Raw genomic sequence first — 72,089 nt, forward strand, 5'->3', positions numbered from 1 at the left:
GCAGGACCGGTTGTCCGCGCATAAGTTCGCCGACTTCAACGAGTTGGTGAGCACGTCGATCACAGTGGAGCTCAAGTATAAGAGCCACCAAGAGGAGAAGAGGCGGAAGAGGGGTTCCTCGTCTTCTGTGGGTGGGAGCTCGCAGCGCACCCGCACTGAGAGTCAGCCTCCACAGTTTCAGGTGCCGTCGGCTGGCTACCCACGACCGATGTGGTTTGTACCACGTCCTGCGTTCTCCGCCCCACAAGGGCAGGCTGCACGACCCGCCGGCTCCCAAGTGAGCGTGACCGGTGGCTCAGGCGGTCCGTGCTTCAACTGCGGCCGCGTCGGCCATTTCTCGAGGGAGTGCCCGTATCCGAGGCCAGGAGCCGCGCTGAGTGCCCCGCGACCACCGCCGGCTCAGTCAGCACCGCAGTCTTCGCAGGCGACTCACGTTCCCAAGCGTGGTCGAGCTCGCCACACTACCGCCGACGAGGTTCAGGAGGGTGACACCGTCCTAATGGGTACGTTGGATATGAGTTTCAACTCTGACATCTTTTCTGCAGTGGTTTTGTTTGATTCAGGAGCCTCTCACTCCTTTATATCTTCGGGTTATGTTTGGAAAAGTGGGTTGAGAGTCAGTGCTACCCACACACCGTACCTTATAGACGCCCCAGGGGCCAAAGTTTTAATCAACCAGTGTGTGAATAAAGCGGCGGTAATTGTCAACGGAGTTCCCTTCGTTGTCAATCTGTTAGTGATGAACTCGAAGGGAATTGATATTATTTTGGGAATGAATTGGCTCTCCAAGAACAAGGCTGTGTTGGACTGTGCTCGGCGGACCGTCACCCTCAATGGTCTGTCAGGTACTCGGGTCCAGTTAAAGCTAGAGGATGTCAAGTCCTGCCTGTTCGTCGTAAAGGCTGTCCCCACCAGGATTATGGAGACCATTCCTGTGGTGTGGGAATTTCCGGATGTCTTTCCTGATGAGTTGCCTGGAATGCCGCCTGGTAGGGCAGTGGAGTTCTCTATTGATCTCGTGCCCGGTGCGGCCCCGATTTCGAAGAAGATGTATAAGATGTCGCCAGTTGAGCTAGTTGAGCTGAAGAAGCAGATCCAGGAGCTGCTGGCGAAGGGTTTCATTCGTCCTAGTTCCTCACCTTGGGGATGCTCGGCTCTATTCGTGAAGAAGAAGGACGACACTCTCCGGATGTGTGTTGATTACCGTCCGCTGAATGCAGTCACTGTGAAGAATGTGTATCCGCTTCCTAGGATTGACATCTTGTTTGATCAGTTGACTGGAGCCCGAGTCTTCTCAAAGATTGACTTGAGGCTGGGCTATCACCAGATCAAGGTCCGACCTGAGGATATTCCAAAGACAGCATTCTCTACTAGATACGGCTTGTATGAGTTCACCGTTATGTCGTTTGGCTTGACTAATGCGCCGGCTTTCTTTATGTACCTCATGAACTCGGTATTCATGGAGGAGTTGGACAAGTTTGTCATTGTTTTCATCGACGACATTCTGATATACTCCAAGACTGTACAAGAGCACATTGGGCACCTCCGTATTGTTCTGGGCAGGCTCCGAGAGCATCAGTTGTATGCCAAGTTCAGCAAGTGTGAGTTCTGGCTCAGGGAGGTGGCTTTTCTGGGACATGTTCTATCAGAGAACGGAGTGGCAGTTGACCCGAGCAAGGTGCAGGATGTGCTCGACTGGGTTCAGCCCCAGAATGTCAGTGAGGTCCGGAGTTTTCTTGGACTTGCAGGCTATTACCGTCGGTTCATCGAGAACTTCTCCAAGGTTGCGAAGCCGATGACTCAGTTGTTGAAGCAAGGCAGCGTGTTTGAGTGGTCAGATGCCTGTGAGTCTGCCTTCCAGACATTGAAGAAGCTGCTCACGACCGCTCCAGTGCTTGCTCAGCCTGATGTGACCAGAGGATTTGATGTGTATTGCGACGCGTCCGGCATCGGTCTCGGCTGTGTTTTGATGCAGGAGGACCGAGTCATTGCATATGCATCCCGACAGCTGAAGCGTCACGAGGAGAACTATCCGACACATGATCTTGAACTTGCAGCTGTCGTGCACGCTCTGAAGATGTGGCGCCACTACTTGATGGGCAACTTGTGCCGTATCTACACGGATCACAAGAGCCTGAAGTACATCTTCACGCAGTCAGATTTGAACATGAGGCAGCGCAGGTGGCTTGAGTTGATCAAAGACTACGAACTGGAGGTTCACTACCATCCTGGCAAGGCGAATGTGGTCGCCGATGCTTTGAGTCGAAGGGCTCATTGTCACTGTCTTGTAGCCTCGCCGATGGATTCCACGTTATGCGATGATTTCCGGCGTCTTGGGCTTGATATGGTGCCGGACGGTTTTATTGCCAATCTCGAAATCAAGTCCACGCTCATTGATGAGATTAAGGCTGCACAGAGGGATGATAAGGGTATGGCCCGAATTCGAGAGAAGAGGAAGATCGGGCAGGCCTTGTGCTTTACTGAGGATGATCAAGGCGTTATCTGGTTTGGGGACCGTCTAGTGGTTCCGAGGGTCGAGGCGCTGAGGAAGAAGATCCTTGATGAGGCTCATGATTCGTTGCTATCCATTCACCCTGGCAGTACGAAGATGTATCAGGATTTGAAACCCCGTTTCTGGTGGACTCGCATGAAGCGGGAGATTGCTAGGTATGTGTCTGAGTGCGACGTCTGCCGAAGGGTGAAGGCTGAACACATCAAGCCTGCCGGCACACTCCAGCCTTTGCCCATTCCATCTTGGAAGTGGGAAGAAGTTGGGATGGATTTCGTTACCGGCTTACCGAAGACTTCGAGTGGGTATGACTCTATTTGGGTCATCGTGGACCGGTTGACAAAGTCCGCGCATTTCCTTCCTGTCAGGACCACTTATTCTGCTAAGCAGTATGCGGAGTTGTACCTCACTAGAATCGTTTGTCTCCATGGAGTGCCGAAGAAGATCGTTTCTGATCGGGGTACACAGTTTACTTCTCATTTCTGGAGAAGTTTCCAGGAGGCTATGGAAACCGAGTTGTTCCACAGCACGGCGTATCACCCGCAGACGGATGGTCAGACGGAGAGGGTAAATCAGATTCTCGAAGATATGCTCCGTGCTTGTGTGCTCACTTATGGGAAGAAGTGGGACATATGCTTACCGTTCGCGGAATTTTCGTATAACAACAGTTTCCAGGCTAGTATTGAGATGGCGCCATTCGAGGCCCTCTATGGTCGGAGGTGCCGTACACCACTGAATTGGTCCGAATCCGGTGAGCGGGCTTTTCTGGGTCCGGATTTGGTCAAGGAGGCAGAAGACCATGTTCGGAATATCCGCAAGAGTATTCTCACGGCCCAGTCTAGGCAGAAGAGCTATGCGGATCGACGTCGCCGAGAGCTCACATTTGAGGTGGGGGATCACGTGTACCTGAAGGTCTCACCTCTCAAAGGCGTTCGTCGATTCCAAGTCCGAGGCAAATTGGCACCTCGGTATGTTGGCCCATTTCAGATTCTTGCTCGGCGTGGAGAGGTCGCGTACCAGTTGGACTTGCCTCCGTCTCTCTCCGCCGTACACAATGTGTTCCATGTGTCACAATTGAAGAAGTGTCTCCGAGTCCCGACGGAAGTCGTTGATATTGCACCCCAAGAGTTGCAACCGGATTTGACATATTGTGAGCGACCAATTTGTATCTTGGATGAAGCCGAGCGCAAGACACGACGCCACTCTACCAAATTCCTGAAAGTCCAATGGAGCCACCATACAGAAGCCGAAGCGACATGGGAGCGGGAAGATAAGCTCCGCTCCGAGTATCCTGAGTTCTTTGAGGACTTGTGAAAGATGTCGTAATATGGCATATTTGGAATCCCTCACAGGAGTGTGCTCATCGTTCTCTCCACGACTCGTACTGAATCTCGGGACGAGATTCTTTTTAGGGGGGGGGGGTTTGTCACGTCCCGAAATCCATAATTGTGTGTTTTAATCCTAAAACATGCAATTTCAGCTTCATGTTCCAGTTTGGGTCACTGGAGCACTTCACTTTGAGTCAATGAGGTGGGAGAAGGAAAAACTAAGAGAAATAAAGGAGCTGGAAGCAAGTCTGAACTTTCCTCTAGGTAAATGGGGCCCACTTGGGTGGAAAATATCTCTCTATAAGTGGGCAACAGCTCTCTCTCCCTCAAACCTGCCCATACGTACTCCTCACCCACTCCACCACATAAGGCTTTTTGAGGAAGCAAGTTGGAGTTGGCTGTCTCTCTCACTCTATCTCTTAGGCTCCCTTTTTCCCCTTTTGGATCCCTACCTCTGGGAGCAAGATCAAGGTACGTATGTGGTACTCATGTGACCACCAGCTCAAGGACTACTCGTCCATCCAATTCATTTTCAGTTTCCCCGAAGGAATTCGAGCTGGTTCTGAACTTGTTTGGTGTTCTTTGGGAGAAGCAAGGAAGCAGCAGTTTTTCCTCTCTTCTCCAAGCCATTTTCCGTCGTTTCCTCCTTCAACTGGCGGTCACCAACCTCAGCAAAGGACCTTAGGTGAGTCTGCTAGGCTCCCATGGCAAGTATGCTCATTTTTGGTTGGATAGATCTTGGATCTGGAACTAGGGTTGCAAAGTTCTTAAAGTTCTACAGTCTGGGAACAAATGAGGATTTATGTGGATTTGAGTTAGGAATCATGTTGCTAGGCGGTTGAACAAAGTCTAGACCCTGTACACCCTTCTAGGCATTTTTACTTTTGATTTAGAGAGACTCCCAGGTTAGTTTAGCTCAGTTTTTCCCTTCGAGCTGCGCGAGGCTGATTTTACTGTAGCGCGAGTACTGTTCACCCGAGCACCCCGGATACTGTTCACCGAGCACCCCCTGATACTGTTCACCGACGACCCCGGGTACTGTTCACCCGAGCACGGGCGCAGTCACCGCGAGCACTCCCGAGCACCCCGGGTACTGTTCACCCGACGACCCCCCGGTACTGTTCACCCGAGCACGAGCTCAGTCACCGCGAGCACTCCCGAGCACCCCGGGTACTGTTCACCCGACGACCCCCGGGTACTGTTCACCCGAGCACGAGCTCAGTCACCGCGAGCACTCCCGAGCACCCCGGGTACTGTTCACCCGACGACCCCCGGGTACTGTTCACCCGAGCACGAGCTCAGTCACCGCGAGCACCTCCTGATACTGTTCACCCGAGCACCCCGGGTACTGTTCACCTGACGACCCCCGGGTACTGTTCACCCGACGACCCCCGGGTACTGTTCACCCGAGCACCCCCGAGCACCCCCTGTACTGTTCACCCCGAGCACCCGAGCACGGTCGATCCCGAGCACCCCCGGGTACTGTTCACCCCGGGTACCCCGTGAGTACTGTTCATCCCGGGCACCCCGAGCACGGTTTATCAGGCTTTCCTGATAGCTGATAGCTTGTAAAATTCGTAGTTAATTCGTAGGAACTCCAAACTTTTTGAGACCACTTGGAAAATTCTGGTTTGGACAGTACGATCTTGGAATAATGTTGTCATGTATTGTGGAGCATATTTTTCTTACATGATCGCATTTCATACATGCTCATTACATTGCACGCGTTGCTCTCTGTAGTGAACGTCGATCCGTCGATCCCGGAGGCCGTGGGCGATCGTGAGGCGTCCCACCTTTCTGATTCAGGGCAGCAAGGCAAGCATCGTTCATATTGCACCGTGTCTACTTGAAAATTTAATATGTTATCTACGCTTATGTATACATTGCATGTGTCGGGTACTGAGTTGGGTAAAACCTATGCCGATGCATTATCCCATTTCGGTCACATGTCATGTGTTGTTCCTAGGAGCCTAGTGGTGTCATCGAGGTCTAATTTTAGTTCGCTATGCTTAGTGGTACTTAAGCTTTCCGGTAGAAGTCGACGACGGCGTCCACCGTTGTCGCGAGCCTAGGACTTATTACTTGTTCGCACTTATGGTTGTGTTGATGATGAGTCGGTTTGGTGAGTGGTGAGTTGAGACGAGGTGTGGGCGGTGTTAGGGGTGTCATCTGCTCACGAGGAGTCCTCAGGCAGTTCGGGGAGGGAACCCGGACACCGTAGACCGCTTGCACCGGTTAAGCACCGATCATCGGTGTAGTCGGCTTTAGCACATACCTTACTCACCACATGCTGATATAATGGTAGGCGAGCCGATTACCTTCGCAGACGTGGTCATGTGGGCCTCGTCATAGACGGTGTGAGTCCGGTTTGAGTCCGGGCTTTTAGCGGTATTAGTTTGCTCGGGGAGTAGTTCTAATACCGCCGTGCCGAGCTATGGTTGATCCACATGGTTGGGCCTGGTTGGGAAAGGTTGTCACGGGTACCCCCTTGTGCGCATCTTAGCGGGTGGCACAAGCCGTATGGTCCCTGTGTCGTGTGGGTCCAGGAGTATCCCCCTGCAGGGTGTATAATCAGTTCGAGCTGCCGCGCTCTCGGTCATGAGCATCGCTATCGCTTATCTCCACCGAGCGACCATATTTTGGTCGTAGAGTTTCGATGTGGGTTGTGGCATGGTTGGATTGGGGTGGTTTGGTCGGTATGTGGTTGGTGGTTTGGTGGGAATGGTTTGCTTTTATACACTTGTTGTTATATATCTGTTTTGATCAGTTGGTTGGCAGGGTTTGAGTCGGTGGTTGGTTAAGTCAGTTGCTTACACCTAGAGTCTAGGTTGCTTACCGCTTAATGAACTTAAACATGTCTTAATCCTTGCTACAGCTTTAAATGCATGATCCTTGGAGTCGAGAATATATATACTCATACTGTGTAAGACTTGCTAGTACCTTCGTACTAAGGGTGCTGCCCTTAAGTTGCTTCCAGGTTCGCAGGTCGGCGAAGAAGAGGCAGTGTTCGGCTACTTTGTGCCTGCCGATCAGGGTGGCGGGCAGGAGTAGCACCTTCTACTCCGAACTCTGGCGCTTTTGGTATGGAGCCTAAGGGCATACGGCTCCATACTCTTTTGTTGTATAGGTTTTTCTTCCGCTGCATAGTAGTTGTTGTTGTTCCTCTTTTGTTGTAAATTGTGGAAGCAGTTGCTTGTTTAACAATGGTAATCCAGTTTAATTATTTGCTCTCTATTAAACTGTGTTGTGATATTTGAGTTGGAAGGCATGTGTTCCGATCCTGGGCACAAAACACGTGCCGGGACTACCGGAATGGTATTCTGGTTAATCGTCGAGGTTGTGATTATGACTAATGATCATCCTGATGATTAATTAGAATACTATTTGGACGGTTCCTCACACCTTACCATTAGATCGGTATGTGGTGAGTAAGGTAAGTGCTAAAGCCAACTACCCCAACGATCGGCCTTAAACGATGCAAGCAGCCTACGGTGTCCGGTTTTCTTCTATTGACCTACCCAAGGGAACTCCACATCCAGGTAGGACAAAACACCATCCTAGCACCGCCCACATCTCGTCTCATACTCACCACTCGACCAACCAACACCAACAACCCAACACGGTAACCTTGTGAAAGTAATTTAACCTATAGCTCACGAACGATGGGACGTTCCACCGCTAGACTTCTACCGAGGACCTATGCATTGCTAAGCATCTCGCATCACTTTTAAGTTAGACCTTAGCATGATTAAACCTAGGCTACAAGGATATGGATCAACAATACATCAAGGTAGAGACAATGCAATTCAACATAGGATCTACCCAACAAAACCCAACATTGACTTCCTATACATGCAAACCTATACATAAGCATAATTTATCAATACTTAGACTTTATTTAGTTCAACTGACAGGGTTCAATATGATAGATGCTTGCCTTGCTGTTCAGGTGGCTGCCCAAAATTTCCCTCACTGTCCTAGATCACCGGCTCGACATTCTCTAAAAAAGAATAACACGTGCAATGCCATAAGTATGGATGAAATGCAACAATGCATGCCATAGGATGCGCAAAACATGTTAAAAGTGCAAACATGCGAACTAGAATAAAATTGGGACTCAGACCAATTTGAGAAGTTGCTGAAAGTGCAGAATCTCCAGAGAAATCTCCAGAACCTCCGGACATATGCGGACTATCCGCAAAATTATGCGGAACATCCGGACATTGCGCAACTCAGGCAAACTCCGGACTATCCGAACTTTTCTCCAGATACTCCGGATATGTGCGGACCCTCCGGGCTTTTGTCCGGACACTTCGGACCTGTGCTAAAAATGTGTTTTCGATGATTCATTGATTGATTTAACTCCAAACTTGAATATATGCTACATACTCCTGAGCATATACCATACTAAGGGTTCTAGACTAACTTTGTAGCTTAACCCTAAGAAAATCTTGAATACAATTCAATTTGCCATTTTTTCAGAAAGTGCGGACCCTCCGCACTTTTATGCGGATACTCTGCACTGCCCAGAACTTCTCTGATTTTAGGGAAAATTTGCCAAATCGAATTGCAATCTTTTCCAAACTAAATAGGAACATATTTGAGATGGTTTATGGAGTCTAGAATTCACTCATAAACCTAGCAACTTGATTCCTAACTCAAATCTCATCTAAATTCTCATTTTGATCCAAAACCTCAAAACTCATGAACTTTGCTAAAACTCGAAATCGATCAACCAAATCATGAATTCTTACTATGGGGAGCCTAAGAGACTTACTCAAGATGCTTGTGGAGTTGGGTGACCATCGAGGAATGGAGGAAATGGAGGGAAATCAAAGAACTCATGTGTTCCTTGTGCTTCAACCAAGAACACCAAAAGACATCAAATCTAGCTCGAATCTTTCGAGAAAACGAAAATGAATTGGATGGATGAGTAGCTTATGATCTCTAGAATGCAATGGTACCATATGCATACCTTCAATCCTTCTCTAGAGCTCAGGTTTGAGAAGAAATGGAGAGAGGGCTTGAGAGAGAGAGAGGGAGAGGGAGAGCTCCCAGCTGCTGCTGCACGTGTGGGAGTGAGGGAGGTGAGAGAGGGAGCAAGTGAGCTGCTCCTTTTGGAGTGGAGAAGGTGTGGGGCCGGTGGGTCCTACATGTAAGTGAAAAGGGTCCATTTTTCGCTGCGAATTCAATCCTTTTCTCTCCCGGATTTCTTTCTCTCATCCAAATGATTTCAAACAAATTGCATTAGTATTCCGAATTATAATTACACAAAATTAAACATAATACTTAAAAAGCATGGTTATGCTTAATTGCATGATTAAGAATTTGGGACGTAAAGTAGAATAAGCTGATGGTGGCATAGCTCCTTCAGAACACCACCACGATGGTCGGAGCCAAGGAGGACAACCATAGCAACGGCGCCAGCCATGGGTTGGTACAAGAGAGATGAAGGTGCAAATCCAGGTGCGCGCGCAGCAGAGGACCAACCAGAGGGCCCAATGGTGAGGAGGTTGACAGTGCAACCGAGGTATCGGGAATGCTTGCGCATGAGAGAGAGAGAGAGAGAGAGAGAGAGAGAGAGAGAGAGAGAGAGAGAGAGAGAAAGAGAGAGAGAGGACCGACTGGGTCGGTCGGGTCCTTTGACCTGCCTTGACCTATTCAAGGCGACGGGTGGGAGTCTAGGGGTGGCCGGGTCTTTAAGCATGCCAACCCAATCCCGGGGGGCAACCAGATTGTGGGCCCTATGGGCTAGATCAATTGGATCGAAGCCAAACCTAGCCCATTTTAAAAAGAATAGATCCTTATTTATTCTTTTCTTAGTCTTTATTTTCATATTTTGAAAATTAGCACATTAAAAATGCATAAATAATTTTGTTAATTTTGGAAAATTTTTAAAGTTGATTAAATTATGTAACTAATTTTCTAAACATTAATAAATGTTTAGAACATAAGGAAAAATATTATTTATTGTATTTTGTTCCTAACTCGAGTTCTAAATTAAAGAAGTTCCTATAATCTTAGGAAGCATTCTAAAACCATTATATGACTAATTTAGGGTTCAAAGTTATGACCCTAGGATGCAATCGCTTGTTCCTTAAGTAATACCTTAAGTGAACACCATCTCATCAAATCCTCGATTCAATTTTCAGGCATTGGATGATCCGCAGAGTATTAGACTTTGTCTAACTTCTAGCACTCTGAAAGATTTGCTGTCTTAGAAAAGTCCCAATCCTTACTTATGAGATATTTTGCATGAGTTTTGCAAAACTAGTACTACAAAGAGATCACATTTATGATCAATCTGAACCTGGTTAAACATGGCTAATGACTACAGAACATGAGGTCTCTAGACCTAAAATCAATACTAGTGATGCGATGATTATTGTGTTCTACTTGCCATGAATGCCTCACTAGTATCTCATGTGTGACTAGAAAAACTAATGAAGCTCGTAATGTGTAATCCTTCTAGCATAAGTACCTGTATTAAAGTGACCATGTCCTTCCAACTTTTCAGTCACACACAATGTGACAACAAGAACTCTCGCCTATAAAATGGACTACTAGAGCGAACAAACAAAACACAAGTATCTCCTAACATTCCTATTTTCCCATTGGTCCACTGGTCTTAGTGAGTACTCCATGGACGGATACTGAGGGCACAAAGGAAAATGCCAAGGCAATCTAATGGATGCAAGCTCTTCATGTGGTTTGCTAATATACTGGTAATACTATTTTTAGTAGGCACAAAATAGATTATCAACAGTGTCATATGATGGCTAGGATGTTTTGTAGTTTCACTAACAGAATCTAAAAGTTATTAATTTATCATACCAAACCATTAATGTTATCATATGGTTCCTTGAAAAGAACCTTGATGTTTCCTTTTTTCTTTTGGAGTTCCCAATTATAAAACAATTACACCATACATTTGACATCCTCATTGATGGTCATATTCTAAGTACCAAATCATCCAAGAAAAAGGAAGTCGAACGAGTATCGTTCGGGGAACAAGAAGAGACTAGTATTTTGTCATGTCCTTTGTACATTTACATTACAATGAGTACATGTGGTTTGCAATTTCAATGGATTTTAAGTACAAGGATAAACATCGTAAAGCGAAATATAGAGTATGGTTATATCTTGAAATTGTAAGCACAAGAAAATGTGTAATAGTTCACAATTACAGTTACCCTAATAACATTCTAGTTACTTGTCTACCATAATGCCTAACCCATCTACAAATGATACTTGAATATGATTTTTTGCAGAAAGAAATAGTTACAAAATCGATGAAGGATACATTTGGGCACTATGGCTTGGCCTGATCGACTGAATATGAATATTTGGTACAGGTGGCAGCAGAATCACCACTATCTCTAGAGAAGGAAATAAATGTGACAAGTCAATATTTGACATGACAATGATTGGACAAAACAAAAGGGAACACCTTCTTGAAGAAAAGAATATATTGTAACAATGTTATAAGAGTATACATTTATCATTATTATTTTGACTCAATATTGTTTGTTTGTTTGTTTACCTCCATTAATTTTTACTTACTTTCAGGTTTGCATCTATTTGTGGTGACCCTAACTTTTGGTTCACAATTGTAGCTTTTGAGGTACCTTTTAACATACAGACGCTAAGCCACAAGGCGAATATCATCAATTAGTGAGCTCCCCTGAGACAGACGAACTAAAGAGACCTACTGCAGCGGAGGTGGAGGAATTTGAAAGGTGGGAGAGGGAGGAGGATAAGGAGAAGAGGAAGAAGAAGGGTAGTGAGGGTGCACCAAGCGGATGTTGATTATCTATATTCAGGCACTCCCTAAGGCCATGTTCATGCCTAAGTGCTTGTGTGTGTCTACATTCCCTAAGTACTTTGTGCACATTCCCTAAATACGGACACACACAAGTACTTAGGTGTGCACATGGAACTTAGGGAGTGATTGGGCTGCCATGGCTCGTTTGATAACATGCACACATAAGTGTCATGTGCATGACAAGCATTTAGGCATGCACATGACACTTAGGGAGTGCATGAGTTCAGATAATCACCATCCTCTTGGTGCACCCTCGGCACTCTTCTTCTTCTGCTTCTCCTTCTCCTCCTTCTCCCACCTTTCAAACTCCTCCACCTCTGTTGTAGGTGTCTCTAGTTCATCTATCTCAAGGGAACTCACTAATCGATGATATTCACCTTGTGACGTGGCATCTATTATGTTAATGGCACTTCAGAAGCTACAGTTGCCAACCAAAAGTTAGGGGCACTACAGATAGATAGATGTAAACATGCAAGTAAATAAAAATTAATGATGGTAAATGTTGACATGAAATAATAATGGTAAATGTACACTCTTGTAACATTGTTACAATATATTCTTTTCTTCAAGAAGGTGATCCCTTTTGTTTTGTCCAATTGTTGTCATATCAAATAATGGCTTGTCACATTTATTTTTCTCTCTAGAGACAGTGGTGATTTTGCTACCACCTATCTCAAATATTCATATTCAACTAATCGGGCCAGGCCACAGAGCACCAAACTGTATCCTTCATTGATTTTTGTAATTATTTCTTTTTGCAAAAAAAAAATCATATTCAAGTATTATTTGTAGATGGGTGAGACACCATGGTAGATGAGTAACTAGAATGTTATTATGGCAACTGCAATTGTGAACTATTACGCATTTTTTTATGCTTGCAGTTTTAAGATATTACCATACTCTATATTTTGCTTTATGATGTTCATCCATTTACTTAAAATACATTGCAATTGCAAATCACATGAACTCGTTGTAATGTAAATGTACAAAGGACATGAGATAATACAAGTCTCTTCTTCCCGGGATGATACTCGTTCCAATTCCTTTTTCTTAGATAATTTGGTACCTAGAACATGACCATCATTGATGATGTTAAATGTATTGCACAACTGTTTTAGAATTGGGAACTCCAAAAGAAAAAAAAAGGAAACATCAAGGTTCTTTAAAGGAACCATATGCTAGCATTAATGTTTGGTCTTATAAATTAATAACTTTTAGATTCTATTAGTAAAACTACAGTACATCCTAGCCATAGTATGACATTGCATGGACTATCTATTTTGTGCCTACTAAAAATAGTACTAAGTACATTAGCAAACTACATGAGGAGCATGCATCCATTGGATTGCCTCAATGTTTGCCTTTGCGTCCTCAGTCTTCGTCCATGGAGTATTCACTAAGACCAGTGGAGTAATAAAAAAATGGGGATGTTGAGAGATTCTTGTATTCTGTATGTGAATCACTCTGGCAGTCCATTTTATAGGTGAGAGTTCTTGTCATCACATTGTGTTCTCCTGAAAAGTTAGAAGGACATGGTCACTTCAATACAAGTACTTGTTCTAGCAGGACTACCATGTTGTTGTTGAGATTTTAATGAGGTTAGGATTCTCCTTTACTTGTGGAAGTTATACTAGGATTCCTACTCATTACCAACTTCATTAGTTTTCTTAAGTAATCAACCCCCTGAGTTGATCACTTGGTGCAATAATTGTTCATTAATCACAAAGCTGGTTGAGTTAGGCTTAACCAAGTATCACTTGTTGGTACCGTCTCTAAGAGACCAGCTTCATGGTGGGGCTCCACATGAAGTTATAGTTATATTACTGCTTAATAAATATACACAGACTATTATGGGGCATTTGTGGGTTGGTGGTCATTGGACTTACTCCCTCTGTCTCTAAGGGATGAGAGGGTACGATCACTGATCCACTCAGGTATTGGCTCTGCCAACCCAATCCTAGAGACAACACCAACAATGTCGAGAACGATCATGTTGGCTTTGATCATGTTAGGTACATCTTGGAATGTGAGACATAGAGATCAATTGTCATTCTATTGGTATATTAATGCACATCTGGCTAGAGTCTATAATGTGATTGTCACTCCATGCTTCTGCGTTAAGAAGTTATACTCGCGGTAGGAAAAAGAATCGCTACTTGCTTCTACCTTGTTCTGATTTAAACAACAGTCTCACCTTAAAATTTTCCCTTTTGAATCACACTTTTGCAAAGTGCATTATGTTATCCTTTGGATAATTTCGAGAATACAATGATATTATTGTGAACCCTCCTTGACCATCATGAGTGTGTGTTTGCTATTATGAAAATTGTTGAGTACTCTCATACTCATACTTATATCCTTGTTATCTAGAGGGCAAGGCTTAGATATCAACCATTTCAAACCACAAGATGGTAATGAAGGAGTCGAGCCAGAAGCCGAAAACCTTAGGGATGGAGCTCAATATGAGACCCAAATCATGGAGAAGTACTACGAAGTCCAACAAAAAAAATTAAGGGATAGATTGGAATGGGATGGAAACCTTGACCTACCCTTGAGGCATGGAAATTGTGTCTTTTATTTTCCAGAACCAGGCTAAATAAACTCAATGGTATTTCATCTATGAAGTAACCTTAAGTGTGAGTGACTTTTCTTCTATGGTCCACTACATTGCTTCGGCTATACTACTCTGGTGTATACTTCGATATCTTTCGCTATCGAAGTAATGACCATAGACATGACGTTCTACCTCGGAAGTGCAATGTTGGGTCACCACAGCTAGGGATGCAGGTTCTTTTTTATCATTGAATCAACCCAAAACTTAGTTGAACTAAACATGCACTCGTACCATGTCCTAACAGTGATGCAACTACCAGTTGGTTACCACTCGCATATGCAGCGCACCATCCTGCCAAAATGTATCAAATTAAGGGTGTAAATGGGTTGGATCGGGTTCGGACGGAGCAAAACCATGCCTAACCCAAAACCCGCTAGCTTCGGCCTGACCTGAACCCAAAAATGTAAATAGGCAAAAATTGACACCCAAACCTGCACTCATCGGGTCTAACCTTCTCTCTCTCTCTCTCTCTCTCTCTCTCTCTCTCTCTCTCTCTCTCTTCACATATCGGTCAGCTGGCGATGCCTCCTAGTTCCTCCCACCATGCACTGCCTCCCCCTCCCCAAAATCACCCCAGCCACCCAGATCTGACGGCGGCAACACGTCCATCGAGCTCCCGATGTCCCAATGGACTAGATATGTTGCGCCACGTCCCTAACCTCGCGTAGCTCCCGACAACGACCCATCTTCCCGAAGACCCTGACCTCGCATAGTGTTCCCAGCGGCGGTCCATCTTCCCCGACCTTGCGCAACAGTCCAGCTGGAGGCCCATCTTCCCCGACCTCACGCAACGGCATGAGGCGTGGCAACAGTGGCGTTTTGAGGTTTGGACACCGGAGGAATGGGGTCCGAGGCGTGAACCATGGAGGTTTAGAGGAATGGGGTTCACGTGTGGTCGAGTGACTCAAGTCTCATGTTAGGTGTGTGACGCATGGGCTATCTAGGTTTGGTCACAACCTAGACTCTACTATTTTGGTTAACCAGATAGATATCCACAGATAAAAATTGAAACGAGAGCTTACAACCCAACGAACCTGTGAGAGAAAATAAAACTTAGAACCTAGATCCATCAAATACAAAATCCATATATCCAATTGCCACCCCTTATCAAACCGGAGCAAGCGTCCCTCCCATTCAATCCTCCCCGAGCTATATCACACCGACACGCGGTCCCCACTTCCATCACCTGCCTGCCGAGCCGGTCCCAGTAGCAAGAACTCGCCCAAACCGCCGTCCCACCTCTGCCGAAGCAACCATGGCCGACAGGCGGTGCACCCAGAGGCCACAAGGCCACCGCGGGAGCCCTAGCGCTAGCGCCCCGACTCGAGCCCGAGCCGCACCCCGAAACTTCAAACCGACCGAGCCGCGGCAGCGCGGGGTGGAAGCAGGCGTTTGAAAAGCGCCGCCGATCCGCCGCCAAATTATCCAACGACCTCGCGTGAAGCCGTGAATTCTCCCCGCCCCGTCCAAACCCACTCAGATCTACGGGGTGGAAAGAAAATAGAAAAAAAATACTTGCAGCAAGGGATTCCCTCCTCTCCCCTCTCCGCCGCTTCAACCAAACCCTCCGAGCTCGCGCGCCCGCGATGGACGCCCCCGCCGCCGCCGGGCCCTCCTCCTCCGGCGTGGAGGCTCCCGCGCAGCCCCCGCCCCCGCCGATGGCTCCTCAGGTGGCCGTGCAGGGCGCCGGCTCCGGCGCCGTCCTGGGGCGCGCCTGCCGCCACCACGCGTACAGCCGCAAGCAGAAGTCGCTCGGCTTGCTCTGCTCCAAGTAAGGCTCTATTCCTCTCTCGCCTTAGCTGGCGCAGGATGCTCCTGGCTTTCGGTTCTTTGACATAGGGTTCCTTCTCATGCTGCGGGGTTGTAGCTTCGTGGCGCTGTACGATCGGGATGACGTGGAAGCGGTGGGGCTGGACGACGCGGCCAAGCGGCTCGGCGTCGAGCGGCGCCGGATCTACGACATCGTCAACGTGCTCGAGAGCGTCGGGGTGAGGCTTAATTTCCTTGCCCTCGTTCTTGGCACACAATTATCTTTCTCGTTGTTCCAAATCTTGATGTGCTCTCCTGTTTTAACACTTGGGGCTCGGGGAACGTCGTGCAGATTCTTGTGAGGAAGGCCAAGAATCGGTATGCATGGCTTGGCTTCGGGGAAGTCCCTGCGAAGCTGAAGGAACTCAAGGTTTGGATTTCATCCCCTTTTCTTTTCCACCCAATGTGAGTTTGACCGCCGAATTCCAGCAAGATTATTAATGGTTTCCCCCTTTTCTTCTTTTATTTCGATCAGGAGAGGGCATTGAGGGAAATGTCTGGTTCAGCGGTGTCACTGCCCCTGGAGGGATCATCTGCTGCTAATGTTAGATTTTTCTACTTGATTTGTTTGTCACTGGCCATGCTACAAATTACTTGCTGCTGACAGAACAAGTATCTCTGGGTTCTGTGATTGCAAAGGCCTCGGATGATGAAGATGATGATAAAATGGGCGACGCTGATGAAGATGCTGAGAGCGAGAAGCTCAGCCAATCGGTGGACAATCTGTCTGATAAGCCTGACGCACCCTGCTGCCGGCTCAGATCTGGTATAGTTGCTTCGTCGTGTTCTTTCCGTCCTGTTTTTCCTGTTGACTCTTATGTTTTTGCATGCTGACCTAAAGTTTTGACTTTGGGTGTTGTATTTGCAGATCATAGGAAGGAGAAGTCGCTTGGACTGCTCACTCAGAATTTCGTCAAGCTCTTCCTTACCATGGAGGTGAGCAGCAATTTGTCCCTGTAGTTAATCTGAAGGGGGGTATTGTCCTTTGTGGTTTATTGTAATGGGGTTTGTATTGGGTGCAGGTAGAGACGATCTCACTTGATGAAGCTGCACGGCTACTCCTTGGAGAGGGACATGCAGAAAGCAATATGAGAAGTCAGTACTTGCATTTCTTATGTTTAATTTCGCACTTGTGGCAAATATCTTTCCTACTAATGTAGAACTCATATTCTAATATCAATAATACAGCAAAGGTCCGGCGATTGTACGACATTGCCAATGTATTGTCTTCTTTGAACCTAATTGAGAAGGTGGGCTCTTGACCACAGCCATTTCAATTGAATGGAAATTATTACTTCTCTAAGCTTTGTTTCTTCTACTGACTGTTTCAGACACAACAAGTGGATACAAGAAAACCTGCATTCCGGTGGCTGGGCCAGGCAAAGCGAAAGCAAGAGAATACTGTCACGGTTGCTTTACCCCTAGCCAGGAAGACAATGCCTAACAAGAGGGCATTTGGTACTGATCTTACAAACATTGACAATAAACGGGGCAAGATGGACTCTGCAACAGAGAACAAAGGCAAGCTCTTGCAGGGTGGTGGCAACGTAGTGAAAGCTTTTGACAGGCAGCTGGGGCAAGGGAGCAGGAGTGACTTCGTTTATGGACCCTTCCATCCTGCTGGTGTAAGGAAACAGGAAATCGATGATCAAACAGTTAGGGACAAGGAGAGGAAGAGTATTCAGGACTGGGAGAACCTTGCTGTGTCCTTCCGCCCGCAATATCAAAATAAAGGTGTGCTTAACATTTCCCTTAACTGTTTATTTTCTACAGCCATTTTTTTCTACAAAAAATTGCAGCTTAAGAATTCTTATTTAAAGAAGCCAATTTGTATTTCCTAAACACCTTTTAGTTTCTTGCACTTTTGATCGATGTATAATCATATGTGATATGCTTGGACGCATGCTGGTGATCATGACGAAGAAGAAACTGAAAAGTAGAAAATACACGAATAACTGTGAAGTGTTTGCTCGCAAAAAAAAAAAAACTAAAAAAACTGTGAAACTTTTAAGCTCAAACTGTAAAGGCCCTCTAGATTTATATAGGTCCATGGTACTGTCATAAATGTCAAACTTTAGCTTTTTCACCTGTTGGTTGATATTCATAGCCCCTGTGGTTTTGCATGCTTATTGCGTAGAAACATAATTACGTTTTACACTTCAGAAACTTTTTATTCTTAAACTTGGCGAGATGTAATATTTCATGCTAGTACTACTGCTCAATTTTTCGATCCATGGGATTATGCCCAAAGTTTGTGTTGTTTGACAGCCATGTTGCAGGTCCCCTTTCGTTGGTTCTGTTAAATCTACTACTGATAGCTGATTCTACTGAAGTGGTGGTTGGGTTAAACTTACGCAATTTCTTCTGCATTTTGTGGTTGCAGCATTGAACGATCTTTTCGGTCATTATGTGGAAGCATGGGAGTCATGGTACTTGGGTCTTACACGGGAAACAGCATCATGAAATAGAATTTAAGCAGGTCTGTGTTGTAAACCAGTTCCAATATGCTGATGAACTCAGCTGTTTATGCATGCTTAGGAATTCCACTTGTACAAGGTATCATAAAAGACAGGCATTAGTGGCCTTTGATTGATTGTATTTACTAAATGCAAGAAACTGAAGGCCATTTTATCAAAAAGAAGAAAAAGAGAGAGGCCAGGTTATCAGTTAGTTTCGAGAATCATCTGATTGTCAACACCAATATTGGCAATGCTCGTTTTTCACTTTTCAGTCTTTGTCGCATTGTTCTGTTATATAGCTCGGGGTGCTGTTTGGTAAGAGAGATAGGAGCACCAGGCCTCAGCTGGAAAACAGTTGCGAGAATAATCTGAAGTAAGTTGGGTTGTGGGTTCATAGTAAAGGCTGCAAATGAGCTAGTTGAGTTATTTGTATTTTCCACATTGCTCGGTGAGTTCTTAACTTTTTATAAAGAAAATAAAGAAACTACTGAAGTCAGTTGGGTTGTGAGTTCATAGTAAAGGCTATAAATCAGCTCGTTGAATTTGTATTTTCCGTATTGCTCGATCAATTCTGAACTTCTGGTGACTATGTCTGATCCAATGTCTCATGGGTAAATTGAGCGTGCATTTCACTTGGGATTTGCATCTTCTTACTTTGCCAGAGGTGCTATTTTCTTGTCCGTTGGATCACGAATGGATGGTCAGAATTTTAGTGATACTGTAACTGCTATCGTGTTTTTGCTACAATGATTAACTGTATTTTACTGTTCATACACTCACGAATTAGGTGACTATGTCTGATCCAACGCCTCATGGGTAAATTGAGCGTGCATTTCACTTGGGATTTGCATCCTCGACTTTGCCAGAGGTGCTACAGTAACTTGCCGTTCGCATTTCCTCATCCGTCAGATCACAAATGGATGGTTAGGATTTCAGTGATACAGTAACTGCTATCGTGTTTTTGTTACAATGATCAACTGTATTTTACTATTCATATACTCACGAATTACTATAGCATCTCTGGCAAAGTCTAGAGGCGAACCCTTCCACTTGTATTGGTTTACCCTGACCGCAGTCCACAGCTGTTCCATTACCAACAAGGAAGCCAACAGAAGAAATCACTGAAATCAGAACCACATGTAGAGATAACTAACATTCGACTACTGTTCTGGCACGTCAGATAAGAATGTATAGAGGAGACGAAGTCTTGACAGTGCACAATGAAGTTCATATGAAAAAGGCCGCCACGGTCTAAGAAAACATACACGGTTGGCTTCTACAGATGTTGCGAATCCATGTGTAGCATTTCCATTTCACAAAATCTGCATTTAGAGTTTCGCAAACTGCGTACCTAACAAACTTCACAAGGTATACCGACAGCAGTATCCAAATGTATGTTGGCTGACAGTATATCACAGTACAGCAAATCCACATGACAGATGAGTATGAACATTAAACAGAACAATGCTGTAACCCTCAAAGATCATCAGACTGATAGCATGTCATCAAACATCACACATATGGTACTTTGAATAAGAGGTATCTGATGTCCTCCAGTTTATGGACGACACAACATACGGAATGCCTGAAATGGGTACAATCCACAATACTGAATAATAGCATAGCAACACCAGCCAATTTTGCTTCACTTTGGCTCAGTGAAGAACTTGTTGATGGCTGGCATGATCTCAGGGGTCTTGTCGTGCACAAAGCTTCTGAGGCTGTGCATAGCGTAACGCCTCCCTTCCTCGTGGTTCTCGAGAACACCGGCTGCCCTCCCTGCCTTGTTAACCCTGTAAATTGAAGCAATTTAGATTTTATCCTATCAACAAGCATGTATATGATTCAGGAATCAGGATTGCACTTTGTTATCTAACAAAAAACATATGAAAAACCATGAACTCAAATGATTAATACAAGTTAGTTGTAGTTAAAGAAAATCTCTAACATTTACAATTGCATCATACAAGTTACACCATACACGTCATAAAGACAGCAGTTCATTATACATTAGAACTCAAGATGAGCCAACAAGATTACAAGCGGTAAACATGAAATGCGAGAGTGATACAAGATTAGTAGACGTGTAAACAGGGGTGCATGCATGTACACACAAACACAAAGCTCGAGAGTGATACGAGATTAGTAGACGTGTAAACAGGGGTGCATGCATGTACACACAAACACAAAGCTCGCAATTGTGCCTTCTCATGTTATCAACAGTCAGCAATCGCCAATCAGTCTAAGAGGATGTAAACTACATGCATAATTAACCTCATGCCTTCTCTCAGAAGGGATCAATACCACCATGCAATTATACTAACCAATAAGATGTCCTCCAGAACACAAAAGGATATGCATACATTTTAGCCGCAAATTGACATTTCCCAACCTTATGCTTTGGTTCCTACCAAACGTACAAATTCTGGATTTGATTTCTACCGAAAAATTCATCATATCACAGACCAACTCTTCTTTAGGTATTACTGTCCCTTTTGAGTTTCCACCATCTCTCAACCGAAATGACTCCTACCAAAGGTCGAGCAGTTGTCAACCTTGCTAACTGAAACGAACTAATCCCAACCCCGAAAAACCACGACCACAAAGTTTCACCTGATCGGCTGACTGGCGATTGGTACTGCCAGTCAACGCCAAATCGTAGGTCAAAACAACGAAGAAACGAAGGGTAGTGAACTCGAACTACACATAAACCACTCCATGAACGCACCCAAACCCAGCAGATCTGCTCTGCTCCAGCACGGATGACACATCTCTTGCACGGATGGCAAAGGGGTTATAATCCAGATCCGGACCTGACTTCAGGGTTGCTGGTGATGTTCCGGTAGAGCTGCATCCCGCAGATGCCGACGGCCACGCCCATCGCCGCGAACAGCGGGTATACCTGCACGGCCGCAATATCCCGCAAGCAAAACATGAGAGAGAGAGAGAGAGAGAGAGAGAGAGAGGCCGTAGAAGCTCACCTCGGGTCGGACCCAGCGGCTGGCCATCGGAGTCGGAGGCTGTTCGGACCGGGAGGCGACCGCGACGGCGGACAAAGATGGGTAAAGCGGAGAGGCGACGGCGGAGGAGAGGGAGCGTGGAGTGGGTGGAGCGGCTTTATCGGCGGGTGGTCTTCTCGTCGGAAATGACGATTTTACGCACGCGTTTCTTATTTGTTTGTTTCTGGTCGCCCACAGTTTCGTATGCAGGAACTTTAAGCGACGAAACTAGACGCCGATAGTAAGTATGACGATCATTTAAGCCTGGTTTTAAGTAAAAGAAAAAAATGCATGGCGGGCCTTTTCAACACATGATTCTGAAAATGAAAATGTAGAAATAGAAAAAACATGAAATTAGAGTTATCTGATACTTATAATCCTATATTATAATCCTACATAAATCTAGAATGCACAAAAACTTTCAGTGAAGTGTTTGAATACAGTAAAGAAAAAACATAGAGATAAGAGAGATAAAATCAAAGAATTTTTTCATAAGGTTTGACTTCATGCTAGAAATCCTCTAAAATTCATATGAATTCTAAAGACCCAATCCTTTGTTCCAAAAGACATCATAGGAATTTATCCTATAAAATTCAAATCCTTTAAAATTCCTCTATATTTTCATTTTTTCCAATGAGGACCTTAGATAAATGCTTAGATAATACATTTGCAATGCTCATAATATTTATGCTACCAGAGTTATGTTGTTCCTTATAAAATTCGTATCCAATACACGGTTCCGAACCCTGATTTAGGGTATTTTTGTTTCAGCTATAGATTCTGAAAATCAGTTTGTAGATTATAGATTGTAAAAAGTTAGATTACGAAAAAACTTTTAGATTATTGATTTAAAAAACTTTGATAGGCAGTTTAGTAAATAAATTTTCACAATCTATAAAAAAATTTGAGAAAAACTAGCTTCTTGAATTCACACAATTCAACAAACGAATTGTAATAAGCTATAACAAGAAGTTATCTATTTATTTCAGATCGTAAAAGTTGTAAGCCACGATCCGAAGCCGAAACAAACAAACTCTTATATCATTATTTTTCGTGTGTCAATTAAATATAGGTTTTTATATAAATTTTTTACAACTAGATTAAGGCTTTACTGATTCATATGAAATGAAAAAACAGGTTGGTCGTGATGACAATGCTAATACTACATCGAAGTTGTAACGTGGAACAAACTGGTAGTTCAAATTTCATCAGAAAAAAAAATTGAAACAAATAGTGGCTAACTGTTGGCGCTGAGGTGGGCGGGGGCAATTTCGTCATCCGGAAATCCAAAGCCCGTGACCTGCTACGTCCAGCGCCGAAAGCATATTCCAGTGCACCTGGCATCAAACAAGTTGCTGCGAGCCATGGGCAGGGAGGAATGAGCGCGGTTCCTCTCAAGTACGTACGGGTGACGTCGTTATTGATACCTGGTCTAATTCTTATCGGGTTCCGCGTATCAGCAGTTAAATTAGAGTTTTTTTTTGGAAAGCACCGTGACAATGGCGTCAAATGCGAAGAAAAATGTATTGAATGTGTTCATATTTATTTGGGAAGAGCGATATCTTTTTTATAGTCTGCATCACAAAGTCATATTTAAAGTCAACATGCAAATCCTGCGTCAGTGCATCCCATCCATGGCTGCTTCCAATTTTAATATTTGGGTATCCAAGAAGATATGTCCCCAACTGCTCTGCTCGTGAAAAGAGAGAATAACCAACTGCCAATGGACATAATCTATCTTCTTAATTCGGCAATTAAGAAGTTTATTTACCTCGTCTGTTCTAATTAATTCGGCAATTCGCATATTTGATTAACAAGTTCTGACAAACACTCCACGTCGAATCAGCTGGCCTAAAAACAAGAGCAACAACCAGGATTTATTTTTATTTTTATACTTCTAATTTCCAAATCTAACAAAAAAAAAAGCATCCGTTCGAAATAATTACAAGACTAGGCATCTCTCGCCCTCTCCCTTCCAACATGTAACAGGTTGACTTGGCGTGCCAATGTACCTGTGGGTTAACGTGGCACTCATCTTGACGCCTGTTGAAAGGATGATAAAACTTTTCATCCAATAGAAGGGCAACAAGAAGCTGTCACCCATCCAACAGGTAACAAATTGTTGTCGCTCTTTCATCGAGCTACATGACCTCTATAGGTTTAGGGTTTGTATATAGGGTTTTGGATGTTGCAATTGTAGTAATAGGTCTGTGTTGTCAGTTTAAATTCTTTATTTTTTATAATTTATGATTTTTAAAATAAATTTTTTATTTATTTTTTAGAATTCATTGTTTTGAGATATTTTAAAAAGTAGAATAATCAAACAAGAAGGGTAGAAGATGATAATTTTATTAGCACAACTAACAAATATGATGGCATGTACGGTACATTTTTTCTAATGATCAAGTCATATACCGCCTCTAAACCTAACATGACTTAGTGAATGTAAACAACCTGATTACAACCACTACTCTACTGAGTATAATGTGGGTATTTTCCCTTCCTCGCAGCATCTAGTTCTACTTCATGCGTCATAGGTTCTTAACCTCATCTCCATTGCATTCTTCTTTGCCCTCCAAGCATTATTTTAGCTGATAGTGTACTTGTTCTCCTTTTCAATTGCTCTGATTATATATCCGAGTTTATAGTTCATGTTATTTGCAATCTGAGTATACATAACATTAGCAACAAAACTTGATGAAATGTTCATGTGGCTCCTCTCCAGTTCATCCAGCAAATAATTGTGGTCCACCACTATCGACACTTCTTAATAGTCAATCTACTTTCCTTTTAAGGTGTGCACCAGCTACGGGCAACTCTCATTCATGCACTTTACATCATACTCCTTCTTGCTGGACTTTACAACAGTGAAATGCCTATGAAGAGATGTCATCCATTAAATCATATCATACTTGACGGTCTGGCTGGTAGGGTACCTAGCCCCTTGGCACACCTCGTTATAAGTGTACTCCTATGGCACTTGATTCCTTTCGTTCACTGCTAGGTTGGAAAAATTGGGATTGTTCCAATTCATAGGAACATGAACATCGTTCAAGATATCATATTTAGGAACTTCCTAATTCTCCTGATCCTCTCGCAAGGATGAGTCTCCCCTTATCTAACTCACCAGTTGGTTCCATCAAAATGGGAGAGGACTGCCCAACATACGTTTCCTCAACCTCGTGTTCCACTATTTCATCACCCTTCTCCTCCTCCACATCACCTCCACCTTGCAACCCCCAACTCTATAGGGAGAAAAAAAAGAAAAGAATAGGAAGAAACGAGAAAAAGGAAGAAGACTTTTAGCACGTGAACCTAGCCCCACGGTCTGACCGCTAGGGCTCAGAATCCCCACTTAAGATCCCCTCGACTCACTCTCTCTCACTCATTTCTTTCTCCTTCCTCCACCTAAACTGAGGGAGAGAGAGAGGGTGACCCTCTCGACCACCACGATGCTCGGAGATCGATGAAGAAGGCTTCCCCGAGTTTCCTAAAGGCTTCTTTGAGCTCCTCCTCACCGTCTTCTTTACCGGAGATGCTTCCACACGACTTCTTCCATCTCAAGACCAATCACCACACCGGAGCTCGATCTTTGAATCAAAGCTTCTCCAGAGTTGGCCAACCCCCTAGAAACCTTCACCACACTGAGATGAGACATCCCTAACCATTTTTTCATCGTTTTCGAGCTCTAACCAGTCCTCCATTAGTTTAAACCCGAGTTTCACCCTAGTCGTGGATTTCATCGATGAGGTCCTCAAGTTTGGCCCTGTGCATGTCGTTCAAACCACCCAAAATACACTCTCCGGTCTTGTAGAGTTTTTTGGTACCTTTTTTGGTTGAAGACATCGCCGGAGCCTTCCCCGGCAACCTCGTCGAGGTGCCATTGGCCAGGCCCAGCGATTTGACCACATTGTTGCCTGTTTACCGCCAGGACATGACTTGGCCGGTCAGACTTCAAGTCAGACTCCATAGTTAGGAGCCAGACCGCCACTAGGGCTGGTTTGACCACCATGAGTCCAGTCTGACCGCCAAGTCTATTCAGTACTGATTTCTTCTTTGTTGATCCCTATGATCTGACCGCCACCTGGGTCGGTATGATCGCCAGTCACTCAGTACCCACTGAGCTTAGGTTGTCTCATGTGAGGTTTAAACCTTTTCCAACCCAATCGCTTAGGTATTTTTTTGCAAATATTTTCAAGACATGGCACATTACATCTCGTTCATAATCATGCATCATAACCATACGTCTTCATTCATTCATTTGTTTGTTAGTTTGATGCATTCTTCAATTGTTTAGAGAGTGACGCGTCGACGGTTCAAACGATCAAGGCCAATAACGAACTGGAGGTGTACGCGAGCGAAGCACCGGAGCAACAAGGCAAATATCTAAGAATATTTTACCTTCCCTTTGGATCTTGTGGTGTCTAATTGGATAAGTTATTGCTATATGTAGTGCATGTTTAGCGAGTCAGTGTTGGATTTTGTAGGTAGAACCTATGTTGATGCATAGGTTCCTACCTTTATTATTGATGATCCATATCCTTGTAACATGGGTATAATATTATTAATGTCTAACTTAAAAGTTATTCGAGATGCTTAGCAATGCATATATCATCGGTAGAAGTCTAGTGGTGGTATGCCTATCATTCGTGAGCTATAGGGCTTAAATATATTTCACAATGCAAATGATGTTGAGATAAAGAGTTGGTGAGGATGAGGCGAGATGTGGACGGTGTTAGGGGCAGGTTGGGGAGATGTACTCGGATGTTATATACCCTTTGCATCGATTAAACACCGACCATTGTTTGCTGTTGGCTTAAGCACTTTTCATACTTTCATATATTCAATAAATGTACGAATGAGCCGATTATCATACACCATGCCAACACTTGACTTGTGTCCATATGACGCGTAAGAGAAAAATGATGAGGAGAAGCAAGGTGGTAGGGAGTCGAAGGTGTCTGGGACACGCTCACGATAACCCCGGTGCATAGAGGCAAGCATAGGTGGGTAGTTCTGGGTATGAGAAATGTCGTCTCAGTGCCAAGTGGATGGACCCGAGTCATGTGGGTAAATATGTACCTCCTTGCAGGGTGTAAGATCAATTTGAATTGCCACGCTCTCGGTTATGAGCATGCTTATGTTCATCTGCATCAATAGTAGAGTTCCGATGTTGGGTTGATTATGGTATGCTGGGAGCTGGCTAGCAATGGTATAAGTCAAGATGAGTTTGTCCAAGTGACAGTCATGGTTATGGTTACGATCTCTGACAGGAGGGTTCAGGTTGTTAAGTTTTGTAGAGGCTCGCACTCTTGAGTCAATAAATAGCTTTTGTGTATTTTAACCTTGTGGCCGATTTTTTACTATGTATCTCCAAATGCATGATCATTGGAGTCGGGTTATTATATTTACCCACTATGAATTAAGTCTCTTGAGTATCTTCGTACTCATCTTGTTTTTATTGAGTTTTTGTATGTGAGGATGAAATAGTGTCGATTACTTTATGCCTACCGATGTTGGTGATGCGTAAGAGTAGTGGTTGGCTACTTGTAGTGACTCGGTGGTGTCTTAGGGCAAATAGCGCCACCTCTTTTGTTGTTTTTAGACGTTAGTTCCGCTGCGTAGTAACTCTCACATGATAGGAGTTGAATTCGTTGTATTTTGTTCTCTGAGCGTTTGTTGATCTTTAAATCGTTGAACTTATAATAGTATAAAGACTTGTAATATATTTATGTTACTCGCTCTTTATTATATCTTGATGTGATGAAGTTTGTTGTAAAGACATATGTTCCGATCTTATGTATAAAACGCATGCTGAGACTATCGTGATTAGATTCGTTTTAATCATTGGTAGCTGTGGTTGTTGTGGTGAGATATGGGTTAGCACCTGACATGTCGAAAAACGGACGTGTACTAGCTCTCATCTTATTAAATAATTACCTAATGATTAGTTCTATTATAATTTAGACCGTTTCTCACATACGCCTAATTTTTTTAGGATTAGATCCATGCACACCCTCTTTATACTTTATGATCTTGAGATTAAAGGCAAGACAATACGTAGTGTTATTATCCACTTAGAGGTTCAAACATGTATAAATTTGTGTCCCTCTTTGCGATAGTATTCAACAACCAAGCAGGTTTCTCTCTATTTACATTATAAATATTAGCAATCATGTATAAATCCTTGATGGCTGGCAAAGAGACAATGAGAAGAATAGTTTTATTTTCATCATTAATTTTCACATTTAACTTCTCAAGATTAATAATGAGTGAATTAAATGAGACTGAAGAAAGATACCTTTATGTACAGACTTCCTTAATATGCATTTATTGGTGAAACTTTTCTTATGTACAATATCTCCAATTCATCTATAAGAAGATGGTAGTAATCTCTTTAATGACTTCATACGGAACATCTATAGATAAACTCAGTTGTATGGTGAAGAATGTTTCTTATTATTTCCTTCTATTTGTCATTTGATATGTCCGCTCATTTAATAAGCAATGCTTTTCGTACGTCTATTTATACGAGAACAGCTTTCATAGGAAACAATGCCCATTAAGACTTATGTGACCTATAAGCTCAGTCGAGAGAAGGTAACGCTGATGGTTCTTATGTAATATCGTCTTCGCCCGCAATCGAGTGCTCCTGGAAAGCTAGAAGCCACGGCTTGATCTCCTCCATTGCAGTATGTGGTCGGTGCTCGTGACATCTTGAGAAGGGGCATCGGTTCCAACCATTACAACAATATTCGCAAAAAATGATATTGTAAAATACATTTTGAGTCGTCGGAAGATCGCACAAACATTATGGATGAACTTTTTATCTTTTCCTTTTAAAAAAGAAAAAAAAAGATATATCCGTTACACCCAGGCTTGTAATATTTGACTACACCACGCTTCAGTTGCCTCTGCAAAAGACAAAGATGGGAGTGCTTTTAAGACAATCATAACCATTTTCTCTTCATTTCGTTTCCTTTCTGAATCTCTTATTCGTTTTAATTCTTTTTATATTCTCTCTCTCCAACAGAGAAAAGAGAGATAATCCCATTTTGGAGGAAATAATTTTGAGAATCCATTCATAAAGGGAATTATAAAAGAAAATCGTTAGAGCGCTGAAAGAAAAAAATCTCTTCGCGAAAAAATTCTAGTCGCGAAAAAAAACCCATCGAACATGATCTAAGCATTTGTGAAGCTTGGGATGAGGAGACATTGCACGCTCACGCTGGGCTGGTTCAGAAGGTGGTGTCCGCTTGTGAGCTCGGCTCAGCAGCCGAGTGAAGAAACGAACGAACCCATGGCAAAAGGGAGCCATCCAGCTGGCCGGCCTGCCGGTTCCCTTTTTTTTAAGGAAAAAAACATTCAGTTGCTTTCACATTATCTGTTCTCCACTTCTGGGTGGACCCCCTTCCTCGGCCGACAGTCTCGCGCCAGTGTGCTTAGCTAGACAAACACAACCCACCAAGCCGCATGCTGATCACTATGCTCTATAGTTCATTGGATGGAACTTGATCACATCATTTTTCGTTTTCACAAGAAAACCTAGAGAATTTCAATCCTTAGATATTTGTATACAAAAATTTTTAGGAGCAAATGAATAGACTTGTAAAATTCAAATGCATAATAGAAATCTGAGCGTGAGCTCAAACCTTATATTTGAAGAAGTATAATGCTTCTCTCTCTTTTTCGCTCCACTCTCCCTCTCCTTTCCTCTAAAGTTAGATCATCTTTAAAGGATTCTGTTTACAAGTTTGATTTTTTTTATAAAGAGATTCTCGTTCCTTCAATACTCTGACATCTTTCCCTCATAGCTCTTTTTATAAAAGTATTCTCTCTCATTTTTTATCTCAGAATTCTCTTTCCTTTCTCTTCACGAATCATTTCGAAGGAAAGCTGTTAGAGATAAAGAAAAATAAAGGATATAAGAATAAAGATGAGAATTAGAAAGAGAATGAAATAAAAAGAATATGAGTGAAGATGGCATATTGCGTTTGTTTCGTCGCCCTATCCAAAATCAACACTTCTTTTTAATGAAAAAACATAAGAAAAAATCAAGATTTTTAACATTATCGTGTTTTGTATCCCGTAGGATTATATAGTATATGGCATTCCATTTCTACTATTTTTCTATTTCTATTTTATCAATCTTTAAGCTACGTATTTTCTATATTTAATAGTTAATATGTAAGTGTGTGCCAATAATAATATAAGTATGTACTACGTTACCAGTTATACTGGTATTAAAAAAAATAAGCCCGAAAGTTGCTACGAAAGCAAATCCTTTGGGACACCACCTCACCTACTGATTCCCACCACGGCGAAGTTTAATACTCCTTTAGTGGCTGCTGGCACTGCCAGTGATCCACCCTGTAGGCCGTACACCACCACCACGCACGTCCCCGCTCCTGCTGCTGGCTGCTCCTCCTGGTCCACGGCGCGCAGGCGAGGGCAGTCACTGCTCCGTGGGACCCGCAACGTGAGAGCTCTGCAGGCCCGCGCGGTGGACCGGCGCACCCCCCCTCGGATTCCGACGCCGCGACCGCGAGAGTTGGGTTAGATCCCGTGCCTTTTCCGCCTGACATCAATACTTGTTTTTGGCTGCTGCCGCTGCCACCCCTGCAAAAGTTTCTACGACTTTTTTGATATACTTCAAATTGATAAAATAAATAGTGTCGTTTTGAGTTAGGGATGATCAATATATTTAAATTTTATCGTGCATATCTCTTTGAATATTTTACTTTAAACTTTTAAAAATAGTATAGCTAGATTTATTTTAAAAATTAGTTTCATAGTACTACATCTTTACTATATTTTTGTTCATATTTCATATAAATAATTTGTGATCAAAGTAGTGTGTTGGCTACCATATCTAGTTTATACTCCTATATAACTCACAGTTATTATAGATTTAGATGATCTCCACCGTGCATCCGAGTTGATCAAATAATCACCGTGTAAAGCTAGATCATATTTCTTCTTTCAAAATTATATTTAATCTCCTATTATTTATCTTTCATATTTAGATGTTCAATATTTACTTTCTATATATTTAAAAATAATTTAATCTTCTATTATTATCTTTCTTATTTTTTCATATTGTTATACATTAAATTGATTTTAAGTGCGTAACACGTGTTCCGTTGCTAGTAATTATCTAAAACGTCACTCTTCGTGACCGGATACAATTCTTGCGAGAGCTGGAGTGTGCACTAACCAGCATCGGATTGCCGTGCACACCCCACAGCATTATTGGAGTAAAAACACTATGCACCATCTGCCTAAGGCATCAGTTTCTGTGGCTCAATGCTCGCTAAAAAAGGATCCTTGAGATGAATTCTAGCGCACGAATGGAGAGTGCCAGATATGCTCAAGTTGCCGAATGATATGGGTTAGTACTACTTTGTTTGGAGTAGGTGCTCGTCGCAATGATATGTGGCTATCGTGATCGTGGTATAAAGGTTTTCCAATTATTTTCCCAACTGCCCAAACTCTACCGCCGATGAAAGTGTCGTTTAATCCTGCAAACACGTTTTTTAACTGCCGTGTGTCACCGTTTTGGGGCATGAACTCGGTGTTTTGTAGAACATAAGTTTATATGAACGGAAGACATAGAATTTCCTTTGAGAGCTGTTTGAAAGCTCCCCATGAAAAACACAGGAAGGAACTTTGAGGGTTTAGATGCTTGGCACTTAGGGAGAGAAAGGAGACAAGAGGGAGAAGATGCATTGGAACTCTCCAGGCAGTTTGTAATGTGAGTGACTTGCATAGAATTTCCATAAAATGTGTAAGAAATTTACTTGTTCTATGAATTTCTTTTGGAGGAATCGCATTGTAAGAAATATTTGTTACATGAACCTTTCTATGGGACAAATTCCTCAATTAATCCTCCAAATTTTGTTTATTCCAAAGAGGTCCTTAACAAAAAGAAAATTTAGAGATTACTATTCGTTATATCTGAGATTGCGATAGTAACATTAAACTATTTTGTAACTTAATGTTGTATACCAAAAGATTTTCCTAAGATAGTGTGTAACAAAAAATATATCCATATGCATCTTTTATTCATTGCACTAGAGTCGTAGAAGAAATACTACCTCGTCACACACGTGAAGCACAAAATGCCAAAACAAATAAGAGTAGACATGAGTGCATTGAAAAAAAACTAACCAAAGAAAAAAAATCATTGACCTAAGAAGTTACAATAACACGGTTATAATAAAAATGACCGTATTAGATTATGATTATGATTTTGATAATTAATGATAACATAATCATTGATACTAACATATTTATCAAGAATATATGTTAGTATGTCTTATGGATACAATACATCAAGAAGCCATCGTAGTTAGGATAAAATTTGATTAACTTATAGAAGTCCAAGAAAACTGACCTCACCAAAAGATCCGGTGCAAAAGAGTTTGCACTCCAATAAGTTTGATTAACTTATAGAAGTCCAAGAAAACTGACCTCACCAAAAGATCCGGTGCAAAAGAGTTTGCACTCATTGGAGTATTGTGCACAGAAGCTGATAGCCTCATCGGATAGTTTGGCGTTCTGTGTGTTGAAATCACTAAAGTATTTCTGATAAAGGGGAGAAGACTGAGGACCTCACCGGATAGTCTGGTGATCTGCACATGGTAACATCAGAGTATTTTTTGCAGAGAAGAATACGAGTGCAGAAGAATGAAGATCAACCCACCGGAAGGTCCGGTGTTTGATTTGTGCACACCGGAGTATAGCACTGGAGAATTTGTTGCACAGGTGATAGCAAGTGCTGAAGAATTTAGATAAACTCATCGGATATTCCGGTGATCACATTGCACCGGAGCATTTCTAGAGAAAAGAAGAGAATATTCAACTCACTGGATGGTCCTGTGTGAATGGGATGAACACTGGATGAATGCACTAGATCATTTTACACAGAGAGGTTGCAAAGGCTCGGATAGCTCATGATAACTCACCAGAAGGTCCGGTAATGGATTTAAAGGCATACTAGAGTGTTCGGTGTTCACAGAGACTTTGAGTAGAAGTCCAACAGTTAGTTTCTGAGGTTGTACTCAGCGGATGATACGATGTTAGTACTATTGTTATCACCGGATTATCCAGTATTAACAGCTTTTCTGAGCTGTTAGAAAAACGGCTAGTTGGTGAGTCTGAGGCTATAAATACTACACTAAGCCATTTGAAGGTGTGACATGCTGCTGGAGTCTAGAGGAAGCTCATATACACTTGAAAAGATGTCCAATGCACCAAAGTGCTTTAAGTGGTTATCCAAGATAATTAAGCACAAGATTAGAGAGTGTTTAGTGCTCATAGGCCTAGAGTGAGTTGTAGCTAGGTGCTACAGCTTGAAGAAGGGATCAAGGAGTGATCCTAGTTTGTACTGAGTGATACATCGGCGCTTTAGAGTCTTGGTGACTCATCGGCCTCTTGGCCCTTGGTGGCTCAAGCTTGTTGACCCTCTGACTTGGTATGGAGTGGTGGTAAGACACATGTATGTGGATGCGGAGATCCTTGTCTTAATGGCTCAACCTTCGAAGTGATTATGACGGCAAGTGACCGGAAGAGAGGCTAGTGGTGAGACATTTCCTTGGTAGCTTAGTGGCTCATCGTGATTGAGACCTTGTATTGGTGATTTGGTAGCTCAAGGGCCGTGATCGGAAGAGACTTGGCGACTGGGAGCATATCTTTTGTGAAGCTCCAACATGTATTAGGGGTGGCATTCATGCTATCGATACCACGGGATAAAAATCCCTTGTTCCGAGTTTATCTCTCTACCTTATTTATGTTTCCGCATTTATATACTTGCAATTTACCTTGCTAGAGTAGGTTACAATCCTCTTAAGCGATAGAGTAGACACACTAGATAAACCTAGAGTACATTTAAATTGAATTTGATATAGGTTTATCTTGTGAAGTTTTTAGAGCCAATTTATTTTAGTTTCTAAATATCCTAATTCACCCCTCCCCCTCTTAGGATATTACCGTTACTCATAATTGATATCAGAACCTCGTGCTCTTGATAGTATTAACACCCTAGAGTTGTAACATCCAGGGTTGGGATACATACCCATAGTGCTCCACTTTGTGATGGCACATAATTTGTCATGGTTTTCATCAATGCCCTTTTTCCACGCTAGAGCTCCCTTCTGGTATTGTTGTAGCACTGCCAGCACATTCTAATGTCTTATTTTTTACAAGCCGAGGTCTAGATGTTTGGAGAGTCACCGAGGGGATGAGATATCACATCACTAATAAGGAGAGACAATTAGATGCATTAGTGGAGAATATCTTTTTATCATATTTAAATGTTAATGTATTTAATTGTGTTTATTCTCTCACCAATGCACATGATATTTAGACTAATCTTATTAAAATTCATGAATGCACAAAGGATGTGCGTAATGAGAAATATCATGTGCTTGTTACTAAATTCAGTGGCATCAAACAACTACCCCATGAAAATGCTAATGACATGTACTCACGTTTAAAAATTCTTATCAATGAGATCAATAGGCTAGGTTTGACGCCAATTGACGATGATCAAGTGGTGAGAAAAATACTTCAATATCTTCTTCCAAAGTATAAATTGATAGTTTCCATCATCTACGATAACAACGACATCAAGAAGATGACTCCAAGTCAAGTGCTCGACAAAATCACCGCCCATGAGATGACCATGAACATGGAGGTGGAAGTCTCTTCCTCATCTAACGCTAAGAACCTTACTCTCATAAGCAAACAAGTATGAAGGCTAAAATGAGGAGGTCCAAGCAAGAGTCAAGCTCAAGCAAAGATGATGAAGATGACGAGAGCAATGAAGATAACGAGCAAAGCACGTCAAGTGATGAAGAAATTGATCCCAAAATTACCAAACTCATCTCTCAAGTACAGAAGAACATTAAGAAGAACAATGATAATATTGATCATCGAATCTTCATGAAAGATTTGATCAAAACAATTAATCACATCAAAAAAGAGAGAAAGACTAAGAGCAAAATAAAGACAAGAGGAAGAGTCAAAGCATTTGCAAGCATAGGAAGATGGGTGAGTGAAGATGAAGATTCAAACTCAAGTAATGATAGTTTTACCACCCATTCCTCCAAGAGAAGCTTTTTCTCAAGGTCGTCGTCACGCAAGCCATCATCACACAAATACCTTATGGCCAAAGGTATGGGAAAGATGTAAGTGATGATGAATCCGATGAGGATTATCCTTACTATGATAAACTCCTCCATTTGATCAATGAGCAATAAAAGAACCTTAAGAAACAATATAAGAAACTTAAGAAATTCAATGCCCTCAATGACATTCATGCTACCTTTGTTTCTAATTATGAACAATTATTGAGTAAATTCAATTTACTAAACAAGGAGTATGATGAGCTTAAGACAAATTTGAGTGCATTGAATATCAATCTAAGGCTCTTTTGGGGCAATCTACTTATCTATTTAATTTCAGTCCTAAGGTAGATGCTTTGTAGTTTTTGTGATGATTTAATTGACTTATCTAGCTCACTACTTTGCAATGAGATATGCATTCAGAATATTTTTGTAGAATCATATAGATTAAAGGGTAAGAACCATATCCAACCTCCTCAAAATAACCGTACAACCATGGTGAAGAATCTTATGGAGGGGTCCACCGTGACATGCTTCAAATATCATCAAAAAGGCCACAAGTCCTTCCAATGCAAGCAAGTCAAGAAGTAGACCAAGGAAAAGAAGAAAGCAATGAACCTCTTCAGCAAGACCTCCAACTTATACACCAAACCTAAGTACAAGATTAAGATTAAGAGCAATCACTATAAGCTCAAGAAGAAGAACAATGGTAAGGTGGTTGCACATATAGCTGGGAGAAAAGACTAGAGGTGAAATCAACCTATTTGGGTGCTAAGGAAGTCATTGCTAACATGAAGGAGTTCCAATCGGTTTGGGTTCTAAAGAAGACTTAAGCTCGAGACGGCTGTGGGGATTTGGAGACTTGGCTTATAAAATGAAGTGAAGGTTCAAGCAAAAAAGATAAGTGTATAAGATTGAGCGCTTTGATGAAGACCATAATCATCATATACCCAAATCCCTATCCAAAGGTAAAAGAGGTAAATGGTAGCTAGACTTTTGTTCATTTATTTCTTTTTGTATCTAGCACATTTGTTTTGTCTAAGATTGCATATGTATATTTCAATATATTGCAATGCCTAATTTTTATATGGTAGGTTGCTTATGCTTATCTCTAACATATGAGCAACATACATGGTTTATTAGTTCTAGGTCCCTTACATGACACTAGTTTCACATTTAGTATCTTTTATATGCTATGAATCAATTTATAGGGTACCTTTCTCCATTGTTATTAATTACAAGTGCATATGTCTCGTAAGTATTCAACACTTGTATATACATATTTAGAGGGAGTATATCTTATGGATTGTAATTTTGAGACTAATATGTGTTGCTAGATGTATTTTTATAGTATCACGGAGAAATCAACATATTCCCGGAGGTATGCAATGTTTAAATGCTTCAATTGATATCATTGTCAATTCATTTTTTACATCTAATCTACCTTTATGTATGATATGACTTAAACTTTCTACCTCTACTTCTTGTCTATATATGTATATATTACTACATTCCTATAAGTGGTATTCACAAGTAGATCTCATTATATATATGCACACATAAAGAGGAGTTTAGATTATATCATGTGAGTTTCATGAATTATGATCTTTGTTTATCTTCTTCAATTGATATCAATACCTTATATCCTTTCAATTGGTATATCCTTTCAATCGGTATCATTTTATTGGATCATGATTTATGAAGCTCTTTCTCATATGTTCTAACGCTCTTCCATGAGTTCGACATATGTTTGTAGCATTTTTTGAGATTATTGACAAAGAGAAAGAAGTTTGATGACCAAAGCAAGATACAAGATGTCTAAGAATGCCGAAGTTGGTAAAGAGAGAGAAGATGAAGATAGATAAGACACCTAGGTTGACAAAGGGGGAGAAGCTCTTGCATGAATCGATCAAGGGAGATAGTGGTAATAAAGAAAGGGGAGTCACAACAAAGAAGGACTAAATGGTAAGAACATGCATTCAAGTAATGTGGTAAGATTTTGTGCTCTTTACAATTAGTATCATTTATTATTTGCCACTTGTTTGGGTTGTATTGTCATCAATCACCAAAATGGGGAGATGGTAGCGAAAATGACCCTGTTAGACTATGATTACGATTTTAGTGATTAATAACAATATAGTCATTAGGACTAACATGTTTGTCAAGAATATATGTTAGTAGATTTTATGGATGAAATACATCAAAGAGCCACCGTAATCAGGATAAAGTTTGATTGAATTAGAGATGTTCCAAGAGAATTGACCTCACCGGAAGGTCTGGTGCAGAAGAGTTTGCACTCACCAGAGCATTGTGCATAGAGGTTGATAGCCTCACCGGATAGTCTGGTGCTCTATGTGTTGACCTCACTGGAGTATTTTTGATAAAGGGAGAGAATGATGAGGATCTCACCAGATAGTCCAGTAATCTGCACAGGGTAACACATGAGTATTTTTTACATAGAAGAATATGAGTGTAGAAGACTGAAGATCAATTAAGATGTTACTAAAGTATATTCATTTTATGAAGTTTGATATAGATTTATCTTATGAAGTTTTTAAACTAATTTATTTTAGATTTTTAATATCCTAGTTCACTCTCTCCGTGTTTTAGTACTCATCGTTACTTACCACGATGATGTCAAATATATGCACTATATTAGAGCGGATAAAATATATCGCCACATGCATGATGTATGAAGCACATAATCGAGAGTAACTACATGTGTATTTAAATTGCAAAGTAAATATGCGACATCTAGCTTACTTTTCTTTGATTGTTGGCAATCTATCTGTTATAAATGCGTATGCACCTCCATGACCACAAAAGCATTTATCGTAAAAGAGCTAACCGACACCTTTGCGTTATACTCCCACCACACCACTACGAGACAGCACAGGTTGATCTCACTAGAGTATATTCTAAGTTAAATCAGTTTTTTGAAATGGTGAACTAAGATGTCCATACATAAACGAAAGTGGAACTAACGGAAAGTTAATGAAATCATATGAAATCATGACCAAATTAAGAAAACCGTTGTTGTCCGTCCAATACCTACAAAAACACGATGATACCAAAAACATAATAAGATATAAGAACCGCCAAAACGGTTCTCCACATTCCAGAGATATAATAAGAAGCACCAAGAGACATACATACTAGCTATCAACGGGCGTATTATCCAAATTGTTGTTGTTCACGACATGCAACAGTATCAAAGAGAACCAAAAACCGAAAACAAACAAAACAATTGCAACCCAGCCCAGGGCACGCAGAAATCAACGCGCGGGACGGGGACGCCACCCCTCCTCTCCTCCGCCTTTTATCGCTAACGCCACCCGTTTTGGATACACAGACACAGCTACAGCAGCAGGCAATAGCTGTGCCTCACTCCGCTCGCCATCACACCACTGCGAGACAGCGCAGCACAGGCTGCCGCCCCGGGAGAATCCAAGGCGACGCAGGCAGGAGCCCCTCGTCGCCGGCGTCCATGGGCGGCGCCGCGGGCGAGGCCATGAGGGCCGGGGTTGTGGTGGCGGCGGTGGTGGTCTTTTTGGCTGTGGCTTCGGGTGCGGAGGGAGCGCTGCCGAGGTTCGCGGAGGCGCCGGAGTATCGGAACGGGGAAGGCTGCCCCGCGGCGGCGGCCGGGGTGTGCGACCCAGGGCTGGTGCACATCGCCATGACGCTGGACGCGCACTACCTGCGGGGCTCCATGGCGGCGGTGTACTCGCTGCTCAAGCACGCGTCCTGCCCGGAGTCCATCTTCTTCCACTTCTTGGCCGCCGCGGCGGGCGGCGGCGGCGCGGAGGGGGAGGAATCGGAGCTGCTGCGGCGCGCGGTGGCGGCGTCGTTCCCGTCGCTGCGGTTCGAGATCTACCCGTTCCGCGCCGAGGCCGTGGCTGGGCTCATCTCGGCGTCCGTGCGCGCCGCGCTGGAGGCGCCGCTCAACTACGCGCGGAATCACCTGGCGGACCTGCTCCCGCGCTGCGTCCCGCGGGCGATATACCTTGACTCCGACGTGCTCGCCGCCGACGACGTGCGGCGGCTCTGGGAGACGCGCCTGCCCGCCGCCGCCGTGGTGGCTGCCCCCGAGTACTGCCACGCCAACTTCTCCCGCTACTTCACGCCGGCCTTCTGGTCCGACCCGGAGCTTGGCGCGCGCGTCTTCGCCTACCGCCGCCGCCCGCCCTGCTACTTCAATACCGGCGTAATGGTCATCGACCTCCGCCGCTGGCGCGCCGGCAACTACCGCCAACGCATCGAGCGCTGGATGGAGATCCAGAAGGAGAAGCGCATCTATGAGCTGGGCTCCCTGCCCCCGTTCTTGCTCGTCTTCGCCGGCGAGGTGGAAGCCGTCGACCACCGCTGGAACCAGCACGGCCTCGGCGGTGACAACGTGCACGGCAGCTGCCGCCCGCTCCACGACGGGCCCGTCAGCCTCATGCACTGGTCAGGCAAGGGCAAGCCCTGGGACCGCCTCGACGCCGGCAGGCCGTGCCCGCTCGACTACACGTGGAAGTCATACGATCTCTACGTCCCCGGTGACGGCGGCGCCGCTGCCTCGCTGGCGTCCGGACCGGCATTGTCCTTTGCATTGCCCGCATCCGTGTTTTCTTGGTAGAGGGGAGCATGTAGTTCCATAGGCTCCATTGAGTGGTTCTTGGCAATTGCAATGTGCTCCATTGCATTGCATTGCTGCTGCTATTGCCGCCGCCTCTGTGAGCTAGCTGCCGCTAGTGGTGGGCTGTACAGGGCGATGAAGGGAGCGGCGGTGGCGATGGCAGCGCAACGAGAAGAGGGATGAGTTGATAGAGAAAGGGCGCTCTTGTTCTTTTGTGTAGAATTCAGATTGGTTATTTGGTGGATTTTGATTCTTTTTGGGCCGGCCGGTGATTCCTGGGGTTCTCAATTCTCTCTATTGGAGGTGTACAATTAAGAAAGACTTGGACTTTTGTTCTATTATTGATCATTCTTTCATTCATACGACATGCCTTCTTGACCTGAATTCGTACAAAATGATATGATTTGAGCTTTTAGATGAACTGAATTGAGTGGAATGCTTTGCATATGATGTGAGTTCTCAATGAGGTATGAGACAATCAATAATTTCCTAGAAATTAGAGGTGACAATAGATCGGTTCTTGCGGAACAAAACCAAGATTTGAAACCGATAGCTCTAACCTGACTCACACTTAGTACTAAACCCTGACCCCTACTTGAAATACTAAGGTTATCTCCAGCGGCTACCTTAAATTTTCATCCTAAAAACACAATTACAGCATCTCTTATTTTTTCATCTTCAGCAGCTACCCTATTTTCTATCTTCTACTTCTCTTTTTCTCTCTGGACCCGCTGGCAGCCTATGTGAACAGTGCTACTACAGTAATGCTATAGTGTTGCTACAGTACCCGACGCGTTTTCTGCCTTTGGGCCCACTGTCAGTCCGTGTGTTGTGCTGCTTGTAGGGACATGGGCGGTAATGACGGATCACAGTATGTAGCACTGTACTTCACGATCGATACATTGAGGAACATACGGCTTCTAAAGATGTAGTACTTTAATATCAAAAGCAGCTACAAAGCGATCGAGGGGCATAAATAGGTACCTTATCCTCGAGCACAACACACGGATCCTAGAAGGCTTAGAGCTACGAGGCTACAAGGTGATATGGATGAAGCAGATGCTATTGATGGCTTACACAAGTGCAAACTTTGCAAATAACCTTACCATGACAGGAGGATATGCCCGACCTGACAGTAAACTATCAGGCTACTATCAAACTACAATGTATTAGAGTTGTTGCATTTTAGTGTGTTGTTTGAAGGTATTCACAGTCATAGTTTGTATTCTAAATTGTTATTAACCTATTAGTTATACTACTTATTTTGTAATATATCATTTGGTACTGGCATCACATACGATGTTTCTTTTATTAAACTATGAAGCTTGTTATTCACCTATTTATTAAACTATGAAGCTTGTAATATATTCTTATTTATTATTCATATACTTATTGAACCATGAAACTTGTAATATATTCTAATTTATTATTCACCTACTTATTTAACCATGCAGCTTAAAATTATTGTCATAACTTATGGTGGTCTTTTCGAGCTTCTTCAATAGTGGTACGACGAGAACAATAGGGGATGGATGATTGTCACATGGTATCAGGTACCATGATTATATGTGATTTTTAATTGCTACGATAATTTTCTACTAACTCAGTATATGTATTAGCTACTTTTTGCAGTTGCTTCCGTTGCGAGCCTGGAGTATCCACACGATTAAGCAGTTAGACCCTCAATTCCACGAGCCACTCGCACGAGCAGGACTACTAACTTCCACTCTCATGATGGCCGGAGCTCCCATGGTGGGTGGTGGCAGGACACTGCTCACAAGTCTCGTTGATCGGTGGCGTCCTGAGATGCACACGTTCCACTTTTCTTTTGGTGAGATGGTCGTAACATTGAGGGGCGTGGCCATGCTGACCGGGTTGTTAATCAGGAGCGTCCTATTAGTAGTTTCATGACCAGCAAAGGAGTAGTAGAAGGGTTACATTGAGGGCATGTAATTATTTGTTATGTAATGCACTTCAAATATTGTAGTGCTATTTAAGCTTCATTGAATATCTGTATCTTGTATGTTTGGTGTGCAATATAACAAGAATGATGTTGACCTCTCTATGTCCTGGATTTATGGGCTACCACAGTTCGGTCCATGCCCACAAGATATGGACGAGGCTATAGTTTTACAGCACTATGAGGTGCACTTGTACGTCCTGCTAGAAGGTATCATGTTTTGCAACACAGCAAGCGATTATGTCGTCTCCCATTTTGTATGGTTAGAGAGTCAGCTTGTGTCACATACTTATGAGCTAACATCTTACAGTTGGGGATCTACTGTGCTAGCTGCCATGTACAGAGGATGTGTGATGCAACTTAGCAAATAAAGAAAAGGGGGTCAGTTATAGGCTGCCTACAATTCTTACAGTTATGGAGCTGGGAGTACCTCCCGATTTGTCGGCCTTGGGTGCTCAAGAGCTACTATCCAGTTTTCATCTCCGCTGGCATTGCAAATGATATGAGGCATATGATGGGGTATTAGTGGATGCATGCCAGACTGAGATGGAGTCGGCAGCAAGACTATGGTAGCTACTCACGGGTGATCAGTTATTTGGACGTCCTTAGCGTCGATCTCGTGGAGTGGGATCCATGGCGTATGGCACGAGTGACCAAAATTGCGACTGGAGGGCTCATCACATCATATTGTTGACGTGACTCAGACTTATTAATGACTAAATGCTTCTTGCTGTACATAAACAACGTGGAAGCATATTCTCCTGAACGTGTACAGAGGCAGTTCAGGTACCGACATGTGGTGCCAGTACCTCCCACACGAGACACCGGTTGGGCACACGAGTGTGTGTTATTATAGGTAGAATTAGTGATCCATGTTAATAAATTATAATTGTTTCATTCATGTACAGGAGGAGCGCATAGAGGGCGAAGACATGCGGGACTGGGCATCAGTGAATGCCGAGCACCTACAGAGGTGGACAGAGTCAACCGCGGTGGATGTCGTTGTTCCTGCTGAACAATATGATGACACCACGTATTGGGAGTACCTTTCATGGTATCGTCCATGCACGCGTGCCACCTTATTCAGCGGACTTGTAGAGCCGGGCCCCAAATCATTCCTCGAGGATCGTGCTTGCCTTCTTCATGTTGTGGTCATTGTTGTAGTACTTATAATGATTTTTATTGGTTAAACCTCTGTATTACTGACATGACCATCATCTTATACAGACCGAAAAGACGTACGAGATGCATACATAGGCGGAGCAAGCTTGTGAGGAAGCAAGCCGGTTGTCGATGCAGAAGGATCGGAACCCTCTTCGGGACTACATGAGGACAAGAGGGTCCCGCTTCCTATCCGCTATACGTAGTCTAGGTGGTTGTACCCTGCGTTGGAGGGGATATGACTTACTAGCCATGGACTCGTCTCGTGCCTCCCACAACATGCGCTTGTCTAGTGCCCATGATGAACCCGTTCGGGTACAATCACGAGAGGCACCTTCTGCTTCGGAGCATCGCGAGGAGTGCACGCAGGCTGCTACTATCAGTGTACATTGGGTTCACAGGCCCCGTAGTGGACACAACCTCCCCAAGCTACGCTGACACCTCTGCCTACAGCATCAGCTCATCACAAAGACATCGTTGACTGCACACATCAGACGCCTGACTGGAGCGGCACTCATGATTTTGACTGGCTGCTATAATGCAGGCCGCCAGCTTCATCGAGATCCTCAGCGCATAGTACCCCCAATATCCTGATGCATCTGGGGGTTCATAGTTGTACCAGCAGGGCGAGCCTTCGGCACACTAGACTCCGTTGGAGCATGTTCTAGGGGCGTCCACAGTGCCGCATGAGGATCCTTCTTCATGGTACATGCATGACAGATTTAGTGGGGCGGGATACACGTTCGGTAGGGGTCCCAAAGGGCAGCACATTGATGATGATGAGCAATGGAACATGAGGCAGGGGCCAGCGTAGGCCGCTAAGGTGAGGGCCACATACCCACCAGACGCGTACACTCCTGGGGATTATGTGTGGCGTCGTCATCGTTGAGTCGCTAGTGCAGTTGTTCAGTGCACTTGTACTTTTTAACGACACATGTATTATTGATTTTATTGTCATAGTTATTCCTATCATGTATTATTCATTGTATTATTAATTTAATTATTTTTAGTTTATGTAATATTTGCCAAATAATTCTAGCACACAATTTATATAATATTTGTCAAATAATTATGATATTTAATACTTGTTTAATATTTTTTTAAATAATAAGATATTCATGCTTTGGTACAGAGCCATAACGTTGCAGTGAAGGATCAATAAATCTAGGGCGGGGTCCTCGAGTACAGGCTTTCCATGGACAACTACAACAATCCATATAGCATTTAATATCTCATTGAAGGTTGTGCATGAAAGGAAGGATGATCCCTTCAATGAGAGGAATCTAATCTAAGCCGTGGCTATATTGCATGCAAGACTCTTTTGTTCTGCGTTAACCGGTCCGCTCTAACATATAACCACCGAGGACCTTAGAGCCCTCTTGCACGAGCAACGTCAAACGTATCTCAGGGTGTGCGAACTGATCGACCGTCCTTCTGTTCTAGGTTTCTCTAGGAGGAAAAGAATGATAGTGATGTTTCTTGATCAGTATGCATGCCACATTCAGGTTCGTAATTTCCTATGTGCTCACCCTACTTATCTTTTTTACATTGATTCGAATGCTCCTCTTTTGCATTAGGTGTTCCCGAAAGACACATAGTTGATCAAAAAGGCATCACAAACTTTTTGATGATGTATATATTCTTCGGTGGGGGGTGTCATGCCTGGTTTATATAGAAGATGATGGTGGTCAGCGAACCTAAGGGGTACAGGGGCGCCCTCTACTACTCATCCAAAAAATGACAAGGACAATGAGGATGATGATTTCATGTCCCCAATGTCTAGACGTTCTAGCAGCAATAAAGGAGAATTTTCAATGATAACTGCAAGAGGACATTCACGCACCACATCAAGATGGCGTACAACCGACAAGGAGGACATACTACTACCGTGATAGCTTAAGATGACAACGACAACGACGATGATGATTTCATGCCACAACAACCCCTCCCTACAAGGCCTTCATCTCCGGATGACATTGATGGTGGATTTGCCAATACCCATCCTTACAATTTCCCATTACCACATCAGAGACGACAACCATCTTACCCTGATAGCATTGACATGATCTAGGTATTCAACATGTATGCACTATGAGCTATGTAAATGGCAAGCAAGACTATTTGTTCTATTTACAAACTATTTGTGAATTATTTATCTAATCAGTGTGATGGTAAGTTTATTATATTAACGTACTATCTAAGCACAATTCTTTTCAGCATATGAAAGGTATTTATGAACTCAGACTTTAAACACGCTAATGTGTCACCAACACCTTGGGACTAACATTAATTGCAACTCTAAAATCAACAATATGATTGTATGAACCGGTCAACTCAGGCTATGCTTGCTTAATGCAGACTTCGACTTTGGATTAAGATCAAAGGAATAGATGTTACTTCTACACCCACTCAAAATCAATAGCTTTCACAGGGAATGCTTTCATAGGATTCTATACCTCCATACAGAGACAATAATAACTCATTACTGAACTTTTACAGAATAAAATAACTACACCAAATAATAGCTTTCACAGGGAATCTCTATCAAGCATTAATACCATAACTTTTTCAAATTTCACAGAGAATCCTATGCTCCAGCCCCTAGTCAAGCCTATGCACTCAGTCCATGTATCAGCCCAAAGCCAACATAAATAACCCCACCCTCATCCATGGATAGACTACTCCTTCCTCAGCTCTCTTAACTGCAATGTCTTTCTCAACTCTACCAAGCCCACCCAAAAAATATTGGGGGATTTTCATCCTCTAGGGGGTCGAACCGTCGATGTGCTTCTGTGGTGACCCTTGTAGGCTTCATGAGTCCCAGGATATCTCCTACACATATGACTTACGCTTCTTCATGTGTGTCAACTATCAATACTATAAGTCTCGATATGGACCGTATGAGTACCCACCGGTATAGCGACGTATATCACTAATGTGGCACTTTCTATATGATTTCATGTACTATCTTACTGATTACCCTCTTGTTTCATTTGTCAGTATCCTCCACCTATCTATGATTTCATGGAATGGCTGGGCATAGAGCAAAATGCACAACAGAAGCGGTGGGTCGACATGATCATGCAGTGGAGGAGGGAAGCGTACGGATGTCGGGAGTACGAGCAACAACAGGAGGAATTACGACTCAAACGTCAGGAGGAGGAGTGTATGAGGAAGGTAGCCAAAGAGCGTGTCGCGGCTGAAGCAAGTGAAGCAAAGAGGGAAAAAAGTGGGATATGGCCTGTCGCGCTAAAGCGGAGGGCCTCGATGCCCTGCGAAAGGGCTAATATCCTAGGTACATTCAATATAGAGCATATATTATAACCGAGTCTATTTTCATTCCCTAAAGCATGTTTGGTTTAACAACGTCACACTATTAAAGTCTTTAGGCATACCATACATGCCAATGTTTGTTGTCGTCATCTCTTTATGGCTAGGGTCTATTCGTGCAGCGACGAAAAACCTCATATTACATGTACTATTTGTCATCATCTGTAATATCTATATCGAGTTATATGGTAATCATACTTCACAACTATTATTGTCGACAAATTAGATTTTGTATCCTCCCGACGTTACTTTCCTAAAAAAATTACCTACGCAAATACATTAAATGAATAATAAAATATCGATAAAATTACGTTGAAACAAATTTACACACACTCACTCATCCAGCTCATTTCTTTATTTATTCGCTCATACCTTGATAAAATTAAATTGTGCTACAAAACCAGTCCGCTCGTATTTTATAGCGAAACACGATAACCCGTGGGTTAAAAAACAGCAAAAGCGAAACGATGTGACCGTCGCACCCACCCGACATGGTGTGAGCGAGGCCAGCCTGTATTCGCACCTGAGGTGCCGAATACGGCCCTGTTCACCGTATTTGGCATCTCAGGTGTCGAATACAGTGAGTTTTCGGTATCTGAGGTGGTGAATGTGGTGAATATGGTGAACAGTGCTGTATTCGGCACTCAAATGTCGAATACAGGAGTTTTCGGTACCTCAGATACTGGAATCGATTTTTTAGTGTTTAAGGTGTCGAATACAAGTGCTAGATTCGCAAATCCATATGTTATCTATTTTGGCAAATATTATAGCATCTATTATCTATTTTTGGATTTTTTGTCATCAATTTTTAGGTCGGAAATCAATACTCAACACGAGAGCCTTGTGACTGGGAACTTCAAAGTTCCCGTTCCTCCTGAAAACGTCGTGAAAATTAATTTATCACCAGCTTTAATTTTGGCTGATAACCACATACTCCACATTGATGAAGTATTTGAACATGCAGCTAAGGTCACAAATATCTTCACAACACAATGTTTCCACTTCCCGTAGTACAACTACTCTTCAACAAAATCTTCAAGATTAAGTGCAAATGTACAAGGAAAAGATGGTTTGCTTATAATCAAAAGCTCATGGTTTGAGACTTGGAGCAACAAAACGAGAAGCCTAGCTATTACTATCGTGCGCATTATGTGGCGTGAGTGTGGTATGGGTATACAGTAGTGTGCACTGACGTCTTCCTTTTAATTGGAAAAAGAAAAGCAACCACTGCACGCATAAAGAATGTGACCAGTTACATGTCAAAGTTTACGCACTTTGTACAAACAAATCATCACAAGAAAGGTATGGCCTTTAAGCAACCAACTAGTGGCCAGATAGAGAATTGAAACTGCAAGGGAAGTGCACTACTGCTATTGCAGTGCAACTAATCATTTGCCAGTATTCTTTTGTCATTTGCTTTCTCTCTTCCTCCTCTAGCTTTCCCTTTTCATTTTTGACCAAGCCCGTGAAGAAGTGTGATGAACCCCTCCCCTCTCCTCCACCCACCGGGCATCGACATCAACCACCCTATTCCATATCCTGTCACATGGATAACACCTGCATGATAAAAAGAAATAGAAAAGGCAATAGTTATTCGCAAACCGGTGGTAATGATGGTGGTGCATGTTGCAGGAGGACGACACCATTTTCAGTGGTGGGAACTGCATTTCCATGTTCCTAGGAGGATCCAAGGGTGATTTGTGGTGGTGATCCATACACCATCCATCCACCTATTGTTAGGGAACGGATAGGCTACGTTATTATAATTTTTTTTATCGTATTCACTCAGAAACTATGCTAGTATAAGATCATAGATCATTACCACTAGACGTATAGTGCAGCGGAAGAAAAGTTAGAGTAGACCGTTCCAACATCGTATGCGTCAATGTAGAGGAGGCATCTCTCCGACCAGTTCTGAGCAGGTGCGTCACGTCCCTCAACCATTTCCGAGCGGTTGTGTTGTTGGCCTCGACCAGCTCACGGTAGCAGTCGCACTCCTCAACTAGCTTCGAGTAGCAGGACTAGATCTTCGATCAGTCCTGAGCAGCGATACTTGATCTTCGACCAGCCTTGAGTAGCACGTCTCGACTTATGACTAATACGCCATGACCTAGGACTAGTTCCAAGCACGTCGTGATCTACTCAACGAGAAGATCAGTACCGCAATAGCAGTAGTGGCTCTATGATATCCACGTGTACTGAGTTAGATCACCATGCGCCTGTGTGCTAGCACCGCATGCACGACTAGGTTTTTTACAATATCGTGTGAAGGGTTATGACCAGGGTTTCAAAGTGGCTCACCCCCGAGTCCCACCCCACGCCTCTCCTTATATAGAGTTCGCTAATAGGCTCCCACGTTGGAAGCCCTTTAGGACTGTAACTTCTCATGGATTACAATCCAATCAAACTCATATACGAATCTATTCTGTATGTTTTGTTCTAATCTATTAAGTGTGTGACCCGTTAGGTTCATGTATAAACGGCTACGACTCGAAAACCCTTTTCGAATCGAAATCAATAGCGGTCACTAGTATGATATATTGACTTTTGAATATACACAAAGATTATATCAACTGAACCTTGACATACACATGCACTGATCTCTTTGCTTCACGATATCAGTCAAGCTTAAGGCAAAATAAATGTCACCCTTAAGATAGCTCGACCATTCACTTGATCAAGTAGTAGATTTATCGTGATTACCTCTTTAATCATATATTGACATGATCATGCACTTTCTCAATCCAACTGCTCGAGGAGTCCAAAGATATCTCTTCCACTATTAAGGAGGGGCAAATTCTATCTTGATCACTCACACCTCATGAACTGTTTCACAACAAACCTAAAAACTACCTTTATGACTACCCAGTTACGGAATAATGTTTGACAACCTCAAAATATATCACTATACATTATGGGAATCAATGACGATCTCAGGTCTAAGAATCCTGCAAGTACATCATTTGAGATAACAATTGATGACACATCATAAATAATAATCCCAGCAGTATCTCAACGTGAGTCTATCTAGCATAATATTCTCTAACATAAATATCCATATAATTGATTCGGTATCTCTATACCTATGATCTATAAAACGTGGTCATCAATCAATAGATATGATAACCTCATGTATCATCATAATGATATAGGACCAATGATTAACTTAGAATAACATCGAAATATAAACAAAGAGTTTCACAAATAAGTCATATACTTGCTAACCAATATAAATAATATTCATTCTTAAAATAAATATTATTTAAAAGTACATAAATATAAAAATGATATAATCATCTCTATAACCTCTAAAACATATTAGCTTCACCTATTCCACTATATTTCCTACAACAAGGCTGTTATAGGGTTTGGAATACTCAAATCAACTGGAAGGAGACTTGCTCATGGATATAACTTGTTTACAATGGGTAGTACGTATAGGTTGTACGTGAAGTATATCCGTTCCTATGATAATTTCGATAGTACCTCTTGGATCTGGTAGTTTAGGAATGCAACTCCGTATCTTTTTACGTAATTATGATCTATCTTGATGGTTAAGTGGAAATTACAATCTATCTTGATTATTTATTTATTTTACTGGTACTTATATATCATTTGATTCTCTCATTTAACTTATAATTTTTTCGCTTATCTTTAGCATAAACCTTAATATAAATAAATGATCCTAATAAGATGTTTGTCCACGAGATCTAAGTCGAATTCTAGTGTTCTGCCGTTTCCGTGGAAGAACTGCACGTACCATACTGTAGCAGGCGTGCATTTCGTCATGCCACCACGGAGGAGCCCTGTACTGTACTGTGCTCTTGGCAGCCACCGGAGTCGGGCGCCATTATTACCCGTGGTGCCTCCATAACGTCGGCCACCGAATTCAGGCCCTGCGGCGGCGGCGAGATCGTACAGGCCACCATGCCGGCACCTCGGTGGCAATAACTCAGCTCGGAGAGCTTCCGATCTGGCAGCACGTTGTAATGGCCGCACCTAAAACTGAGCCGGAAATGCTTGCCCCCCTGTGGAAACAAACCGTCGTTTCCATTGGAACACCCGTACTGGAACAGGACATGTTTGGTTGCAGGATTTATTATTCGTAAATGGCCATGGAGTTATAAGGACGGATCAGCAGCAACTGCCTCGGAATGAAATGATGGCAGCGCCATGTTAGATATATTGTATTGTTCATGTGCCAGTGTAACAAGGGTGTTAGATACTATACCATGCATTGACGGACTGATCAGAGGTAGAAAAAAAACTAGAGGGCTCTCTCTTCTTCTTACTTCTCTTTTCTTTTTCTCCTCCTCTTCTTCTATATCCAAAAAATTAAAGAATGCCCCAAATGTATCCGAGAATAAGAGGCTTGAGGCTCCATAGCCCCCTGTATCGGTCACTATGTCATCAGATATCATGGTGTGCACATTATCAAGAACAAGATGAATCTCGTAGAAAGGACTAGTGACCACGTTTAATCGAAGCCACCGATGGTGACACTTTGATTGATCGTTGATCCACAAAATTTAGGCCGCGTTGGGTACCCGAGTGTTTCTTGGATGGCCAACTCGATTAAAAAAAAATACTATTATTTAAAAAAAAATCCCCATCACCGCCCAGCTGCCTCCCGCCGCTGCCTTTCCTCGCCCCTGTCGTCATTGTCAACCCCGCCCTGACACGTGAGTGCACAAAGAACGATCGGCGAATCATCATACAAGACATACAAGCAAAGGGACGGGAAGTATGAGGCGTCGGATGCCTAGTGTGTAGCGCAGTGCAGTGCAGATGCTTTCTTGTCTCCTAAGGTTGCTAATTAATTGGCCTATAGATATGATCCAATGCAAGCTAGATTGGTGGAAGATGACGTGAAAACTGGAGCAGAGAACACGTCATCTCTCATCGTCGGTCACTGCTCAGCCATAGAAGTTGGGGAATAAAAGGCCAAGGATAAGATATGTTGTATACCTGTGTTATGTGTATGGAATGGAGGCCCATGATCCAAGAAAAAGTGAGTATGATTGCCTCGGGCGACAATTGTAAAGTATACCAAAGTTATAAATATTGCCGCACCTCTAAGGATTACTAGCCAGCTCTATTGATAGTCATGGCTACGCATGCCGGACGGTGAATAGCAGCCAAGTGAGTTTCCGATTACAGTTTCCAAACAGGGTCGGCTATGATCATATTACATTCCGTAAATACAATTCTATCTATATCTGACCATCCAATTCAAACAACTATATCTCTTAACATGCCTCCTCAGTCACAACTTAAAAGATTGAGATTGTATCACAACAACTTGGGTTGTTGATACCTGATTGGTTTTGTGAACCCGTCAGCAAGTTAGTCTTGCGATGAGATAAATCTGATCTCTAGTGCCTTTTGTGCAACTCTTTCACGAGCAAAACAGAAATCAATTTTGATATGCTTTGTTCTCACATAAAAGATGGGATTAGCTGATAAAAATGTAGCATCAAGATTATCGCACCAGGGAACTGGTGCTCTCCTCTGAAAAACTCCAAGTTCGAAAAACTCCAAGTTCTCCCAATAGCGACTGAATCCATATTATTTATGTTGTAGCATTTGCAAAACCCTTGTATTCTGATTCAGTACTAGATATTGAGACCGTGGTTTTTTTTTTTTTGAGCTTCATGAGATCAAATTTGAACCGAAGAACACAATAAAATCACTAGTGGATCTCATGTCATCTGACGACCCTGCCTAACCCACATATGAAAAAGCACTGACAAGAGTAGAGGATGATCTGCATATCCTCAGCCCACATTTCGATGTATGCTTAAGGTATTGCAGAATTCTTTTTACTATCGTCAAGTGCTGATCCAAGGGTGTCTGCATGAATTGGCACACCTTATTTACTACAAATGAAACATCTGGACAGGTTAATGTTAGATACTACAGAGCTCCAATAAGACTGGCATTTAGTGGCATCAGCTGCTGTAAGTTCTTTTCCTTTAGTGTTTGTCGGTTTCTTTGCCATTGACATTGGGGTGCTAACAAGTTTACACTGTTGCATACCGGCGTGTGTTAATATTTCTATCATGTACCTTTGTTGTGATAGTATAAGCCTGTCTTCATCCTTCTTTACTTCAATTTCGAGAAAGTAATGAAGATCACCAAGGTCTTTCAAAGCAAATTCCCTTTGCAGGTCCTGGACTAGCTTAGCAACCACTTGGCTTGAGGAACGTATCACGACAATATCATCAACATAGACTAGCATATAAATGACTGTTCCATCATGGTAATATGAACAAAGATGTATCAGCTCGTGAGGGAACAAACCCCAACTCTTGCAACTTAGCACTCAATCGAGCATACCAAGCTCTAGGTGACTGCTTCAACCCATATAGCGTTTTATCCAACTTGCATACATATGACTAGGGAAGCGTGGATCTTCATACCCAGGAGGTTGTTTTATTAACACATCCTCTTCCAGAATGCCATGGAAAAACAAATTCTGCATATCCAATTGCTTCAATTTCCATCCTCGCGAGACAACCAAGGATAATATTAATCGAATAGTAGAAGCTTTCACCAACGAACTAAAGGTATCCTCATAATCAGTCCCATAACATTGTTTAAAGCCTTTTGCAACAAGTCAGGCTTGATGCCTATCAATTGTTCCATCTGGTTTCCTCTTCATCTTGTACACCCACTTGCAGTCGATAATATTAAGACCATGTCGTGGAGGTACCAAGTGACAAGTTTTGTTTCTCATTAGTGCCATATACCCTTGATTCATAGCTTCCTTCCAATTCTTGTCTTGCATTGCATCAAGATCGCCATTTGGTTCAGTTTCACATAGCAAAGCCTCTCAGTGCTTCTTATCATACCGAATGGTTCCATTAGTATAAACTTTCAATTGGATAATGATATCTTGCAATCTTGTCAGAATAGATGTTGATAGGACGGACAGCAGGGTGCATTATCACGGCTTGGATCACACAAAACATCCCTTTGATTTTCTTCTTGCCCCAGGTCTTGATCCTGACGACTTTCCAACAACGTCGGGGCTGTTGCAAGCGAAATATGCATGTCGTCTGACAACAATGAAGTCTGATGGTTATCCTGCAATACTCAAACATGTGAATCATGACTAGATCCAGAGACATTAGTGCAACCAGTAGCAGGAGCACAGTAGTGCCCAGAACTCATGTGATCTCTCCCAGTTACCATACTATCCGTGCGAGTAGAGAGAGATGGCACGGTCAGAGGTGGAAGCCATTCCGCCGACCAAACAACCGCTGACTGCACGCACGTGCTGCCCACAAAGCCCCACCGAGTCGCATAGCTCCCCATAGGCTAGATCAGGAGAAGGAGACAGATATAGCAAGGGGAGGATGCAATGTTGGGAGGCCGAGATGGGGGCGAGCACCGTGGGAGGAAGGAAAACAAATTTTATAGAATCATGTCCTACGAAAGATCTTCTTTCATGTGATGACATGTGTCTACTCCTTCTCTTTACTCTTCAACTCAACCATTGGATCACAGAATAGATGACATGAACAGAATCTCACGAGGGTATTTCTAGACAGAGTCCTATAAAATTTGTTTTTAAAAAGAAGACTAGCAGCCACAGATAAGCTCGACTTGAAAATCATGACCCCCAACATTAGCTTCTGCAGCCATCCCGCATGACCAGGAAGGAGCTCACGTGGAACCTCTTAAGACCCCATGAATGCCGCCACACTGGTCACCTGAATGACCCATGCGCCGCCCACCACATCAGCTGCTGAAAACCACGGTTGCAGCTGGTCAACAAGAGCCTGAGAAGCTCCTACGCTTGCCGCCACCCGATCTGCCCACCACTGTCCGGGCCCGGGACGGTGCGCGTCGCCGTGTCTAACCCTGCTGTCGTGAACCACACACGGGTGCAACTGGAGCCCCGCCGTGGCGGTAGAGGTAGCTGGCGTCGTCAATGCCAACAGATTTAGCCAAGTCCGCTTTAGATTTGAGAAAAAGAAAAAAGAGCGAGAGGAGGTTGGGCTTGTGTCGGGGTTGCCCCCTTGCGCCGCCCAGGAGACGACACCCCTTCCTACAGAAGCCTCATCTTCCCAGCCCACCTCAATCTCATACCTGAGCTTGGAAATTACCAATAGCTGAGTGTCTCGATACAGAATAATGGTGTACTTAGGGTGGTGACTGAAGATACTGATTCGCGGGTACTTTCCTCAAAGGCTGAGACTGCAGCACCCCTGCCGTCTTTTGGCAGCAGCAAAACACATAACTACGGTCTACGATTGCCAAATATGCCAAACGGCAAGCATGACGTGATGTGTTGACAAAGAATATCACACCAATAATGGCATCACGGGAGCAGTAGGGAAACACAATGTTGCTTTCTAGGTAAGTCGGGGGTATAATAACCCAGTAACACGTAAACAAACCGAAATCGGGTCTCATGGTTCAACTCAGATGGTTTATGTTTACAGCCACAAGACTGCAACCAGGAGAACAGTGTCAGCTGCAATACGGCAGACAATTTGTGTGTAAATGGATCAATCAAATCATAAAAAATAGAAATAGTTATTATTGCTACAGAAACAGCCGTCTCCAGAAAAAGTCCAGTAGAACCTCTTATTGCACATTCCACGTCTGGTGATTGTAGGCCGCTCTAGAGAGGCCCCCTCTCCACATCCAAAACTGTTACAAGAACAAAAAAGAATTGAAGGCGTGCACCACATCAAAGCATCTCTATCCCTGAGCGCCAAGTTCCAACATCAAAGTGTGGTTGGCATCATCACTTCCAGGGCCACTAAACTGGATGGGGCCTGTGTCAAGAGAAAGAATAACAGGTTAGTTTATTTTTTGATGTAACCAGGTTAGTTTATTTGAATAGCTGGTATGGTCATTTTAGACAATTTCGTTTTTACATACCAGGGCTGATGTACCGGTTCTTGAGGGCCCATTCATCTCGCATTAATGCAAACTTCTTGAAAGGTGCACCTGAAAATTGGTGATACAGGAAATCAGATTTCGATCAAGGAAACAAATCCTCATAATTGTTAGTGAAGGAAGTATGCGTGCTTGAGTGCTCCATACCATCAAGTTCTACCATAGCCTTCTTGATCACTGGCTTGAACTTGCCTGATTGCAGAGAACAATGTCAAAAGTTTTACAATTTAAGAAAGGAAATGGCAAATGATACAGCACATAATATATTCAGAAAATCTGACACTAATTGACCCTAAAGGATAATAAATGACATCTCATATGAGTTGGTACTTGAATAAACAGCCAAAAGAACTACATTAGAACATTGTTAAGGAAGTAACCTTCAATTCAAAAACAAGGAAAGCACCTAGATATTTAGAAATTGTAGAAAATTACCATGCCTCCTCTCAACATCCATCAATGATGTCAATGCAGTTCCACCAACAGTCCATTCTTCTACAGGAGCAGCGAGGTTGGCGACCTGAGTAAAGGAAAAAAAAGACCACAATCAAATCATGGAAGTACATATAATAGCTCCCAGATAATCATAATCATACATGTCTCTGTTTGGTTTGTCAATTTCACATGTCTCCCTACAAGCCAAGACTCAAAGTTGAATCCACTCTGAAACTTACATCGCAAGGTGACAAACCAAACAATCAAAATTCGCTAGGCAACTATGAATATTGGTATGGTGATGTTTGTATAATTGAAAAATATTTCCTGTCTTCTCTGTGTCAGGGCGTTCTTCACAGAATTTACAAGGCATGATGTAAATGCGCTTCAAGTAATGTGAGTACGTGACATAAACTAAGCGAGCATACCGATGTAATAAGTCCCGTCTTCCCGCTTTGGAGAAGAGCACCAGAGCCATAGCCTAATGCATAGCAATAGCTAGAATCAAAATTAGTAGGAAGGCCACACCTTCCTTCGTATCTGCAAAATTACAAAGAAGCATTAGAGGGGGTGGAGAGATTTTGGAAATGCAATAATTCACACTTACCCAAAGAAGTGAGATTGGCCTCTGAAATGTGCAGGGTATTTCCCCTCAGTTTTTCTCTTCTCCAATTCAGTTTCAACCATAGTAATAAACATTTTCTCAGTTTCAATTTTTGCAACCTGAAGTAACATTTTGGACACTAGTCAGAATGGCTAACTAACTGATATCTTTTTTGGTAGAAAGAGTCATGTCAAAAAGCTAAGAAGGCTAGTTCAACAATTCTCTGTCTTTACCTGAACATTGCCATGTGGATCTCTTTCAAGCATAAGTTGCTCTTGAATGGTTTTGGGCAAAAAGTCAAACAGCTCCCTGGATTCTGGTTGAAGCTTGCTCTTCCAAGCCCCTGCCTCATCAACAACATCATGTGCCAAAATTTCATTCAATTCTGCAATGAGTTTTTGAACCTGCAAAAGAGGAGCGATATCAGTAATATAGTCTACGGCAACACAAAGTAACAGGGCATAATGAGTGTCAAACCTCTGGGATGAAATCAATCAGGCCCTCTGGTATAAGGATAACGCCATAGTTGTAACCAAGTTCTGCACGCTTGCATACGATATCAGTAATGTAATCTGTGACATTCTTAAGGGTTTGCTTCTTTGCAGCAACCTACGATGAAAAAAAAAGTTCTTTGTGAAATAATAATGCATAGAAACATAAAGAAAAAAAATGCAGGCCTCCAGATAAAAAGACTATGTAACCTATCGTATATAGACAACATTTTAGTCCCGCTAACTTGTTCCTCAAGTAAAATAGAGACACAGGTGCATAGACACTTATAACTTCATTTACTATTTATGCATCTAATCTAGCTAGATAAAGGCCAGAACATCAGATGATGCTAATTCCGTGTAGAAAGAACTTCGCATGTAAGAAATATCAACCTCTTCTCCAATGAGTGCAACATTAGGATGTGTTTGCAAAGCGCACTCCAATGTAATGTGAGAAGCAGCACGTCCCATAAGCCTCACAACTGCAAGCATAGCACATACTTATTAGGGGTTTTATTAAAAAGTGCTAAAGATGTTAAAATGTGTAGTCTATTATGTTGTTCCATATATCAACATTCATGAATTTATGTGTTATCACTGTTGTAAAATGCCATGAAAATGCTTGTTGGCAATACATGATGTGGATATTTGGTCCTCATCTTCCAATATGATGCAAGATACGTCGGTTAGAGGAGCAATCAACTTACTAGTCTGCTGAGTATTTAATGATTTCCTTCTCAATATTTAGTTATAGAAAACTTTCATGATAAAAGTGGTTCATCCATTATGCTGTCCCGAAGTAGAAGTTACAGGATATGTATGTTTTAGAGCTTTACTAGGATGTTTGTTAACGCAAAGATCAAATTAATTAATCAGCTGAGTATAACACCTTCACAAATTGAATTACTGACAACCTAAATAGATGTATGATACAATAGCTATCTGCTTCAATCAACAGTAGTCGTAGGATTTCTCAGTTGCACTTGGTAGACATGAACTCTGCAAACTTTAACTATTTTATTACCACTGACTCACTTTGCCAATTGTAGGGAAAAATATCTAGGTTCAGCATGCCCAAAATACTGATAAACTTACAGTGGTAGTATTTTCCTGTTGATCTTGCGTCAGTCATGACATTGCCAATCATTTCAGAATATATCTGAAAAAGAAGCTGAGTCATTGATATATTCATGATGGGTTTTCAAATGAATCTGTGCGGAATATCCTATTTTCACTTAAACTGAAAGAATGCTTGTATATAGTTGAGCAAGTGTGCCATGGCCATGGCAGTGAAAGCTTTAAAATCTAGACCAAGATTTCCAGAATAATGTGAGATGATGCACAAGGATAAATAATCGGATACCTTGCAAGCAGTGTCAAATCCAAAACTTGTTGGAACCTCCTTACATTTCAGATCTCCATCGATAGTCTTTGGGCAGCCAATAACACGAGTCTTCATGTTCCTTGACCTATGAAGCAAAGTTCATACTTAGAAACCATAATCTCTATTTGCTTGTGAAGAAGCAGAAAAACAACTATACGATCAAGAAAACAATCGACTACAATCTCAATGTTACATTCACAAGTCGGATAATCCGGCAATGATATTGAAACGCCAAAACAGAAACAGAACACAGGATAAAACCAAACACTTAACAGTACAATGATTTGGGCTTTAAAAACAACTAAGAAAAAAAAATAGGACAAGGGCAAAAAATGTGTGTCAGTATTTAGGAGCCAACCTAAAGTATTCCCCAAGGAGGCACGCATTGGTGTTTGAATCATCACCACCAATGACAACAAGTCCATCCAAATCAAGCTTGTTGGCTGTGTCTTCAGCTTGCTTGAACTGCAGAACCAACAAATAGAGTTGAGAAAAAAGTAGTGATGGTGAAGTAGTGATTACTAATTAGGCAACCCAGCAGCAAAGTTTTCCGTAAGCATTTGTACATAAACATGCCCAGAGACATACCTGCTCTGGCGTTTCAATCTTGTCCCTTCCACTGCAGATCATATCAAATCCACCCTATACAAAAGAAATAAAATTTAAATGCATCACCAAAGTAATGGGGTATATGTCCTGAAGGGAGTTAACCATGAACAGTAGTTGACGCATGACATTGTCATAATCAGACAAGAAACAGAATAGAAATATCTAAGATTGCACCACAAGACCTATTAGCTTGTTTACTCCTAAGTGGCTAAGTCTTACCTAATACTATCAGCCAAATTAACATAATTCACACAAAATGAACACCCTTAAAATGTCAGTCAGCAAGTATACTTAATAATGGCTATGTTGCTGTACCTGGTTCCTGTAGGGATACACAAAGTCAGAAGTGAGCTCCACGTACTTGCACTTCATGATCCCAGCTGGACCTCCCTTGAATCCATACAAGGTGCTGCCTTTTGCACGCTCCTGCAGGTAATCTGATCCAACCGAAACAAGACCAAGTCAGCCATAAGCATGCATCAAGAAACCTCTCAAACATTTCTTCATTGTCTATACAATTTAATGCACTTCTATCAAAAGATCCACACAAAAAAGTAAATTCAGCCAATTTAGCCTCACACATTGCTGAAATATATCAAGATCTACAACTTTGCATGTTCAATGACTAAGCTAGCATGAAGATGCTAATTCACGAACAAAACCAATAGTCATCTTCAGATCTCCCATCTGACTGAGACAAACTTATTTTTAAACTACAGACTTCAAATTCCTTTCCATCAGCACTAAAACTAGGACTTGGCGGCCTCATTAACAGAACAGCTCAGGAACTCACCGAAGATGCCGCAGATCACATTGTGCCCGCCTGGCGCCTGTCCACCGGAGAGCACGACCCCGACCTTGAGCGGCCTGGTCGCCGCAGGCTCGGCCGACGGCACCAGAGACGCCGAGGGCTGCCCGAACAGGTTGGGAAACAGCTTCGCGATCTCATCTGCATTAGATCGAAACCCCACAAATCTAAGCTCAAATCCGTCCCAGACCATAAGCAGACGAGTATCCGATGATGATGCGTTGGCTAGTTACCGGGGTTGCCCGCGGCAGAGCTGGCGGGCCCTTCGGCGAGCGAGAAGTGGGAGCGGAGGACGGAGGGGAGGGGCAGCGCGTGCAAGAGCCGGCTCGTCTGCACCTCGCTGTACACGGAGGCGAGCCGCCCGGGCACCGGCCCGTTCGCGGCCGCCGCGCTGCCGTTGGACGTCACCGCCGCCGCTGCCATATCCTCCGGCCGGTGTGAGATTTGGGAGTGGGGTTGTGGTTTTGCGGGAATGCTGTGAGCTCAGTCGGCAGGTGAGTTGTGTAGGCGGGCGGGTTTGTCGCCGTCGTGGGAGGGGGAGGGGGGGGGGGTGGGGCAGGTGAGTTGGGTGGGCGAGCGGGTTTGTCGCCGTCGTTGGGGGTGGGGGTTGTTATTTGTTAAGATTGATAAATTAGTTTTTTTTTTCTTTTTATGGTGGTTCAATGAGAGAGAGTGATCGGGTCAGGTGAGTGGCTCGGCTCGTTTTGCGGCCGAGCCAAGCCTCTCGGTCTGGTCTACGGTGAATGTGGGGCATGTTTGGTTTGTACAGGAATGAAAATGGAACTAGTAAAATTTGAAATTTTAGAGATTGATTTTGAATTTTTCCGATTAAAGAAGCCGAAAACGATATTTGAAAAAACAGAAATGAAAACGATAAAACTATGCAAAAATAATAGAAAAAATATTTAAGCCTTTCCGATCGTTTTCGAGTTTTTTTTGGCTGGTAATTTTTCTAGCTGGGTTCTTATGTATCTCTGTAATTTTTCTATGTTGTGTGCCTGCCTCCAGCTGCTCATGGTACATTCCTCCTCTTGTGACTTGGCGGCTTGGTAAATGAAAAAATTCTCGAGTTGCAATAGGGTTTGTTCTTTAGTTAACTCCACAGTACTGATCGACATATTTGAGTGCTTGACCTTGATAGACTGAGTAGAGGAAGCTAGCTAGCGTGTTTGATAGACTTAGCAGAGGAAGCTAACTAGCATGCGTGTTTGATATTTTCTCCTGCTTAGAATGAATTCCGTATATTGTTCTTTCAGGTTTGAATTATCGATTTCTGATCGATACCAGCATATTTCTGTTCTGATAATACCGTTTCTAATGTTCTCGTATAATCGACATCGTATTCGTTTTCAGCATTATCATTATCGACTTCGTTTCCAAGCAAAAATTGTGAAATTAAAAGTGATTTAAGCCTTTTTCGATCATTTTCGAGCCGTTTTCGTCCCTAAGTTTGTTGCTTCAGTGAGCCAGGCCACAATTTGGCCGCACCTCAAAAATTTGGTCTTTGTTTAGTTTGAGACCAAAATTTGACCATATCCCGGAAAAACTTGGCTAGCTAAATTTTTCTATAGCATTTCTAGGTAAAACTCGGGTGGCCAAAACAACAACCCCATTTTTGGTCGACCAAAAATTTAGCTTAGCCTCAAACCAAACGCAACTTATAGAGCCCCGATTTTGGCACTGTCCCAACTTTGACTATGACTAAATTTTGGCTTGGCTTACTAATGCCACAAACCAAACAGGCTCGTGGAGTCGGGAAACGGAGATTGAAAAGTTTTGGGGTGTGAAGGTTGCTCGTATGGATAGATCCTGACTCGTTGGATGTGTATAATCCAAGAAACAAACATGTCTGATTGTTCACATGTATTGTTTTAGTCTGGCCCGGTCGATATAAATGTACGTCTAGAGTCTGGCCCAGCGGATGCATGTTCCAGCATCCACACATGCAGGCGAACCCATTTGTTAGTGTTACAAAATCACCTTCATACGAACAACGAATCACAATCTCAACTCTTGTATCCGCTCATGTGACCTCAGATTCAGTCAACCAAATAGAAACTCACCCTAGCCTGTCCAGACAAATACAACTAACCAAACACTCTTCTTTTCAACGAATGTGACTCTGCTCACTCTGCTTCCCTTTAGCCTGCATATACAGTCTATGCGGGCAAGATATCATGCGAACAACCAATCATATACCCTTGGTGTTTGCCTAGATCTCTTGCGACATTGGTTGACCGTTGTATTCTTAGTGGCGCATTGCTGACATTTTGCTGCTGCTTGTGGTTTTCGGTCGAGTTGCCACTTGCCATTCTGCGTGCTATAGTGTGGTAGCTTGTAATTGATGTAGTGGTAGATGCTAAAACGTAGCTATCCATAACATTTGATAGGTTGGGGACACCTTTCGCCTTCGGTTTTGATGAGGTGTTGTTTCAAAGTACATTTTAGCAGCTTTTCAATTAAATTGGTTGTAAATTTAAATATGATAATCAAAGCTTCGCAGCCATAACATACACACACATAAAAGAACATGAGCATTTTAAAACAATTTAAGGCATAAAAGATGCTACTTATATTCAAATATGTCATATATGGCAATGGACAATAAAAGGTAGGATAACACAAGAAATATATAAACATGTGTTAAGTTAATTAATGGGTTTTTAATGCGGTTTACCGAGTTAACTGCCATCCAACGCTATATTAAGTTCACCAATCAGTGTCACAGTCTCAAGCACAAGTTCTAGATTGAGTTTAACCAGTTTAATGTCTTATTTACTAAGCAATTAACTTATCAAGAAATAAAGATATTCATATCACAATAACTTAATATAATTTAACAAGGTTAATTCCTCACAATGATGAATAGTAAAATAAGGCTATAAATAGTAATTAACACGACTACAACCTAGAGCTCGTCATATACTATCACACTAATCTCACTTAGCCCGCTATCATCATCGAGCAATATACCCACCAATCCTAACAGGCAATTTACTCGCAATAACAATACATAATAGATATAGGCACACGCTATGGCAAAATTGCAAGCTATACTTTAAAGACTAACGGGCGAGAGATGTCACCACCGCTCCTCCTCCCTTCCTTTGGAAGCATCCAACAGATAGCCGACTTGGCTATGGGCTACTCAGTCATATTGGGCCTTGAAGCGGCCCACTTGCCGGTAGTTCGGTGTGCTCTTCACCTTTTATATATTTTTTCCTTTCTTTTCTCATGTTTGGAATTTCTTTAAATCCAAATTTTACCACATTTCAAAATTGAATTTAAAGGGAAACCACTCAAATTCCAACAATCCCCATATTTTATCTTTTAAATTTGACAACATGATATGAACTCTCTTTTGTTTTAATATACTACTAGTATAATGCATGTGCGTTGCAAAATAGTATTCAAATGTTTCAAATGCATGTCCTGCTATTACGAGAGCATATATTATCACTCAAAAAGGAATGTGGTGTGAAAGTCTGTTGTTTTGGTCCCACCATGGTCAATAGGCTCCTTTAAGATTTTACAAATTTCTGCCTTGCCGGGACACTTAACCTAAAACACAACAGCCACATATACCTACTTCACTATTCACAATGGCACCCACACACACTACATCATTCAAAATACGATTATGAAAACAATAAAACCAAATAACCAAAAAAAAGAACTCTATATATGGAACCAGCTGATGCGTGAGGTCATACTGACAGTAGAGCGCAATCTCAAGGGTCTTGGGATCTTTGAACATGATGTAGGCCTTCCTCCCCATCACCACATGTCATTGTAACCACCAACTGGAGCCCAAAATCACAATAAAACAAACTGCTCAGGACAAAAATCACAATTTGCCACAACTAATATAAAATAGTAATGAATTTATCCATTGAGAGAAGAAAAAAAGAGAACCCTAAAATAGAATGTATTTATCCATTAGGAGAAGGGAAAAAAGAGGAACAGTAGATTTCAACCTCAGATGTGCCATATCAAAAGTCAAAACAGCTATACGCATAATTTCTCAAGTAGCATCAGTTGTGAATTTTTGGAACTTTTTATCATAAATTGCCTAGAAAAGAAAATACATATATGTAGTATTGGAACATCTCTAGATACAAACATATGTGCATTTTGCTAAAAGCATTTTACATTTAGAATGCCCGTGCAAAGCAACAGCGCATCCAATGTCCATTGAATCCATGAAAGCAACAACTACATTTGAGAGATATGCATCCAATGCAAATAAGTGCATTAGATCAGAAAATAGATGTGCAAAAGCAAAAGAAAAATGTGACCCATGCTGTAAAAAATAGATGGTTAACTCAAAGAGCCATAAATCGACTTTACTTTTCCCCAAAGCAATGTATTACAAGTTATGCACACTGACTTTCAATCATGGAGCTATTAATAATCAGTCAGGTCAGATCTGAAACAATGCACTTGAAACAAATGAGAGAAACAGAAACAAATCATACCAGCATGAGAGGAAGTAGGAAGAAAACACACCTGAAACAAATCAGACCAGAAGAATCTGCCAAATCTATTTATCCTTCCAAATTCCTTCTTTTATGCTTTGTTGTTTGTCTGCAGTTTGAAATAAATATATAATGCGATCTTTTAGCATATAGAGGACAGAAGCATGTTACTGAAAATAAATGCCATATGTAACAGACTCGCACCACAGGTGCACCTATGCAGACGCCAAGATGTTTTGTGCTTTATATAATTCTTGAGTTATGTCTACTTTCCCTCAAAACCTCTGCATGGCAAAAAGTAAATAAAATAAGGCAAACACCTATGATATTTTTGTATAAAATAGGTGGCGTTTGCTGTGTTTTCTAGATAACTTAACTGCAACAGAAGCTGCAATAAACACCGAACCTAAGCAAGCGAGCAATTTGATAAATAAATTATGTGAACAATATTATGAAAAAATATTACTAAAACAACACAATTACATTAACATACCTAATTACCAGCAGTACATAGCAAAGTTATATAGTTAACAACATAGGGACTGCTTGGATTGATGGTTTTTCAAAATTTCTGGGCGGTGCCCAATCCAAATTCAGCCCCTTGCACATCTTCTACTTGGAATCATAGTAAAATAGAGTGCACGAAAAACAGTAAACACTAAAGGTAAATTTCAGCGATGGTTCCTAAATCTTGCACACAATATTTTTTTATTTCATACACAAAGAAAACAAAACATGATATTTGGTTTTAAACAATTCTAAAGAAGAATGCATTAGTTTTCATTGACTATGCTAAAAAAGAATACATTAGTTTCCATCACGTGAGTTGCTTAGTCTACCTCTTTTAGCTATTCCTAACCAAACATCCCAAGAACATAGACTGATTTACCAAACAGAGGAAGTTCGCATAGCCTTTGAATATTAGGCAACCACATGGCGCAGACTTATCCCACAAAGCCAACTTAAAATTCTTAAGGCTAAAAGAAATGACTTAAAAATGGTACTCTATGAGCAGATTTTAGGAAAGATAAAAGTAAAGTAAGTAGAGTATTATATCATATACCTTCATCTGGATAATTTTAACCATTTCTTACACAACATGTTGTTCAACAACTTCAAATTGAGCATATTCACTGCAGTTCTTCATCATTGTCTCCAAAAGCTACAACAGTTTGCAACTGATATGAATAAAACAAAATAACAACTTGGATTCTTATTGTGGTGAAGTACAAAATAATTCTCACATGTTTCATCATGGCATAGTGAAAGTACATACCGTACGTCAAAGCATAGAATTGAACCTTTGGGTCCTTGTTCTGCAATCTCTTTTCACTGTGTTTACCACATCCTTTGTTTTCCTGATTCAGATGTTCAAAAAACATTATGATAAGTAGATAGCTACCTGGTCCAAAAAACTCTTAATTTATGGAATCATGATAGTATAAGTGAAACCATGCTATTCTCTTATCACAGACTAAGACAAAAAAAATATAATTCTTTAGAAAAAATGAAGTCAAGACTCTTCCAAGAGGGAAAGACTGAATGGAATGCTAAAGTCCAAAACCCATGTGCCATACAATTTCAAACAAGTGTGTGATTTGACGTTGGCTTTGTCAGCATCTCCATAGCATGGGGCCTCAGTTTGTCCTTATCATGAATAATCATTGAAATGCAAAGTTAGCCAATGTTAGTATGATTGGTTCATCTCATGGAATTCTCATGATATGGAATGTTTAACACTTCATTGAAAAAAATATGAGTACCACTTACTGAAATCAATCCACGCAAACCTCTAAATATTTTTCTTATCTTAGACTCCTAGTTATGGCCATCATGAATTTTGTCATCCACAGTCCCATGTATGCAAGTAGAGTTCATGATCGAAACAGCTGTCAGAGATAGCATGGGAGAGGGCAAAGTCCAAGGTCATCCTTTTTTCCCACACACACTAAAGGCTTAGAGTCAATCAGCACAATTTTCACCATAACAAGCATCCAATTCTAGACCAGAGTCTAGGTCATATTTCTACTACTTGAAATATGAATGAAATGCTAGTATCTTCTCATCCTACTGCCAAAACCCTAAAACCGACAAAAATTTTGACCAAAACACAAAAGTAACTACGCTGGCCAACACCCATTATAGCCTAAGCGAAGATCAATTTTTTTCCACACAACACCCAATTTCCCCTGCAGGAGCGATGAGAGGGGAAGTGCAGTGCGCTCACCAGACGTCAGCGTTGATGATGTCACAGATTTCAAGGTTGACGACCCAGTTGGGACCCATGAGCAGGTAGCTCATCGCCTTCTCCACTCGTGCCACCGCCCCCACCATGGCCCCACCGGGTACTGCGGGTGGCATGGGCCCCGACGGGTTGTTGGGGTGGGAGACATCGTCGGCGAATGGAGGAGGTGAAGTAGGCGATCAGGGCTCATAGGGAGGGGAAGGGAGGGGCGGCGAGAGAAAGAGAGGCTTGGCCAATGGAGCTGACGGATGCAGCGGCACCGAAAGCGACTATGTTGCTCGCGAACACGTGTGTTCGCTAAGGGCATTTCCGATTTTGTGGCCGTTGGCAACCATCGGTTTTCAGCATCTTTTCCTATTTTTTATTAGGTAGCATGGGAGGGGAGAGAATGTGGGTCCGGCACGGTTGGGCATGGTTTTTTATTAGAAGATGGGAGAGGAGGGGGTGATGCACAAATCAACTCATGCTTTATATAGTAGAGATTTTTAGCATAGGTGCAATTACGCTTGAACATTGCCTAGCCAATGAAACTATGACCTCACACAAGCGGGTTGGAGTACTACACCTTGATCCATTGCCTTGGTGTGGGACCTTTCATTTCAAAGGCAGATAGTACTAGGCAGCAAGACTGCACCTCTATCAGGGTAGGGCTTTACAGTTATGCCCTTGTATTTTTTAATGAACCCATTAGAGAGAATCCCCTTTTCTCTCCCGGATCATGATCACATGATCAATTCATATAGGTGAGTTCTTCAAGAAATCGCGAAGGACAATATTTTGTCATAAGGCCATGAACTCATTAAGGGCTTACACCCAATGTATCATATAGATAAAGCACTTGCAGCTAATGGGACCTAGGAAAACATACTTCTGGCCCCTCACATCTTCGTTTCCTATAACTTGAATCATGGGATATCCGATTAGACATCATAGGCATCCATCGTTGGAGCCTTTAACAAGGTAAGAGCCCCATTCCAACAGACACTGTCTGGATTGGCTTTATTGCCAAACCCTTAGTAAAAGGATCACGATCCGAGACAATTGTATTAGACACTCCATGTAGGCAAAAAATTTCCCTGAAAAACAAATCAGCTATATTTGTAGTATCATCGCTCCTATGACAGGATATAAAATGTGCCATTTTAGAAATCGATCCACAACTACAAATATGCTATCCCCCCTTTTTATCCTAGGCAACCCTAAAAGAAAATCCATAGAAATATCATCCCAAAGTATAATAGGAATAGGAAGAGGTATGTAAAGACCATGTGGATTCAAATGAGACTTAGCTTTATTACAAGTGGTACAGTGTGACATGTAGTGCTCAACGTCATGTCTCATATTTGGCCAAAAGAAATGGGTGGCCAACACACCTTCAGTTGTCTTTGCTCTAAAATGTTCCATCAAATCTCCTCCATGCACCTCTTGCAACAACAAAAGATGAACAGAGATAGCTAAAATGCATAGCTTGTTAGCACGATAGAGCAATCCATCATTCAATATATATTTATTTCATATTTTTTCTTCTTTACAATATTCAAGAACTTCTTTAAAGTCTAAATTAGCATAATATAATTCCTTAATGGTATCTAAACCAAAAATCTTATTATAAAGTTGAGATAACATGGTATAACACCTAGAAAGCGCATCAGTAATCACATCGTCCTTACCTTTCTTATGCTTTATGACATATGCAAATGACTTAATAAATTCTACCTATTTAGCATATCATTTAATCAGTTTGAGTCCTAATATGTTTCAATGATTCATAATCAGAATGTATAACAAATTCTTCGTACCATAGAAAATGTTGTCAAGTTTCAAGCACATGAACTAAAGCATACAATTCTTTACCATTGGTAGAATAGTTCAAATTTAGCCCACTTAATTTCTCATTGAAATAAGCAACATATTTACCTTCTTGAATTAGCATACCTCCAATTCCAATCCTACTAGCATCAAATTCTAGCTCAAAAGTCTTATCGAAATCCGGGAGTTGGAGTAATGGAGCGTGGGTAAGCTTTTCTTTCAACAACTTGAATGTTTTTTCTTGTTAGGGTCCTCATTTGAAAACCACTCATTTCTTTGTCGACTCATTCAATGGAGTAGCAATTGTGCTAAAATCCCTCACAAAACGCCGATAGAAGCTCGCAAGACCATGAAAGCTTCTCACTAGTGTGATAGTCTTAGGAGTCGGCCAACTCTTTATAGCTTCAATTTTTTGCTTCATCCACCTCTATTCCTTATGGAATGACAACATAGCCAAGAAAAGATACTTGATACATGCAAAAGGTGCATTTTTTCTAGGTTACCGAACAAACATGCATCGTCCAAAGCATTAAAAACAGCCCATAGATGATCAAAGTATAGTTCATGTGACTTGTTATAAATCAAGATATCATAAAAATATATCACCATAAATCTTCCAGTGAAAGCACGTAAAACTTCGTTCATCAATTGCATGAAAATACTATATACATAAGTTAACCCAAAATGCATTATTGACCACCCATACAAGCCAAACTTAGTTTTAAATGTAATTTTCTATTCATCTTCAAGTTTCATTCTAATCTGTTGGTATCCACTTTGCAAGTCAATTTTAGTGAAAACTATAGAACCACTCAACTCATCAAGCATATCATCTAGCCTAAGTATAGGATGACGATATCTTATGGTAATATTATTCCTAGCTCTACAATCAATACACATACGTCAACCACCATCTTTCTTGAGAACCAAATGAACAGGAACAACATAAGGACTAAGACCTTCTCGTACGTACCCACGATCCAAAAGGTCTTGGACCTGTCGCTGAATTTCCTTATTCTCTTAAGGGTTAATCCTATATGTAGCACGATTTGGTAAAGTTGGTCCTAAGATTAAATCAATTTGATGCTCAATCCCTTTAATTGATGGTAATCTCAGGGGTACCTCAGCTGGAAATATATCCACATACTCCTACAATAGATTAGTAACAGCAGGAGACAAAGAGCTAGATATATTATCGAGTGAAACTAAGGCATCTTTGCATATCAAAGTATATCATGATAGCTCATTTTCATAAATTTTAGCAATATCAGATTTAGTAGCAATCATAACACACCATTTCAATTTAATTCTATTGGACTTACAAGTCATTGTCACTTTCTCCTTTTTGGATGAAAAAACATGTTTCGATACTTGCTGCTTTTTCAGATTCACGATCACACTCTTTCCTCTTATTTTCAGCTATTTTTTTCTTCACATTTCACAATTTCAGCAGGGGTTAAAGGTATAAAGTTATTTTCTTTCCTTTATGCATAAGGGTGTACTTATAACTTCTACCATGATGTGTTGCATCAGTATCAAACTCTCATGATCATCCTAACAAAAGTGAGCATGCTTGCATGGTACTACATCAAAATAAGCACAATCATGGTATGAACCAATAGAAAAATGCACCCTAACAGTTGGCATTACCTTTACCTTACCACTGTTGTTGAACCACTGAATGTGCTATGGATGATTATGTGTTCTTATCGGCAAGACAAGCTTCTTGATCAAATCTGAACTTACTAAGTTGTTGCAACTTTATTCGTTAATAATGACTTGAACACAGTAATCCTTGATTATGAGGAACATCTATAATAAGTTGTGGTGTTATAGCTGTTCCGTTTGCTCCATTTGAGTGCTTAACACTTGCTGCACAATGAGGGTCCCATAATTTTCCATCGCAATGACACTGAACACTTCCTCGTTATTGATATCCGTCTCATGTTCATCCTCATCACCTATATGGTTAGCTGCAAAAGCATATTTATCCTCAATATCACTAGTACTTATATATCCACCGTCTTCTGTTGCAATATACCCTCGCTGACTTGAGCAATCCTTCATGACATGACCCATTCCCTTGCATCAGTGGCAAACAATCCCAATCGAACAGCTTGTAGAAGCAACCGAAGAAGAACTCTTAGCTGAAGCTTGCATACTAGCAGATTTGCTTGCCTTGGGAGTGTGTCGAAGGTGTTGCTGAATGCGCCCTACTCGAGAAGGGGGCAGCAGACCGTGTAGCTGAATATGGGGCTATTTTGACTTGTCCCGACGTTGATTTTGAATTAGTCGAGCTTCCAAAATTGTTCATTAGCCTATATTATCGTCCCTACAACTCTTTTTCTACCAAACATGCAAGCTGGAACATTCTAAAACACTATCATATTCTTTGTAATCATCTATGCCCTGAATTTCACACCTTAACCCTCCAAAAAAACTTGCCATTACAGCCTCTTCATCCTCAATAATATCACAACGCAACATACTAATTTGTAGCTCCTGATAATATTCTTCTACAGATCTACACCTTGGTTTAAGTGCTGTAATTTCTTACGCAAATCATGTTTAAAAAGAGGGTAGAACAAATTTGTTATGCATAGCAACTTTTAAAGCATTTCATGTAGTAGACGCTAATCCATCGATGCATACTCTATTCCACCAAATGATTGCAAAGTGTTTAAATTCACTAGTGGCTTGCCTAACTATATACCCTTCAGGAACCAAATGAGCGTTAAACTTCTGTACAACTGTTATCTCCCAATCTATATACTTTTTTAGTATCATAAGCACCCGCAAAAGATGGTATAGTAAACTTAATCTTAGCAAATGAGTCATCATTAACACGTGGGTTATGTTGCTTTTTTAAAATTCTTACCTCTCATACCTTGCACGGTTGAAGTTCAATCGGTTTTGTTGTCGTGCATCAAAGATATCTTGTTCTTGCCTCAAAATTTCATCATCCACGACGGACTCCTCTTGCTCATGGGCTGCACCATGAGGATCCTCACGCCTATTGTTCAGTGGCTGATTAGCCAACCTATCAAAGCGTGCATTGAGCATTGCAATACTATCATTGAGTCGTTGCAATGTATTATTTGTTTTCACAAGCTTCTTATCGATGCCATCATTAATAGCATGACGGTGCTCATCCAACACTATTGTAAGTTCTTCCCTCAAAACACACTCTTGCGCATCCGATGCTTCACCTGTCATGGTTAGTAGCAAATAGGAGACAACAAATATATATTATCACACACTCTCAAGCGTCTTACCACGCTCTTGCAAGTGTTCTTACCAATCATAGTAGTTAGAACAACCAGTGGCTGGTTCGTGATACTTTATCAGGTAGGAATGAGGTAGTTGCAAGGGCAGAATTGTTCTGATCAAGAGAAGATGGAGCTCAGAGAAGCAATATTTAGCAGTAAGGAATAGCAATAATTGAAATCAAATTAGCAAAGCTGAATAAAAGTCTATAGTACTCGTCATAGCTGCTGGTCCGAACACGTTCCTAGAACTAGTTCAAGCAAGCCAAAAATATAATACACATAAGCACAATGAAACAAAATTCGTAATGTAGACTGAATTCTCTTTCTTTCTTTTTCTATTTGATTGTTTTTTTTCACTCTTTATTTCTTGCTCTCTTTTTTTGCGTATGTGACACAGACTCAAAACTCTTCTACTACCTTTTCTAGGTCTAATGAGGCGAGTGGGATACAAACTTTTTTCAAAGAGCATGGGTATAAAGGTAATAAAATGATACTCTCTCTCTGAACTTTGGCATCCTCTATTTTGGCTATGGAATTTCTACTCTGACTTTGTCTAGAAGACTGGATATGATGGAAGTGTGTGGGTGTTCGAGAGCAACCAGAAACAACTAGACTTTGATTGGGTTGTAAAAGTGAATCCGAGTGGGTGGACGAATTTGACTAAATGGTCCAACTAAATAGATGGTTGAACATGACTAGTGCTTGAACCCAAGTAGAGTCAAACCCGAGTAGATGGTTGAACACGACCAGTGGTCGAATTCGAGTTGGTGGTCGAATCAGACTAGTGGTCGAACCTGACTAGTGGTCAAAGCTATTGGTGACACAATCTCGATTATAGCAGACAAGGGTAAGCCGAGATACACGATGACTAAAACAGCAAAGACTCGACGATAGAAACAAGAACACGATGACTCGACCAACAACAAAAATACCAACGATGGACTCAAACTCAACAATGCAAAAACTGTCAAAATTACGAAAGGCACAAAGTGGTTTGGACAACGGAAAAACTAAGACCTAAATCTTTTTGTGTAGCAATTTTTTGGACTCTAGGTAATGAAACATGATGAAACAAAGGGGATAAACGAGATTACCTAATGGGCAACCGATGCTCCGATACGGTGGCGTGCTCGATTTTTTGAAATGTAATATGATAAGTCGATTTGATGGAGCTTCGACGTTGATAATCCAAATGCTCTGACCAGGAATGATTGAGAACCCTCACAACCACTACACCACTAGTCTGTGGTCATCAACCGTGCCAAAACGTGATTGACCTCGCTAAGAAGGATTTTCCTGTAA

The 72,089-nt window shown here is 42.0% G+C and overlaps 4 protein-coding genes across 4 annotated transcripts; 2 read left to right on the top strand and 2 right to left on the bottom strand.

The window, feature by feature from the left end:
* Window positions 1-15,452: 15,452 nt before the first annotated feature.
* LOC133926598 (E2F transcription factor-like E2FE) lies at window positions 15,453-18,765 on the top strand. Its single transcript, XM_062372613.1, has 10 exons — window positions 15,453-16,047; window positions 16,144-16,264; window positions 16,378-16,455; window positions 16,561-16,629; window positions 16,725-16,851; window positions 16,954-17,021; window positions 17,108-17,180; window positions 17,274-17,335; window positions 17,417-17,819; window positions 18,469-18,765. Exons 1-10 carry the CDS (start codon window positions 15,863-15,865, stop codon window positions 18,546-18,548), a joined length of 1,266 nt encoding a protein of 421 aa, XP_062228597.1. The 5' UTR covers window positions 15,453-15,862; the 3' UTR covers window positions 18,549-18,765.
* Window positions 18,766-19,990: 1,225 nt separating this feature from the next.
* Window positions 19,991-21,694, bottom strand: LOC133926599 (uncharacterized). Its single transcript, XM_062372614.1, has 3 exons — window positions 21,526-21,694; window positions 21,358-21,446; window positions 19,991-20,337 (listed from the first exon to the last, which is right to left on the bottom strand). Exons 1-3 carry the CDS (start codon window positions 21,550-21,552, stop codon window positions 20,190-20,192), a joined length of 264 nt encoding a protein of 87 aa, XP_062228598.1. The 5' UTR covers window positions 21,553-21,694; the 3' UTR covers window positions 19,991-20,189.
* Window positions 21,695-38,023: 16,329 nt separating this feature from the next.
* LOC133926600 (probable galacturonosyltransferase-like 9) lies at window positions 38,024-39,545 on the top strand. Its single transcript, XM_062372615.1, has one exon. It carries the CDS (start codon window positions 38,158-38,160, stop codon window positions 39,286-39,288), a length of 1,131 nt encoding a protein of 376 aa, XP_062228599.1. The 5' UTR covers window positions 38,024-38,157; the 3' UTR covers window positions 39,289-39,545.
* Window positions 39,546-54,138: 14,593 nt separating this feature from the next.
* On the bottom strand, window positions 54,139-59,519 carry LOC133926601 (pyrophosphate--fructose 6-phosphate 1-phosphotransferase subunit beta-like). The gene is made up of 16 exons (XM_062372617.1): window positions 59,220-59,519; window positions 58,972-59,127; window positions 58,494-58,615; window positions 58,158-58,211; window positions 57,928-58,034; window positions 57,549-57,654; window positions 57,281-57,344; window positions 56,579-56,667; window positions 56,172-56,303; window positions 55,928-56,098; window positions 55,698-55,813; window positions 55,519-55,630; window positions 55,091-55,175; window positions 54,803-54,847; window positions 54,638-54,706; window positions 54,139-54,531 (listed from the first exon to the last, which is right to left on the bottom strand). The coding sequence occupies exons 1-16, from the start codon at window positions 59,407-59,409 to the stop codon at window positions 54,455-54,457; spliced, it is 1,695 nt and encodes a 564-aa protein (XP_062228601.1). The 5' UTR covers window positions 59,410-59,519; the 3' UTR covers window positions 54,139-54,454.
* Between the last annotated feature and the right edge of the window lie 12,570 nt (window positions 59,520-72,089).

The sequence above is a fragment of the Phragmites australis genome, chromosome 8, assembly GCF_958298935.1.
Source record: "Phragmites australis chromosome 8, lpPhrAust1.1, whole genome shotgun sequence".
In the NCBI taxonomy this organism is placed as follows: Eukaryota; Viridiplantae; Streptophyta; class Magnoliopsida; order Poales; family Poaceae; genus Phragmites; species Phragmites australis.

What these genes read in the sequence shown, in the direction of transcription:
- LOC133926598 (XM_062372613.1), top strand. Translation starts at nt 15,863, where the DNA reads ATGGACGCCCCCGCCGCCGCCGGGCCCTCCTCCTCCGGCGTGGAGGCT. An exon ending in CTCGGCTTGCTCTGCTCCAA is followed by an intron (nt 16,048 to 16,143) that starts GTAAGGCTCTAT and finishes GCGGGGTTGTAG; the next exon opens with CTTCGTGGCGCTGTACGATC. An exon ending in AGCTCTTCCTTACCATGGAG is followed by an intron (nt 17,022 to 17,107) that starts GTGAGCAGCAAT and finishes TATTGGGTGCAG; the next exon opens with GTAGAGACGATCTCACTTGA.
- LOC133926599 (XM_062372614.1), bottom strand. Translation starts at nt 21,552, where the DNA reads ATGGCCAGCCGCTGGGTCCGACCCGAG. An exon ending in GCCGCTGGGTCCGACCCGAG is followed by an intron (nt 21,447 to 21,525) that starts GTGAGCTTCTAC and finishes GCGGCCGTGCAG; the next exon opens with GTATACCCGCTGTTCGCGGC. An exon ending in ACCAGCAACCCTGAAGTCAG is followed by an intron (nt 20,338 to 21,357) that starts GTCCGGATCTGG and finishes TTCAATTTACAG; the next exon opens with GGTTAACAAGGCAGGGAGGG.
- LOC133926600 (XM_062372615.1), top strand. Translation starts at nt 38,158, where the DNA reads ATGGGCGGCGCCGCGGGCGAGGCCATGAGGGCCGGGGTTGTGGTGGCG.
- LOC133926601 (XM_062372617.1), bottom strand. Translation starts at nt 59,409, where the DNA reads ATGGCAGCGGCGGCGGTGACGTCCAACGGCAGCGCGGCGGCCGCGAAC. An exon ending in TGTATCCCTACAGGAACCAG is followed by an intron (nt 58,212 to 58,493) that starts GTACAGCAACAT and finishes TCTTTTGTATAG; the next exon opens with GGTGGATTTGATATGATCTG. An exon ending in GAACCGGTACATCAGCCCTG is followed by an intron (nt 54,532 to 54,637) that starts GTATGTAAAAAC and finishes CTCTTGACACAG; the next exon opens with GCCCCATCCAGTTTAGTGGC.